The sequence below is a fragment of the Passer montanus genome, unplaced genomic scaffold (assembly GCF_014805655.1).
Source record: "Passer montanus isolate IOZ18808 unplaced genomic scaffold, ASM1480565v1 scaffold10, whole genome shotgun sequence".
NCBI lineage: Eukaryota > Metazoa > Chordata > Aves > Passeriformes > Passeridae > Passer > Passer montanus.
In genome coordinates this window covers 12,402,759-12,474,636 of record NW_024356505.1, presented here as the reverse complement: position 1 = coordinate 12,474,636, position 71,878 = coordinate 12,402,759, and the positions used below count along the sequence as shown (strand labels likewise).

Below are 71,878 nucleotides of genomic sequence, written 5' to 3'. Positions count from 1 at the left end.
TCCCACAAACAGGCTGGATTCAGCCTTACCAGGGTACTAGCACAGTCCCTGCAGACCTGTTCAGAACTTCTTATTTTAATGAAATACAGTCCTATCCTTCCTGGTGTCTTCACATGCTCATTTTCAGGGCAACAGGATCCTTGCTGTTTGTCAGAGGCAGCTAGTTGTGAAGTTTGATGTGTATTTACACAGGAAAAACGTGACAAACCTCTGGTGCTGCTTATTTTCCTACTCAGTCTCTACTCTTCTTTGCCCGACTTGTAGCCATGCCTTTTCTGATTTGTCTGTGTTTCTTTTCTACCCCTTCCTTCCCTTTGCCACTCGACCTTAATATTCCACCCAATTATCTTTCCCCAGCTCTTGTTCTCTGTCTCCCTGGCTCTTCACCTGCCTCCCTCCCCTCTTCTCCTCATTGAACAGTATTTGGTGCCTCTATCCCTCTGGAAGCCCATTTAAGCAATGAACTATGGGATTATGTACTCTTCATGTAGGTTTCCCCATTTGCAGGGTTCCCACTTGCCTCTGAGAACAGATTTGGTGAGTATCAGGCTTTGCTGGAGCTTTACTGCTGATTTAGGGAATCCCTGTGAGTTGCAGCTGGGTTTTGAAGGGGGCAGAGAAGGAGCAGCCCCAAGGGGCAGTGAAAGACTGGTTCAATATAATATGCTTGAGCAGTTCCTTCAGGGGATTGTTCTTGAAAAACAGTGCTCAGATATCTTACAACTCTATTTTGATGAGTGATGTCCCATGAGTAGGACTTTGGTGGTGGAAACGTCTCTCCAGCCGCATGGGTGGAGCAGCTGTGGGCTCGGGAAGCTGCTGCTGGTGGAAATGCTGGGGTCAGCATGCTCTGAAGCTCAGGCAGACACTGGCTATAGCAGAGGCAGTTTCTGCCAAGAAATTGGCACTATGCTGGAGAAGAAGCAGTGCAGACCCTGAGCTGAGAGGAGGAAGTTAAAAGCAGATGAGATCTTTGTGGGTTTGCAGTAACCGATGTCTGACAGGAAGAGCAAATTCATGCCAGCATAAAGGAAAGCAAAAAAAGGAGGAGAGCAGTAGTCAAAAATCCATATTGTTCACTCAGTGACTAAAGAGTTGTCTGACTCCAGAAGAAAAACACTGTATTAGCTGCAAGAAGAGAAATAAAACTCTTCCTCTGAAACTGAAGTTCTGCTTCTTTATTAATGACTTTTAGGACTGTAAACATCACCCTCTCCTCCCTGTAAATCTTTCTGCTGTTTATGTAATTTTACAAGTTCCATGGTTATTGATTCAAATGTTAATAGTTTGTACTCAGCAATATACCATACAAATGGATTCATCACAAATCAAGTTCTGTAATAAGAACCTTCACTGCAGCTGGAAGTGAGGAGGCAACAGTGTTGCAGAGAGATGAGGTAACAGAGAGGGATTGATAGGAGAGAAAGTCTTAAAGTGAGTTCTTGGACAAACATAATTTCTTCTTCATTTTCATCTTCATCTTGCTCAGTCCCACTCTTCTCAACAGGCAGAAATCACAAAATTTCCACAGCCACCTGCTCCACAGTGTGTTTGTCCCATGGTGTGTCCCAGAATGTCCTTTCCACAAATTGTTTCTCTCTAAATTCTTGATTCCAGTAACCCCTTCCCTTCCCTTCCCTTCCCTTCCCTTCCCTTCCCTTCCCTTCCCTTCCCTTCCCTTCCCTTCCCTTCCCTTCCCTTCCCTTCCCTCTGTAACTTCCCGAACAATTTCTGAATTTTCCAGTTTGCACTTCTGCCCTCAGCCTTGTACCTTGTTTTCCCCTCTCCTTGCCCACATTCCAGTGTGGTTTAGCAAAGCAGCAGGAAATTCCTTCCTTATACCTCCTTTCTCTCTTCACTTCTGGTGCATTCATTATTCCTGTTGCTGAAGCTCACAAATGCCATTTAGCTTTTGCCACACACCTAAATGACAGGCAAATCCTTCCTATCTCTCTCTTACACATGACAGTTTTCTTCTTCCATCTTTGCCAAGGAGGAACTGTACTTTGATTATAAAGGTGATGCTGATTTAGGTAACATTTTTTCTTTTTAGAGAAGACCACCTTCCCAGCCCAGGAAGAGAATCAAAGCGGAGCCTTTCCTGATTAAGCCTGATCCAATGCACCTGGTGAATCTTGGAAATTCTTGGGTACCTCCTCAGAGTTCTACTCACATTCCTCCTGATTAGTAGAAGATTATGGGAAGTTTTTGCATGGATATCACCATCAAGAAAGTAGAGCTGGCAGCATGTTTCAATGAGCCGTTGTCATGCTGATATTTAAGAAACTAACTCATAAAATTATCACTATTGCCATGGAGGCTCATCTTTCTTACTCCAAACAAGTTAGAAATTATAGAATCAGAGAATCATAGAACATCCTGAGTTGGAAGGGACCCACAAGGATCAACAAATCCGACTTTTAGAAAGAAGAGTGTGACAAAAAGACCTTGGCAGTGTTTGGAGCTGTCAGAGTTTTTGGGGCTGCTTCCTCCCTGGGGCTGTTATTAATTAGGGACTCAACACTGGTCTGTGCTGATTTTCAGCAGCAAGCAGGTCAAACAGCTGCTCAGATACATTCAGTTGCCTGTGACGTGCCTTCAGTAAAAGGCAGTGAGACAGCAGAGTGCAGTCACAGTGGAACTAATGAGCTAAAAGTAGAAAGCAGGAGGGGACAAGAGCAGGTGGCTTTAGCAGGCGGGAAAAGGAAGGTTTATATTTCCACATGCCGCAGAGGATGATTTTAGCTATCTGGGTAGGTATTCAAGTGGAAATCCTCTCTGCTGCTAGCCAGGCTCAGCAAGAGATGAGCAGAGATGCTGCTCTTAGACCCTGGTTACCTCCCCATATCCATTTCACCAGTCCCAGTGGGGTAAATGGGTGCTGAAGCCCAGAACTGGATACATCGACAGCTGCTCTTGGTTCAACCAGAGACGATAGCTACCCCCATCCTTGGATTTGCTAAGCTCCCCTGTGTGCTGTGCTGCAACAGAGAAAGCAGCTGCAATTTACTTTTTCCTTGAGAAGTTGTAGAAGGAATGAGTTGCATCTTTGGGACACTTTGAGACTTTGCCAGAGACAGCCATAATTTATCACCTGCAGCCTGAGGACGACGTACTGGGCTGGCTCATGGGCTCATGCTGCTGGGGGACACAGCTCCTCCCTTGGCACTGTGAGGCTGGGCAAGCTGGGAGGGCAGGGATGGAAGCCAGATGCTCCTCCTGGGTGAGCCAGGGATCCCTGTGACACACACCACAGGTGTTGGGGGGGTGTGATTCTGGGTCTGTCCGAAGTAAACAGGAACCATGAGCTTTCTGCAGTGCTTCCAGGGATGTTTTTCCTATGATCTGTCCTCTGTGTGCTTTACAGGACAAGAAGGGAAGGGGTAAGAAATCAGGTGTTGCAGAAAAATTCATCCAGCCCAATCCCCAAAATAGAGCAAGCTCTTATAGAAGCTCAAGAGGTTTTTATAGCATCCCTGTGATAAGCATAGTTTTGCTGCCCATCAAACACCTTAATAACTTGGTGCTCGTGAGACATCCCAGTTACACCTCTGGAACCACTGTTCCTGTAAGAGGCACTTTTCTACTTCTTCAGCCTTCTGCCTAAAGATTAACATGGGAATGGTTTTATAATGTAAAAATACATTGCTATCCAAATGAGTTACCTCAAATGCTTGAAGTGTTGGAGCTTTTGCTTAACTTCACATGTCTAGTGGCTGAACTGGGTGCAGAAGCTGAGAGACAAAACTGTCTCAACTCAGGAGACAGTGCAGAGGTGGGAAGCCACCAGACCTGCCCTGCTTATTCTCTGCTAATGCAGCCCAGCTCATCCTCAGGGCAACACAGACGTCTGTGCGGACAGACAGAGTGACACTGTCTCAAAGGGCGTATTTGGTCATTTGGGTTGCTTACTTTAGAGGATAACACCTGTGACACCTTGGAAGCTTGCAGTTTAACAATGGTATTTAGTGCTTTTTCAGGGAAAAGCAGATGAGTGTCTATGAGTGATTAGTCCAGGCAGTGGAATTGGAACCAGGCGTTGTCATTTAGAAGGTTACTACACTTTATATAAATAAAATCTGTCTGTTGAGGATGACTAAATCTCACCAGTTTTGTTTAAAAATAATAACATAAATAAACATTACACACTGTTTGCCATTGTTCCCAGTCTATTTCTCTAGCGAGTCAGAAGAAGCTGCAGTTTTCTCCAGGAAACAAGTTGTGGATACATTCCTGCTCCCATCCTCCTCTTCCCCATCCTGCCCTTCCTCCTGCTTTCTCATTACATCTCCTCTGTTTCAGCAGACTAACAGTTGCCACAGGAATTGAAGAATCTGCACCTACTCCAAGACAAAGAGACTTGCCATTAAAATGCCCTTAAAAAACAGCTATTACCAGAAGTTCTGGTCAAGAAAAAGATATGAAGATGTGTTTTAAAAGATCAGAGAGTTTCGATCCAGGCTGGAGCAGATTTTGGTCCTATTCAGAGAAGCAAAATCTTCTGAGGTCTTGCCCCTGGTGACACAAGATGTTGTTCCCCCAATTCAGTTTTGCTGTCTCCTGCCAGGAAGGAGTCCCAATTGCTATGGATTGTGAGTGGGTTTCTGACCACACAATAGAGGAAAGGAGTCATTGTTTTTCTCCTTGTGCCAAAGTGGAGCAATAAGAAATGTTTTTGACTTACTTATATCCCCAAGGGCAGGACATGAGAGGTCGTGTATCTGTGTCAATAACCTAGCTCTCATCTCCAGCCTTACTGCAGGAGTCTTCTCCATGGCACTGCCTGTAGATCTGCCTCCTTCAGATCTCTGTGGTGCCTATCTCATTAAATACCACCCTCCTCTGACAGTGGCTTTCTTCCCCTGCAAAGCTCCAAAGATGATGTTAAAGCTCTCCATCTCCTCAAAGATGCATTTCTGCATGGGCACCCCGAGGCAGGTTAGTGCAAACCATCAGCTTTTCTACCTTTTTCTCCATTGAGTTTGAGCTCAAGATCCCTCGCAAAAGGATAGGTCCATGCTTAGAAAACAAAGGTTTTGTTTTTAGATAAGTTTTTATTTGCTCATTTTGCAGCATATTTTAGCAAAGTTTTCATTTGACTGGTTCCTCCACACTTCCCCCAGTGTGGAGACTCCAGCCCTATTATCTACTTAATTCTCATTATATTTGCTTACTTGCCCCTCTTATGCATTAGAGATGTCTTGCTTCTCCTTTCTTTCCTTCACTTTCTCCTTCCCTATGCAGCTTGCAATACCCCAGAAAGTCAAACACTAGTGGCCACAACAATTGGGAAAATTGGGAACTGTAAAATGTTCACTTGTGAAAAAATATTTTGAAGATGCTAAAAGAAGAAATAAGCAAGTAATCTTCCCACTGTGGGGAGTTCATTTAAACAACAGGCATATCCTTTATAGGTCTAGCAATTTCCCAGCTACCTGCTTCTATTAGTTAATTAAATTGATTCATGATATTCTTAGTCAAAGAAGAATTGCAACAGTCACAAAGAAAAAGACAAAGAAGCAGGCAGATGCTGCTTTTGTGTCTCTGGTTGTGCAGTTCCAACAGACAATGAAGATTTCCTCTCTGTGAGTAGCTGGAAATCCACTATTCCCCAGAGAAATGGTTTCTTTTTTCAGTTTAGGAACTTGGGTAAAGTGATTTCATTCAAAGTTTTCCCAGTTTCAGGCTTTGTTAGATTCTAGCCAGCTATCAGCCTCTTGATTCCCCTCTTCTTGTCTCTCCCCTCAGGATTTCTTGTGTGCTGTCTGAGCAGGATTTAACCTGGCTGTGGTAGCACACCGGGGTTTGAGTGAGCACCTCTGCTTTTCTGCTTTTGGACACAGCTGAGGTGCACACAGGCACAGAGAGCCAGCAGCACCTTGCTCACCTCGAGGCACACCTGGGTGCCAAAATATCACCCTGTGTTTCACCTGGGCACAGCCCAGAGGGGAAGTGCCCAGGTGGGGGTCCAAGCCCCCATTCTGGCTGCCCACTGTGCAGGCTTGTCTGCCACCTGTGTTTCACCTGGGCACAGCCCAGAGGGGAAGTGCCCAGGTGGGGGGTCCAAGCCCCCGTGCTGGCTGCCCACTGTGCAGGCTTGTCTGGAGCCACTGCTGTGCTGTAGCACGGCTGGGACTTGGGTGAAGGCTCCACTGAGTCTTCCTCACTGGTGCAACACAGAAATATCTTTCTCAAACTGAAAAGACAAGGTTGGAGGCATGGCAAGGCAGGGAAGGGGCAGAAGCAGACAGATTCTCTTTCTCTGTACTCCCCTGACAGAGGTGGACACCAGGGACCCTCATGAGGAAAAATGAGCTTTTTTTATTCATTAATTTCTGGACTCCGCTGGCCATTTAAAAACAAATTAAAATCTGGAGCACAAGTAGCACCTTCTTCCCAAAGGATTCAAACAACAGGAGGGTCACAATTCAAACTTTCTAAATATTTCTGCTTCTCACAGCCCATACACAACACCAGTTACTTCCAATCCTACCTGCTCAGACAGCCACTGGAGCAGCTGGGCTTGCAGCACAGTGTGGTTGGTGGATTTGGAAGCTGCCCCAGAGCAGGTGATGGAGCTGCTGAGTCTCTGACCAAGCACATTTCTCTCCCTCTTCACCTGAGACTGGAGAGCAAAGGATGGGGAATCCCCAAGGTGCTCCTGGCTGGCATCAGTCACTGCTCAGCTGCAGGAGGTCTTCAAGGTTAGAAATCCTCAGCCCCCAGTTTGGCAGCAGAGAACTGAGAGAATGTTTTGTCTTTCCTAGGGCTGGGTAGAGGAGCCCCCAGGTTTTGCCCACAGCAGTCCCCCAGATTTCAAGGTGGGGAACAGCTGCAGCCCAGGGACCCCTGGTTTGACAGTGGGAGTTGGGGGATTGTTGGTAGGGGAGAGTGAGCCAAAATCCCCTTGGGTGCTACTGGTGGGAGGTTTAGGCTGTATGGTCAGCCTCTGGACTGGGCTGTGCAACTGCTTTTTGATTAAACCAGGGATGACCACTGTCCTGAGTGACTCTGATTTCTGATTTCTGTGGTTAATATCTCAAGTTTCTCTGGCTTTGAAGATCTAAATTAGCTCTGTGATACTCTGTGGTAAACTCTGTTAACTCTATTAACTCTGTGGTAAATATGTGCTAAACTGCAGAAATTTAAGGGAATATTAAAACATGGATTCTGTGATATTTTTTAAATGTCTGGGTGTTTGAGCCTGTGTTTCCAGCTGCTCTGCAATGTGCAGCTTGCAGGCACTGTGTGAGTGCTCAGCAAGGAGGAGACTCCCCACCAGCACTGGGCTGGGGACATCACAGGTGGGGTAGGATAAGCATGGACTGAGACATGGGGCTCAATCCTTCCTCAAACTGAAGAAAGCTCTCCATTCCTTCATCATCTGAATCCATGTGAGAAAGAATCCTCTTGTATTTTTTAGTTCCAGAACTGGATCCTCTGAAAACTCATCTCCTGTGACATCTGCCTGGCACCAGACAGTCCAGTCCTTAAGGCTGTCCCAGTGCATGAGGCCACTCTTACATGTTCTGCATCTGTCAGTACTGGCTTAGACTTCATAAACTTATTTTTCAATTATATCACGTTGTTTAATCATCTTTCACAGATCCTCTTGCAAATCGCCCACCACCTTCCAAAGCTGGAACAGACAAAATAAAAAAACATCGGGAGAAGAGCATTTATTAACTTCATATATGGAAAACTGGGAGCAAATCTTCTCTCCAAGGTTCCCATGTACCCATCCAGTTCTCCTACATTCCCACCACATCACGTGACTCAGTCCCAGTATGAATTTTCCTTTCCAGGGAATATTTTCAGCTAAGTCAATATTTAGTCCAGCTGCTAACTTCCATGAGGTTTTGTCTTTTTATATTTTGAAGATCTACTCTTCTTAACTCCTTTCTATGAAATTCACAGATGAGTTGCTGCATGGGTTCTCTTCTAGCCTCCAGTAGATAGAAATTAAACACACTGTATATAAAACAGTCTGGAAATCTAGACTTTGATAGAATGTTTAACTTTAAAAAATAAAAACCCCCACTCTATACGTTCTATTCTGCCTGTGAGTCCACCACCAGGGATTTTTTGGGTTTTTTAGTGAAGTTCTGCTCTTGCCACTTTTCTCTCAAGTGCCAGCAGTGGATGTGATGGTATCACACGCATCCTTGGCAGAGCCAGCTGCATTGGAGGGATATTCAGGGCCACCCTGGCTGCACAGCAACAGCAGTGATTATTTGTGCTACTGTCACTGCTCAAGCAGAAGATTTGGCATCAGCCACTTTAAATATTACTTATATTTTTTGTAAACATATGAAAGACACAAGCAATAATCAGCTTGGCAAGTTGGCAAATAACCCTGCTTTACCTGCTCTGGAGAGGCAGCAGGTCTGCTAGGTGTTCCTTTGGACATGGCCCAGTGGGATGAGGCTGGCATCCTCCCTCTTCTGATGTCCGCTGATACACGAAGGAAAAAGGCTTTGGAATGTGAAATGCAGGTTAGGACCTGTCATCTCTGCTTTTTTCCCCCTCTCTGCCAAGGAGAACAGAGCATTCAGCACACTTTCCTATGCTCCTCACCTTGCAGTGGGGGGAGAAGAGAGCCAGTGAGAGCAAGAGGTGCTGAGCAGGAACCCTGCAGCTGGCCAGGGGCAGCGGCTGGGGAAGTCAGTGTTTAGCTAAGGGGAAACTTGACTACTTGTAATTAACCTTCCTCTAAAGTTAATTAATTGCTCTGAAGGAAGAAAAATATTCATGCCCCCTAGAACTATAAATTGTCAGACTGAAGTTGTATTTGATGAACTGTTAAAATCTTGGGGGCTTGGGGTGTTTTTTTGTTGTGGGGATGGGGACAATTGTTTTGGGGGATTTTTGAGTTTGGGTGGGTTTTTTTTTTTATTTGTGTTTGTGGGGTTTCAGAGGGGTTTTTTTTGTAGGTCTTTTGGTTTTTTGTTTGGGTTTTTGGTGTTGTGGTAAGAAACCAGTTCCTAAGCATTTACCACACAAAACTGTTAAAGATACAACACAGAAATCCAAATTATCAGCTCTGCCTGGAAGTAAGGATCATCAACCAGACAGAATTCAGCTGTAAAATAACTATGGGATTTGACATCTGGGATTTTTCAGTGTGAAAGAGATCACCTTTTTGTTCTCTAGAGGATACTCCTCTCTGCCCAATCCTGCCCTGAATCCAGTGGTCTGGAGAAAGGGGAAAGCTGACATCCAGATCAAGGAGGAGACAAGAAATAGGAGCACTAGGAAAGCATGTCAGACTGTGAAAGGTGAGAAGCAGGAGACAGCTGCTGGCTGGCAAACTCCTCCATTTGGTTGCCATCCTAGCACAGTTCAGATCACACCAAAATATCCCAGCAGTGCACGTGAGAGTCACCAACCGATTGAATGTTCCCTGGTGAAGGCAGTTTGTGTGTTTATTGTGAGATTAGACTCTAGACAATATTTGTAATGATGTGTATTGTTAGTGTAGTGGAATCATGTATCATCAACAGTGATTTAGTAATCAATGCTCCACGGTTCCTCTCTCCTGCATTGCTGTGGGAGTTAGGCATCTGCTTCCACAGAACCTGTAAAAGACAGTAGTCACTGCAAATTATTAAATCCCAATATCATACAGGACATTACGTCCTACCCATCAGCTACCTTTAGCCATCCAACAGGTTATCTTTATCTCCATGACTTTTACAGGATTTCTACCATGAGACAAAGAGACATCTTACAATTATTGAGGTAGTACTGCAAATACACACCTCCCTCATAACCTTGGATCCACAAACCAAACTGGCAAAAGGCTGGCTACTTATCATGCTGAGGACAGGAGCAAAAATGGAACGGTGAGAAAAAGGGAGTTCGGGCAGCACAGTGTTCCACCATCTAGAAAGTTGCAAGACTGCACTCCACACAGAACTGATCCACTGTTCTACCCCAGTTAGTTTATAGATTTTATTTCAAAGCAAATATAAAGGTCTGTACAAGCCCCTATGATACACCTGAAAGCTACTTGAGGAGTTCTCTGTACTTTTCTTTGGAGTAAATGCTGAAAGACAAGGAAGTGTGGTGTAAGATTACCTTGTGCTGCTTACTGCTGCTGCCATTATCCAAGTATTATGGGACTGGTTCAGCATGAGAAAATTGAGCTTGGAAATTTTGGCAGATTCTAAATTACTGAACTGGAGATGCTGTGCAGAGAGTGCATCCTTGTCCTAATGCAGTACTGGAAGAAGAACGAGGGTGCAATCACAGATCAGAGCTCGTGGAACTGCTACATCAACATGGCTCTTGGTAACCACAGCTCTCCATTCTTGATCCTTAACCCAGGTACCTTCCCAGTTGCAAGGCTCCACCAGAAAAAAAAGAAAAAGAGAAAAGGGGAGGTACAGAGAAACAACTAAATTTTAAGCTTAAAAAATAATCTTACACAGGAAGAACCACTAGCCTTTTGCACAGTGGGATAATTATTTGCACCATAGCATCTGCACATAGACTTAAAGAAAGGTTTGCTGACCTTTGTTGTCAAAGATCTTTCATGTTTTGCAGAAACAATTTAGTTGCTATTTGAATGTGAAAGAGATCTACCATTAGATATCAAAAATGTAGCCTCAGTCGCTACTACAAAGGTTAAGAAATCATTCTGTATAAGGTGGTCTCTCACTTCCTCAGGAAATTCAGCAACAGACCCACTGGAGTGGCTTGTAGCCTTTCCAAGGCCATTATTGTATCTGCCAGTTTTAATGAATGTTTCAACTTCTGTATCTAAAGCAAGAGAAGGAAAGGTATTAGGGTTTATTTGTTCCAATTTAATAACAAGATACCTCAAACTGAGGAAGTGTGATGGTGGTATTTTTGGTGCTCTCTGGACATACTGACCTACTTAAGCAAACTGTTTTCTATCTTTACTTGATCAAAGTGTTGTATTTACAAATACAAGTGTATGAAAGACAGAAAAACATTCCTCTGCTGAACCTAACAGTTCCTACCTATGTACAGATGCAGTGCTACCTGAAAGATTTTATGCAGAAGTAAAACGTCATCAAGCAAGAAAATGTCTACAGGCACTGCAGATGAGGTGGCTTAAGTGCATTTTGTGTTCTCCTTTATGCTGCTGTTTAAAAGGCAAGGGCAGTGACTGTGAGAATGAGGGAAATTCATTCACATCATTTGCCCAGCCAAGAAACCAAATTGCTTTTGTAGAAAGCAATAGAAAATGTTTATCCCAGATTGTTTTCCTTCTCTGACTATTCTGACATTAGCTCTAGAGGACTGCAGCAGTTAAGTGGACTGATAGTAAAGGGTGGCAGTGGTCAGGCTAAGTCTGCCTGACCTGTTTTTACTTCGTGAAGCCATGCAGCAGAAGGTGCTTTCCCAAAAAGCATGCTCTAAGCTGCCTGTGGTACTGCGTTTCCACATCATGCAGTACCACAGTCAAATGCTTTGCTGAGTACTGCAATACCAAGTCTTAATGTCATTAGAGATTTGAAGTATAGTTACACAGGACATATGACTAAACAACAGTCTTAATAAACTTCCCCTCATGTACATTGTCTTTATACACACACCCTCCCTTGGAAGGTATTCTGTCTCCACATGTGAACCAGTATGTCTCTTAACTGTTGCCATCGGGTGCAAATTTTCCATTACATACACAGTCTGGGACTAGCCTGGGTAGCAGCTGTTGTGAACTTCTTGTGGCCACTTCTCGGAAGCATTTGGGAACACAGCATATTTAAGAGCAAGTGTTATCTTGCATTCTCTAGGCTACGGCTAGAATTGAGGCTATACATAAACCCAGATAAACGTCAGGTTTGTCTAAAGTCAGTATTTAAATATTCCCTGCAGCTCATTGTGAACTTCAGCTTCTTGTGTACTAGCACAGAGTAATATCAAGGTTTTTTTACTTAGGTTGACTTGTCACTCTGTTGTAAAAGTGTAGTACTTGTTCAGAGTTCTGACTACACTAATAATTCACCTAGAAGTACAAAAATGTCTAGAGAAAAGTATGTATGTTTCAGTAGCTGTGTTTGCAGAAACAGTGTAAAAATTTGGCTAATTAATTTCATATATAGAACCTGGAACTTAAAGAAACAGTGTTCCTAAATCCATTCACATCAAAGCAGAGATGAGACTGCCATTCCTGGGGAGAATGCAAGCCACAAAAGTTAAAAAAAAAAACCCTGCTAACCCAGAGATCTCTGCCCAAGTGATCTCAGTTAAAAACCCCCAACCAACCAACCAACCAAGCAAAAAAACCCCACCCACAGATGAGGAAACAGCTGCAAATGACCCTTTCCTTTTCGGGACTGCCAGTTTCAGAGATGGCCAATTAAGTCCAGCAATTATTCATCCATTTCAGACAAGTATGTCCAGGACAGTAAGAATTACCACTTTCACCTGTTCGTCAAGTGGACTGCCTTACATCACTGAACATGAAGCACAAAATGAACCATGTAATACAATGCTGCTACCACTGATAACTTTATATGGACTTGTGCTAATAAATAGGATGTTTAGGTCGACAGATCTATCTGTTGGAAGCAACAATCTCCAAGTTAAGTATCGCAACACTCCTCTAGCTTCCAGGCAATATATTTGCTGGACTGCTCCCTAGCTGGCAAATACAATTTCTCAAGCCTGGACAATTACAGGACACAAATACCATAAACTGCAGAATGTAGCCACCTCTCTCTCTCACTTCCTGTTATCCTAATTCCCTGAGCCTGAATGCCTCCCTCAACCCGCACTGCAGCTACTCCCCACGCTTTTGCGTCTGGCTGCCTCACTGTTTCTACACGCTGTAGTTTCATAATCCATACAGAGTGATCCAGGCTGGAAAAGACCTCTGAGATCAAGTCCAACCTTTGACCAATCACCACCTTGGCACTAAGTGCCACATTGGAACACAACACCTTCAGGGATGGTGACTCCACCACATCCCTGGGCGGGGAATCCATTCCAACGTTTAACCCTTTCTGTCAAGAGATCAGAATGTCTGACCTGAATCTCCAGAGGCACAGCTTGAGGCCATGGTCCTCTTGTTGTATCACTTATTGTCTGGAAGAGGAGACTAACCCTCAGTTCTCTACAGCCTCATTCAGGAACTTGTAGAATGATGCAGTCGCCCCCGAGGCCCCGGAGGCTTCTTTTCTCCAGGCTAAAACCCCCCAGCTCCCTCTGACATTCCACACAGGACTTGTGCTCCAGACCCTTCCCCAGCTCTGTTGTCCTTCTCTGAACACACTCCAGAGCCTCAATATCTTTCTTGAACTCACAAGCCCAAAACTGGACACAAGATTCAAGGTGTGGCTCTCCAGCACTGAGTAGAGCGGAACAATCACAGATCTTGCTGGCCACACTATCCTTGATGCAAGCCAGGCTGCTGCTGGCCTTCTTGGCTACCTGGGCTCACTCCTGGCCCACACTCAGCCAGTTTGTGGAACAGCATCCCCAGGTCCTTTTCTGCCAGGCAGCTTTCCGGTCGCTCTGCCCTCAGCCTGTAGCACTGTCTGGGGTTGCTGTGACCCAAGTGCAGGACTTGACACTTTACCTTAACTGAACCTCAGCCCATCGATCCGGCCTGTCCAGATCCCCCTGCAGAACCTTCCTACCCTCCTGGAGATCAGTGCTCCCACCCACCTTGCCAGCACCTGCAAGCTTGCTGAGGGTGCACTCAATCCCCTCATCCAGGTCACTGATAAAAAGACACGATAAGAAGACATGATAAAAAGATGGGACCCAGTCCTGAGCCCTGGAAAACCTCTTGAGACTGGCCAACAGCTGGATGTGGCACCATTCCCCTCCACCCTCTGGGGCCAGATATCCAGACTGGCTTTTTATTCAGCAGAGTGCACCAGTCCAAAACATGGGACTGCCAGCTTTTCCAGGAGAAGGCCATGGGAGACACCATCTTTGAAAGGCCTTGCTGCAGTCCAGGTAGACAAGATCCACAGCATTTCCCTCTCCCACTACGTGGGTCACTGGGTCATGGGATGAGATCAGGTTAGGCAGGCAGGACTTGCCTTTCCTAAACACATGCTGGTAGGGCCTGATCCCTTGGCTGTCCTGTGTGTGTGATGGCACTGAAGATGGCTGCTCCAGAACCATCCTGGGCCAACAGGCCTGTAGCTCCCTGGATCCTCCTTGTAGTCCTTCTTGTTAGCCCAGGTGTCACAGTGGCTAACCATGTTTTGAAAGAACAAAACCAAAATTAAATATACCAATTGTTCTTTATCTTGAGATATTGGGACTTTGGTTTAGAGAGAACAATTTTCCCAACATTTTCTAATTTGTCTGGATCACCTATAAATACTGGTAAATTCATCAGAGTTGAAAGATTTGGTTTCAGTGTTTCAGCTACTCTGCTTTCAATTTACTAAGAATTTTCAACTGCAATTTATGGTAAGACATCATGGATTCAAAGGTATTGAACAATAACCAGTTAGAATTTGTTTTGTCACCAATTTCTCCTGGCATACTCTATCAGACTTTTAAGATGTGTGCTGGTGTTTCTTTCAACTACTTGTTAATAGTTCTTGGCACCAGCACTCATAAACAGCTAATGCAATTACATTTTATACACTTAACTCTCTTAAAATAATGACAAACTCTTTTGCTGGCCTTCTCTGACAATCAGGATGAAAATCTCGTGCAAGGGCTTTGTGGTTGTATTCCTTTTCCTGTGGCAACATCAACATTCAACCAGCCACTTGCCACAAAACTAAAGCAAGTCAACAGCGTTTCTCTTATTCAACCATCTCACCACAACTCCAGCAAGTGACAAAGATGGCACAAGAGAAAGCTGGACTACCCACCCTGCTTAGCCATCCCATATGATCCCACATACTGATTCTCAGGGAAGACAAGGCTCCTGAAAAGACAGGTAGAAGCTGACTTTATCATCCACACCCCAGTACCAAGTATTGTTTAACCAAAGTGACACAGGACGCAGAATGAAAGACAAGAAACCACATTATCAGTGGACTTAACTTTTATTGAGGGGAAAAAAGGTTTACATGTAGCTATAAGTTTTTCTATCAATACCTCCAAAAGTTCAAAAAGGACTGGAAACAAAACTTGCTCCATCATTATTTTAATACCAAAAAGTTGGCCATTTTTTATTTCATGAACAGCAAATTATATAACTAATTGCTATGTTCAATAAATATTTTTTCTCCTGCACCAATTAAGGGGAAATATTTAATGAAGTACCACAAAGACTCCAGAAATTTTACAATTTTAATTTCAACTGTTATCCACTGTGTAGCAATCCAGAAGCTTTTTTCTATAAAACACATAGCCTTAATTTTGAGTGTACAAGGATCTATTCTCCCAGTCAGTCAAATACCAAACTCTGATCTAGCTCAAATAGTCTACTTTCAAAGCAACTACTTGACAAAAAAAAAAAAATTTAAAAAATCCTCTGGTTCATGACTATCTAAGCAAATTCATCATTACAGAAAAGACTCAAAGTCATTACTTGTTTATCAAAGTAATAGGTAAACATTTTAACAGAAAGATTAACAAGTTACTTGGAAATGCAGGTTTATGTTAAAGTATCCGAGTGTGTATACTACATATGACATGCAAGCTTTAAAAATATCAATGTTCTCTTCTGATTAGTCAGGAGTCCAACTGTTTTAGAAATAAAATAGGAATGACTTCCAAAATGTATCAGCACTTTGGGGTTCTCTATTTTTTTGCTCAAGATGTTTTACTACACAAAAACTACAACAATTACAATATTTAAGAGTATTACAATAAGAAGGGATGGAAAATGGGAATACTTCAACTGAAAATATGTATATCCTAAATGAACCAAAGACTCGTGAAAGAGCTGGAAGAAGGACAAGAAAGGGAAGATGGAAGGGAAAGCAGTAGGGATGCTAAAGATCTGAACTTTGTATTTAAAAATCAAGTCCTCAACTGTAACTCTTCTGATCTTCAGTAGCGCCCTGGAAAACACAAAAGATGACACAATTACTAATTACACAATCATAAACTAACTGTAGACATTATCTCAACTTAACTGTGCCCAGCTTTTTTTGCTTTCACATTCAGAATTCCCATTGATCAATTCATATAACAATGTTTGTGCCAGCCAGATTTTGTTTATTCACTTGTATTTACTTACTTGGACTATAGGAACGGGATCTTGATCGTGATCGGTATCGACTATAATAAGGTGATGGTGATCGTCTCCTTTAAAGGAAATTAAAAAAGAAACCAAACAACATCCATTATGAAAGAAGCCTTATTCACATCACTTCTACAGAACAGAACCACTTCCTTAGCACTGAAAGACTTGGCCTGCATGAATGATTTCTGCTTTATTTGGCTGTGGCTTATGGCTATTTAACAAATGCTTTTATATTTCTCTATTTGATGTATTTAAACTCCAAGATATTCGCAGACAAAGAATTTAATAAACTCTCACTAGCCTTACAAACACATGAAGTGCTTTTCCAGATGCCTACAATTCTTGTTGAACAACATTCTCTGAAACCAGATAACTTTCAAAACAGCAAGATGGTTATGAAATGTCAAGCATTAAAAATCCCATCTACAAATAATCCCTTTTTAAACAGCAGTGTGTATCAGCTGTCCCTGGTTCTATATACAGCATAGAAAAATGAGTTCCCTTTTTATCTGTCCACTTGATTCCTGGGATACATGCTCTACACCTCCCTCACATAGCAAAATTAACCCCTTGCCCCACAGAAAAACCAAGCTACATAAACACTGAAGATTCTGACTACTTCAATCCCATAAAACCTCAGGGAATGAGGCTCTAACACATAACAGGCATGTACGCAGAATATTGCTACAAACTGAATACTATGTTTTATCATCTAACTTTCCAACAAATCACTGTTACAGAAATGAAATAAAGATAAGGTACCTGTATCTGTAGTCATATTCTTCATATCTGTCATATCCTCTGTCATACCCCCTATCATAATATGAGTCTCGGCGACGACCCGCTCCGCCACCACCACCTCCTCCACTGCTATTGGGGAAAAGAAAAAAACAAAACCAAAACCCCCTTTATATATCTAGTCTTCATCTTGAGTTAAATTATTAGATAAGTAAATATAAATTATTTTAAATATTTTTAAAGTAGTCTTGTAGTAAGTCAGACACCTAAGACTATATCACAAAAATATACAAACAACACATTTAAATAAAAACACCTTCAAAATTCCCAGAAAAATGAAGGATTTGACCCTAATTCCCATCAAAATCAAAGGCAAAGGCACCTTAGTATTTCAGCAGGCTAAGGATACATTAGTTGATCATGGTGGACATTATTTTTTATTAACAGGTCCTTCAATATTTTTATTTTTATTTAAATAAGATTTAATGTATTTTTTAAAATTTAAATAAAGATACAATAAACAACAGTAGGATTTAAGAGTGTATGTGAACCACAGTACTGCATTCTTTATATTAGTAATTTCTTCAACCAGAATCCAGCATTCAGTTTAAATCCACTGAACTTACTGTGTTGGCCTGCCCATGTAGATGCCCGGGGTGGGTGTATGTGCTCTTTTGGTGATTGAATAATCCACTCGAATCCTCCTGCCATCCAGCTCCATTCCATTTGCATGCTCCATTGCCTGCAGGAGAGACAAGGAACAGGGATGTGAAATCTGCAACCACTGGTAACTATGGAAGGCTATGTACAAACACATTATTTTCCACCAGAAAAACAAGCCCGGGACATGTCTTGTTTAGACTGGTTACTAGTGCCCCACTGTGGCGACTGGCTCATCTCTTGTCCCCAAGCCTGTCTGCCGGTGGCGTTACAGGACTGCACTGGGGCGCCGAACTAAAGCGACTCTCAATCCCTTCTTAAGGGAGCACAGGCTAACCACTAACACAGCCACTCTCCCTAGACTTTATCTTCTACCCATCTGAAAGGTAAACTGAAAGTCAAACCAGCTTTTTTCTGAAAACTGCATCTTTCCTACTGCCGTCTCTGACCCCGAGGGGACGGGCGGATTCAAAAGCTGTGCAAAACAGTGGCTTCCTGTAGGGTGCATATGGCCGGATTACTGCTCGTCGGCTGCCATTTCATGCTCTCCCAGCCTCCTGCCATCTCCCTTACAAGGACCTACTTCAGCAGAGCTTAGTAAAATGGCGGGTTCAGCCTACATGGATACCTAATTACAACCTTCCTCCCCACTCCCTCTCACAATAGCAGCTCGCTTAAGTGATACACACAAGGGTCTGCGCTCAGCCGCCCGTGCCTTCAGAACTGCCCGCAGCCCCTGCACGCACTCGCTGGGTGTTCCAGCCCCAGCTCCTCCACTCTGAGAATCAATACAATGGCCTCTCACAAACTCAAACCATCAAAGTAAGTTATTCAAAGGAGCACAGCGCACTTTTGAGATTCACAGTCATTCAAAAGCAACCTAAAAACTCAAACCCCAAACAAATCCACAACAGTTAATTTTAACAGCTAATGATGGACTTTCAAGGATCTTTTTTAAAATATGCTTTTTGAATTTTAATAGCTTTTGTCTTCTGCTACAGAATCCCTAAAATACCAATACACACCAATTACTTCTCAACACTAAGCACAACACTTAGTCCAATACACATTATTTTAATTTTTCATGTCTGGAGAAGAGACACTCTTACAATCCCGAGTTAAAGAACATAACCACCTTGCTATTTTTTATCTGCAAAATGCAACACACAACCTCAAAACATGAAGGTGGCTCTAAGCAGAGAAATTTTTTTCTTCTTTTTAATAATGAAACAATTATTCAAAAATCTCAGCTCTAACAAGAGCCTTACTGAACCTACATAGAAATTGTAAAGGAGATACAGAAACCTGATATCCATATGATTTAACTGTTGTGTCCACACTGGAGGTGACTGATGATCACTGATGTGTTTATTGAGAGTGAGTTTGTATTTCAGTAATGCTGCTTGTGTCCATACTATATCGCCACCTAGTGATTTGCGTTCCTGTACAAAACTAACTACGTTTAGCCAACTGCAAGGCACAGCAAAGAGCATTCCAAGTCTTTTGACATACACTCAGGTGTATTTTGTGACTAAAACACATTCCTCAGCTTTAGTCTTCTAGCCTTAACATTTTTTTTCCTCCACAAGGACGATGTAAATGAAAATAAATCTGTGCATGCATCCTAGGAAAGGATGTGTGCACAAGCCTAACAACAAAGGCTGCAAATATCTGGCTGAAAAATTACCTTCATGATGAAACACCTCTTTCTGGAAACACAGCAAGTCAAATTGTAAGAAATTTTCTGCTGCATGGCATTTTCAATTCCAGTCAACAACTTGCAGAATAATAAGCTTAGCTGACAAGAAGCCACCTCAAATCCAGAACATCTGGCATGTTGGTCTTATTTACTTAAGCCAACAAACACCTCTTCCAGAGGAAGAATTCTTGGACAGAGGGAGCAGTATAGAGAAGACCAACATACCAGCAAGAGAAATGAAGAATTAATTTTGAGAGTTGCCTGTTTTAGAAATACCAGGAAATGTGTTACATTTCAGTGGATAAAGATCATGGTTAGCAGACTGCATAGAACTCCTGACACCCTGGTCCTAATTTCTAATGTCCTACCAAATATTAAAACATTTATTTTTATTTTTTAAAACATTTATGTTTATTTTAACAGCTGTCAGCAATAATTGCTAACTAAAAATTTTTAAACTAGAGAAAATCTTTAATAGATAGACAAAAACAATAAAACCTCTTATAGTTCTGACTTCATCCCCAAACACAGGAAAGTCAAAATCTACAACAATTAATAGTCTGTATCATTCACATTCAGTAATTAGCAATTGGAAATTGCTTCTAAAGAGAAGATTCTCTGCACCACTCTTAACTGCACACTGCAGGTCTTTGAAGTAAAGTACTTAAGCTGACATTTTTAGGTAAGGACTGCTGCAAGATGACAAAAAGCCTTCTCTGAAAACCTGTGTTCATGTAACTGATAAACAGTATTTATTTTGTATGAAGGCTGTAAAAATATTTAAGTGATCCTAATAACTGGAATTTCTGTGCTTTATTGAAAGTTAACGTAGTTTGCAAGAAAATTTTGGATTTTATAGTCTTACTGCATGTCATATTGAAAACAAATTTCCGTTTCCTTTTCTTGATGGTTTTGGGTGTGCATGACTGCTGTGTTAACAATATTTGAGTGTCAAAGAGAAAAAAATTGCATATTCTCTCTAAAATTCTGAAGACATTCTCAAATACTTTTTAAGATGATGAAATGAAACTTTTAAAAGAAAAAAATTGAATAATATTTGGTTTAAAACACACAATACCCTCTTAGATTGTTGACTGTTAAAGACTCCTATTTTTATTACAACCTGGATTATTTTCCAAATATCTGAATGCCATTAAAAGACTTGCTTGGCTTTTGCAAGAGGACAGTAAGCAAGAACACAGCATTCCTATAAACATACAATAATAATTCTAGTAGCAAATTCTATGGAAAACTTGATTTCTGTAGGCTAGAATATACACCTATATGTTTGCAGTCAGAAAACAGAACTAGGACTGGGAATGGCATAAGTTCAATCTTGGATCACGTTTTTAATGTTTTGGTTTTAAACCTTCAGCAGACTACCCATAATAAGAAAACTAATTATCTCTAAGGTGTTAGTTTGACAAAATGAGAAGTTCCTGAACTACAGTATCATCTCCAGTGACTCAAAAAAGTCAGAAAGCAATAAATTTAAGAAAGATTTCAATGTCATTTGATATTTAATGCAGTATGAAATGTTTCCTACATGTATGACCAATTAGGTAGATGGCGTAAAAGAAGTTTGGAAACACAACTTTTAATTAAATGCATAAACTTACACGGGTGGCTGGTATTAGTTAATCAAGAATTCACTACAAAAATTAAAGACTTTCAGTCTGGATAACTATTTCAGTAACTTTCAATCACTACAAAGTTAGCAACATACAGACTGAATACGCTTAGTCAAACACAAGCAGTTTATATTGTGACTTATTTTGAAAATGCATTCTCACGATTTAAAAATAACACAAGGTACTGCCTTTTCTTTTCCTCACTGCAGTTTTGGGGGTCTCTTTGTCACTTTTTTACCAGAAGTTCTTCTCTACTGCATTTAATGACACTGATAAAAACAACATCTCCACTCCATCACAGGTACAGCAAGGGATGAAAGACACAATGCACTAGATTCCCCTCTCCAGTAATTGATTACTCATTCACTTCTGGGTTTACTGAGAACAACTGAAAAAAATTCTGAAAAAAAACCCCCAAACTGATGGAATTAATAAAGAAACTCATCTTTTTACACTTGCTGCAGTCTGCCAAGTTGAATTCAAGTGTCCATTTCACTTTCAAACAACATTCATTTTATATTCTCTAATCTGAGATTTCAATGATAACATTTAAACATATACAATTATGACCTTCAGCATTGATTGATTCAATGTATTATCTTTAAAGGATACTTTAGAGCTTCAGAGTCAAAAAATACAGGATTTTTGAGAACCAGAATGAAGAACTGGATGTTCCTGTAAGCATTAGCAATTCCATGGTATTTCAGAGTTTCCAGAAGTCTGTAACTTGTAACTTCAAACATCTGAGACCTTCTAGTGCTCTTTTCTGGTATTACATCAGGGGTTGTTTTTGATACCATGAACAATACTTAAAACATTTCTTCAACAAGCCATGGGAGTTTGTTCAATAACATTGGTTCTAAGCAAGTCTGCTTGCACCACAGATTATATGTTTTTCAAGTTGAACTAATAAACTCCATTATTATTCTGGTCTTTGGCAATTGAATGATGTTACTGGTTTGTGTTGATTGTTAATGAACCGCACTTAAGAAAATGGTTCTGGAAAGATGCTCAAAACTTTTTGAAGAACACCATCTAATAGCATTAGAAAATTCCATATTGCCAACAGCTGCTGTAGCTGATGCTTCTGAGATGAGTTCCTCCTACAGACAGTACATTCACAGTAGCCTCAGTTTAAACAACTAACACTTCACAGTCTGAGCTACTGAAAAGCTGGTTTAGCAGCATATGACATCCCTGGTAACTGTAGTAAGAACCACGTTGCTAGAACAGCCAGCACTTTTCACTCAGGATTTTCTCAACTTACTGTTAAGTAAGACCCTGACACAATCAATTCCTCCCCCATCGTCCTCATTTTTTTCTCATCCTAGTACATAGAAGTTTGTAATCCTCTTAAATACAGGAGGAAAATCCTTATGTGATGGGCTGATAAATATCCTCTAGAATTTAGTGAAAACATTGCAAAACAACATTACAACACTGGCTGCATGCCAGCATTACCAGTACTGAGAACTACGTAACAGAGTGTGAGAAACAAGTCTTGAAGAGATGTTTACAGATATTGCCCTTTGCATGTTGAACATGCAAAGGACTTGCACATTCTGAGGACTTGGAAAAGAGTGGCCAAGATAAGACACTGCACCACCCAAGGCAAAAAGGCAGCACAAAGTATTCTTAAAAAACCAATAACTTCTTGAAATAAAAAAACTTTACAAGAAAAGGAACCCACGATACCTGTTCTAAAAACAGGTACATAATGACAGAAGCTTTTCAAACAGGCTTTGAACAAGCTGAAAGACAAGAACATCAGCACAGCAAATCCTCAAGTTTCCATACAATCATTAGACATTCAACAGTTGTTTCCTAGTAATGTCCTTGACATTTACTGTCCATCACACTTTGAACTAAAGACAGTGTCCATGAGCACCTTCAATAAGGATCAAAACCAAAGAATCCAGACAAGTGTTATTTTGCAAACACTGTACCACTGCAATAAAAGACATCTGATGGAAAAGGAACCTTCTGTCTGATCATGAAGTTTTATCTTAACCTTGGCAGAGTTTCAAACAGAATAGAACATATCCTACAAGAAATCTCCTGGACTGGACACATGCTTTGAAAATTCTTTCTCAGTCCTGTTATAGTGGAATGTCTGAAGCTACTGTGATGCTTTGGCAGCTTCTCTGTGTAGTAGTTATCAAAAGCTAAGCTTCTGTTCCTCTTTATAATCAAGATGCTCATGAACAGCTACCAACAAGGCTGCTATGGTGTCACAAGCTGAAATTCTGAAAATTTAAAACAGTTTAAGTAAACTTTAAAATGCCCGTTCTGTATTTTTAGGACACAGAGAAGTATCACCTTTAAGAAATGCTAATTTACATTGTCTTTGGTGCTCCAATATATTGATTTAGTTGACAACCTAAAATGTCTTTACCACCATATGGACACTGCACAACTTGGTTTCAAAATCATGACTCGCAGCAACATTTTAACTAGTTCAATAACTGATCCAGTTGGTAAAAGTGGTAACAGCGATGACAAATATCCTGAGGGATTTTAGCTGCACAAGAATCCATGCACAATAGACACATCTTTAAGTTATGAAAGTTTAAATATAACTACTCACAATTAATTTGATGCAAAATTTTAGTATTATCTGTATTTCAGAGCATGTCTGCTGAGAAGCTTCCCTATGCTAGCCTTCCTGAAGGGCAAATAGTAGAGATTATGAAAAATCCACCTAGAGTTCTACTCTCATTTAATCCATCTATCTTTAAAAAGGCTGGAATTTAGTTCAACATATCAGCTCATTATTTAGGTGTTTAGGATGTTGGAGGTTCAGGATTCTGGTAACTCTTTTTGGTTGGTTGGAGTTCTTGAAATTATTATTTTTTAAGAGGAGTTAGTCATTCAGAACAGAAGTAATTAAGGAATCATTGCTTTTATACATATGCAACTTTTCAGAATATCTTCCAAACACAGAATTTCTACATTTCCTTCAGTGTTCTCCTACAGGACCTGTCACAAAATTTCACACCCACAGCTATCTGTCTGTATGTACCTATATTTATATATCTCCCCTTTTACTACACCAGCTGCCACTTATTGCCATCTTCAAATCTGTCCTCAAGGCTCATGAAATAAGTAAAATAAACAAGTTTTGCTTCTGTCCTTCTTGCCAAAGTATTTCAGTTATTTAAATTCCAGGTTTTGGGAGAGTCTGCATCCTTTGCCCCTTTCCCCCTCTTCAGGCACCAATCCATTGGAGAAAAGAAAAATGGGTTTAATTACATTTCAAATTATTTCAGTTCCTGCTTAAGGCCCTAATCTTTACTTCTGTATTTCTGAATGGATGTATTTTGTTTTTCTTTGCATTCCAGTTTCATAGCATCTGCCAAAACAGCTTTACACTAAACAAATTACTTCATGCTATTTACATGGAACATTTTAAGATGCTGCATGGTATCACACATGATCATTGCCCGTGGCAACCAGGGAAAAAACCTCTAAAGACATATGAAGCTGTAAAACAGACAAGACTGGTATATGAATTACCAAGGAATACTGTGTAAATATTTCAGATGTGAAATGTTTTGCAAAACAGACACTTTTTCAAAATCCCAACATATTCAGTGTGCAAAGAAATACAAAGCCAGAAGTTAGAACAGAGCAGGCCATTAAAGACAGATGGATATACAGCTATCCACCCCATTAACCTCTCTACCAGCCTCTCCAACTGAGACTGCAGGAGAATATAGAAGGGACACTAAAGGAAGTTTTGTGTCCTTTTACTTACCTCTATAACTTGCGACAACCACACACATATACATTTACAAGACTACTCTTCCCATAAACTGATTCTCAGTTGGATCATACCAGAAGTCCAACAGAAGAACTTAGTTCAGTCAAGTAATCCAAATAAAAGATTTTTTTCATTTAAATATCATCAAGTAGCACCAGTGTTCTTATTTTTCAGCTCCTGTTAGGTTCAAGAGCTGTCATCCTCCCTGCCTTCAATACTAAACGATCTATAAAGAGAGGAGTTGTATTTAGTATCTCCTTATGAATAAAACTTAGCAAATCCACACGGAATCAAACAGCACATCTGCCCAAACCTATTAATCCATAAAAAAGATGAAGTCTGTGACTCAGTTTGTCTTCAAGAAAGAGATGCACACAATGCAGGCTTAAAGATGTTTTTAGAGGGTGTCTTTACTTTTAATAGTAACTTTATCTATGAATTTCAGTACATGTGGTAAAGTTCACAATATCATTACAGGGGTAAAAAACCGACTGCTTATTGTAAATTGTGGTGAATCATAACACAGGCTGCTGTTCATATTCTTTGATTCATTCCTTACAGATGAATTATACTAACAACTCAGTCTAGCTATTAACAGCTATCTGTTGAACAACCAGCAATTGACCAAAGCTCAAATCAAGACAAACCCCACTGTTTTTCAAATGTACAATGACATGCCTAAAAGGAGAAAATACATAGGGAACCTCCAGAATTTTCATCCAGAAAACAACTTAAAGTCTTAACTTCCAAAATGTTTTAAAAATACTTTCGACATAGAAGCCTTAAAGATTTATTTGCATTTTGAAGTAACAGACTAAAATCAAAGTCCAGAGCTTACTGGCGATTTAATACAGACAGCTTATGTTCAAAATCTGCCCATGCACCTGAGCACTGAACTCAAATGCTTCATTTGTTTAGAAGTGCCACACTGCTTGAACAAAGCATTTAAAATTCATCTCAGTGTGAGAATCTGCTAGTGAATACACACTCAAAAACTTGTCTTTTTTTACAGGCAGTTAATGAAGATAATGCATAAAGAGCACACCTGAAAAAAGTAGCAAAGCATGCATTTACCTCTTTAGAGTCATCAATTCTCTCGAAATAAACGAAAGCAAATCCTCTTGACCGTCCAGTCCGTTGATCGTAAACCACATTGACACCAGTGAGAGGTCCGTAACGGGAGAAGACTTCACGCAAATCCCTCTCAGTAGTGTACAAACTGAGACCAAACACTCCAAGACAGGTATTAGGATCTGGATTAGCCTGGTAACACAAATGTTCAACTCCAATTAATTTTCCGTTTAAAAAAAAATATTAAAAATGGAATATTCTTATAGCAAAAAATTACCAATTATAAAAAAAATTTAATCTGAAGAAAACTAAACAGGTGATACACAGTTTAACACTTTAACAGTTATCATTTGAATTGTAATATTGTTTCAAAAAGCAACTACCTTCAATGGTTTTAATTTTAGAAAAAAGACCAAGACAAATTTCTCATGTTGGTAAAAAATTCAGTTGATAAAATTTAGCATTCTGATTTACAGAAAAGCTACAGAACAAGAGTAACCCATGCTTTAGTATGTCATAGTGAAATTACCAACAAGGGGCAGACACCACACACAAGCCTGTGCTGAGAACAGGTCAGCCAGCCTGAACTCCCACCTTCAGCCCTTCTGCACGGTCACCACAGGCACCAGAGAGTGCACACTGCCTCTAGCTGCCCACACTACACGTGAGCACTCGAGCTCCTAGGCACAGACAACTGAACTATAATCTAGCTTCTACTGAAACTTCCTCCACCTCAGCATTTCCTACCCAATATACTGAAAGTCAATATTTACACTTGTGAGTTAATCTTTCCACTTGTAAACTGGATGAAAGGCACCTGATTCTTTCATCTAGAAAGAAGCAAGTGTTGAAGGCCAGATCTGTGAAACTGTAATCCAAAAGCATGCATATTTCTTTAGCACAAAACTCTCCAATCTCTATCATGATGTGGGATACTTAATAAATTTCACTTCAACTAGACAAAGTCAAATATGTAACAGTACAAGGTACAAGTTCTCTTTTAGGTTCAAAATTTCTTTACATGCCAGAGAATTTGTATCTAATGCCAAATCCTCTGTAAGAATTATTTGATCAAACTCAACATATTTTTCAGTTAGGTGTCTGGCATCTCTAATACTAGATGCAGCAATTTAAAACACCAGCAACAAGCAAAGAGATTTAATGTTTCTGCCAAAATAACAAGTGAAAGCTGACATAGCTGAAATTTTTATTTCACTTTCAGATAAGTCATCTATGCATAATAGTTTATGTCTCAGAGCCTGCTTTTCAGCCTGATTCAAAGACTGAAAAGGTTTAGATCTTCTGTCATACTTTTTTCAGTACATTTGTTCAGGAACCTATTGTGAAAATAAGATGCCTGCACTATTCTTATATTTGAAGTTCCTTTCTTTCCATTTGTCAAAGTTCAAACTTCTGTTTTAAGACACAAATATTCTGCAATTCCCCACTATAGCTGAAGAGCACAAGACGTGGCAGTTTGTAATTGAAAAGTTTTAATTATATACATCAAGATATGTATTTTTTACTCCATATTTCAATGGCACTGGCAACTGTACTAATTTTATTACCGAAATCCTGTAAGTATAATGAAATCTGTCTTTTATATCATTGTTCAGGTAAATTCCTCTACACATCCATACCTGTTGCATGTTTTTAACACCCCTATTACACTTAAACCCTGTTAGTTTTTTCGAGGCAAGAGAATACTGAGATCAGTCTGCAGACCCTAAGTGCCAAGTGACAACTACACCACCACTGGAAGGCCTAAACTGATTGTGGAGGACTAGAGGGCAGCTTCTCTATTAGGTTTTTGTACTGCCTCCCATCAACACAGTATGCAAGCTCTCTCTACAAGAAGTGGCAAAATTGCTTTTCAATTTTCAACCACAACCATTCTGCTGTTACAAAGAAGGACACTGGGAGAAATCTCAGAATGACAAGATTAGTATTTTGGATTTTGGCTGGTGTAGCTATACTTCCTCCTGCTCATACAGAGACACTTCTCATCTATATTTTGAAAGACTTACTGTGCCACCTGTTCACAACTGTAAATTTTTCTAGTCTACTATTAAGATTTACTTATTATCTAATAACACAAGGCTTTACTTCAAGGTAAACCAAATTAAATAATCAGAAGCATAAAATCACAAGCAACCTTCAACATATGCTCTACAAGCAAATGAACGCTTGGGAATTTCTTTCTGAGGATCCCTAATTCAATCTTATCAATACTTGCAGGTTGCCAGCACATACAGATGTACATTTTTGTAAAGGTTACATATACTTTTTTAACAAAAAAAGAATCGGAACAGCTGAACTTCCAGAGCTGACTGAAGCTCATGTCACCATACCTGCACATGCTGACTTGCAATATAATGTTTTTCAATTAAATTCTACAACTTCCCTGCCAGTTAGATGCAGGCCCAAGAAGTAAGTGCTCAGCTGTAAGGACAGAGATTGCTCCACACATAACCCCCACTCCCACACAATTCCTGTACCCTCCAGTGACAAAACAGCAGGTCAAACTCAGCCTGCAGGTAAGCTGGACTACACTGATACAAGCAGCAATTGTTTTGTTGATACTCAGCCTTTTTGAACATGACATACTCTGCTGCCAGTGTGCCTTCTCCTGTTGGACATTGGAGAATGACTCCGGCTCCTGCGACGACGGTATTCTGGTGTGTATGACCTGCTTCGAGAACGCCTCCTATGGGAATGAGAATGGGACCTGGAACGAGTGTAACGTCTGTGCGAATGTCTTCTGGACCTGGATCTTCGACAAAGACAAAGCCTTCAGTCAGGTCAAATGCATATGGTCATCATTTATTGAACTGTAAACAGGACATTTTCTAGAGAAAAATCTTTTTTTAGATGGTGTCTACAATATTAAACCCATTAAGCTTTTTCTACCTTGCACATCTAAAGATGGCACGGATCTCTAATAACCTGCTCGGCAGCATCACCTTTAACGCTTTGAGAGTATGTCTGGCATACACTGAGGATTGTATTCACAACAGTTTTCAGGAATTTTAGAGTTTAAACTTACACCAGCTTGGCTGCTTATTTAACTAACAACTACACAGTGGCACAGAAACTAGATATGCCACACTGCAAAATACTGTTTTGACTGAAAAATTGAAATGTCAGGCAGGACTACAGTGCTGCAGTACCTACAAGCAAAGTTTATCTAGGCACGAAAATTACTCCACACAAAAATAAAGCAAACCCCAAACATCTGCTCTACTACACAAACACTTCTTTGTAAATATCTTGCTGATAATAAGCCATTTAAAACAGGTAGGTAATTATCTGGCTAAACACTGCAAGAAGAGAAACTGTAACATTAGTTGAACTTTGGCAATTCAGAGCAGAGCAACTCTTTCAGCTGCTCTGGTACAAAGTGTATAAATAGAGAAGATGTATTACTGATCTCTCCCAAGAACTAGGAAGGAGAAACAATATAAGACTATTTCTATTTCCCCTCTAGTGCTACAAGTGCTGTTTCCTGGTTTCTCCTGTGGTTGTTAAAGAAACATTCAGTAGCTCTCCCCATTTTTGTCAATATGTTGCTAAAAGGGAATAGAGAAGACAGGCAGAATAAACCAGGTAATATTTATGGCATATTTAGAGAAAAAATCCTAAGACATTTCTCTTCTGATCCATGCAAGCTCCAGACCTGAAAGCTAAAAAGCTTTACCTCCACACATCCATACTTGGGTGTAGAGAAGGAAAGAGAAGACATATGCAGCACTGAAAAACTAATTTAAATCTTAAAACTCTCATAAATAAAGAACCTATCCACACCCAATTTAAGACATAGTTTTTGATTATATTTTTAAAGCTTCCACTGTCAGGAACATTCACAAACACCGTTTTCCAGTATTTCTAACACTTAGACAACTTACTCTTTTTATCTAACCCTGATGCTTTGCACCAAGTCTCACTTGACTTTTTTTTTTCCACCCCTAAAGGAAAGGTCCACACAAGAATTCCTCCATAAACAATTTTGGGAGAAGGAAGCAGGAGCTTCACAAAATTGAAATGCAATCCATTCTCCTTCTTCTGGAAGAGAGAAACCTATATACTTCACCAGTGATTTCTACATTACTGCTTTCAATTACAGTATTTCCTCTATTCACACCCATGAAATCATTTCCCAACTTTGTCCACCTATATGAGCACAAACAGGCAAATGAACATATCCCTGTAAATACATCCCAAAAAAGTTTGTAATTTTTACAACAGGGAAAAATAAACTTCATCAACCTACCAAAATAACAGCAGTAACACTCAGGTGACATGAACAACGTTCCGAACATACCTTGATTTTGATCTTGACCTAGAGTGCGACTCAGAATGTTTGGAAGCCCTCGACGGACTGCGAGATCCTGACCTGCTCTCTGATTTTACACGAGCAGGACTCCCAGCTGGAGATTTTGACTGGGAGCGAGACTCCTAACAAAAAAGATAGTATTAAAAATGGTATTGGTTGTGTAAATGCCTAACTCCTAACATTTAAAGTACAGTAATTCTATTATATTGATTGCTCCTGAAAAACAAATGGTTAGGCAATACCCTCCAAAAAATTTCATTTTGCTAACCCACTGTTAATATTGTATGCTTGCCTCAAATAGGTCCCTGCTTGTACCAGATCACCAATTCTCTATTAACTAAGTAATCATGCAAATTCATCTACAACTTGATCATACAGACACTGGAACATAAACCATACATTTACTTAACCTAGGACCCATTCATTCTTCCAGATTCTTTTAATTCTACTTCACTCTTGCTTTCTACTTTTCTTCATTCTTCATTGAGTTTTTCATTTTTCATACTTCGTGTATTCTTCCCCAATTCAAACAATTCATTATAGCCTTAAAAAAATATTCAAGTGCTTCTATCTGACCAATCTTCTGTTCAATTTTTTCCCCCATTCAATTTTAATTTTCTGATCTTTAATACTTTTCATTAGCCTTCTTTTATCTTGATTTATCTTCCACATTCTTGGAAAAAACTCTTCAATTTCTTCACGAACATTAACCTTAATGGAAAAAGAACATTTAGTATATTTAAGCACGTGGGGATTATAAAACTCTGCTGGAGTTCAGATGTTATCTACCAAATTGAAAAGCCAGCAGGTAAAGTGCAAGAAACTATTTTATAAAACAACTTTTTAAAAAAAATATCTTTAAAACTGTATAAGTGTCTATGTTCTAACAATAAGCTTACTGAGTTCTCAGTGTTTTACTGTATTTGCAAAGCTACCCTCCTCCCCTCTGAGATTTTGTTTTGTAAGATACAAAGATACACTAAAAACTAATTAGCACAAATATACTGAAGCGTTGATATCAGTGATTTCCCCCCCCCTTAATAACTATGTGCTTCTCAGTATTAAATATCCCAAATTTTACTCCTACAGATTACTAACACATTCAATTCAACAGAATGGCCAAAGATTTCCAGTCAAAACCTATCTATGCACATACTTACTTGCATAATACATGCACATAGGTATAAGCAACATAAATTATTATTCTTCCTACTTTTTCTTCCTCATTGTTATCCTGTTTTCCTTATATAATCCATATAAACTAAGATGTAGAACCATATAGTTAAAGCAATCCAATAGGAGTAAAAACAGGAGGGGTTTTTTTCTTGCATGGTAAGGCACACAAGAGAAAAACTAGGAAAACAAGCAAACAAAGAGCAGGTTAGGATTTCCTCACATTTTATAGTGTACAGCATTTCTAGGGAGCTTAGCTATAAAACCCCTACAGAAAAGAATGCTATATACATTTGTAACTTCACAAAATACTTAATGAAAAAATGCATATCAAGTCCCCCTCCCAAAGGTGTTACATTTCACGTTTATTTGCATGATTTCTTCTCCTGACCGTCCTCACAATTTTTTCTCTTTCTTACTCTATGTCCAGATTTGCAGTTTCTTTTGCAGCTAAAATTCTTCACTACCTTGGGCTGGAGTTATTTTTCAAAGGATGCTGTCTTCGTATTTCGAGACAGTAAATTCACCAGAAATGGAATGTGAGAAGTCCCTTACTAACAACCACTGCAGGCACACTACCGCTCCCCTTTACCACAATAAAAAGGACAAAGGACTCATGGGGAATGTCACCTACCAGGATGACAGGCTGCCAAACTTTAACAATGAAGGCCAAATTCAAAGCTTGGCTGTAAATGGTGGACCACGTACTCCTTATGAAGATGGCTATGCACTGAGCTAACCACAGGACTTCAAAATTATTTACATGCCTTTAAATATTACCAAATTTGGTGGTTTAGCATTTGAAATCCACTGTTTGCAATAAAGAAAAATTTCTCTTATAACCACTCTACATGATTTTTTATCACCTCGCCTCTTTGTACTCTTCAATGTCTGACAGCCTCTTAAATTCTTCTCTTTATAACTCATCACTTGCAACAATTGCCAATTTCTCTGGGAATTATTTGTATTTCTCTCCCCAGTAAAAGTGATCAGTAATAAAGAAAAACATTCAAAGTTACATCAGATTTAGAAAACACCCTTCAATAAAAAGGCAAAGAATTCACCCTCCTCAGACACTCCTTCATAAGGATACTGCATTGTCCATATTTTTTTACATCTGAAAGATCAATTCTTGAATGAGAACTCTGGAAACTTTAACAAAGGCAACCCTCATCCCACCCACCCCCCACCCCGATCCTGCACAATCTAGAAGTGCTGGGAGGTACCAAAAATACCACGGACACAATTGCTCCCATACAAAGTAGAAGTCAGCTTAGTGTTTTTAGCTATTCAACTGAAGCATCTTACAATACCACCCATAGAGTCTTTCATAAAATCAGCTATGACACCAAATCTATATAAAGTTAACAAAAGCAAATATTACATAATTGGATATAGTTGAATATAGTTTGATATAATTTGGAAGTCTGAGACCCTTATGGGCTGTATTCTCAAATACACAACTTGAAAACTACAGTGACATAGGGGACCATGTAAATTCTTAGAGATTTCAAACTTCCTCAACCAAGTAACTGTGGATGCAAACTGTGGCTGAAGAGAGATTACCTGATAGCAGTTGCACATTATCACTGGTAACCAATTACATCTCATCCTCTAATGTAACACAGCTCACCTAGTTACAACTCCTACAGTGCTTCTAAAGGAGACTAAGAGAACCACAATAACCTCCAAAAGTTTGAGGACTTAAGGATGATGCTGAAAAAGTGCCTCATAATATTTATATCAGCAAAATTACAGGCAGGGATTAAGGGATTCAGAGCTTCAAGAAATCACAAAGAGAGATTTTAAAGAATTTTTTCTTCCCTACTTACCACTATAATTAAACAATTAGCAAGCTGTATATTAGTCTACACCACAGACCAACCCAATTGTTCTTCATTAAATACTTATATCCATTCTGCAATACGCATGACAAAAGTACTCAACACTCTTAGCATGTAATCTTTAACATAAGAAAACCAGACAACTCTACTACCCCAAAGCACCAAAATGCCTTAATTTTGTATCAGTCTCAAAGCAACCTATGCATTCTCATCTTAGCTCTGTTATTACCACAGAAACTACTGTGTAAGAGAGAAAAGACTAAAATTGCACCTTGGACCCTCAGCACTTTCTCTTCTTTCTGTTCTAAAGATCCGTAGTCATTTAAGGGCCAGAGATGAGACTCAGCTTAAACTCAGCTCCTCATTCCACCAGATTCCTACAGTACAGTACCTATCTTAATGCCTTGGGCTTCATTATGCAGCTGTCCAGTCACTACTTTCACCCTCACAAACTTGTAGGCACATAATTCACTATCCCCATGTCAAACTACCTAGATTTGCTACCACTAGAGTCTGCAGGAAGAAACAGCCTTGTAACTTTCTTCAGATAAGACTTCCCTTTCAAAATACATCCTGCATGTGCCAATAACACTTTTCCCAGGAAACACCTCTCTCCAAAATACCAAAAAACCCACCCCCACAAAAAAACCCATACACCCTCCCCCCTGCCAATAACAATTACAAAAACCCAACTCGGTTGTAACAGTGTGCTCCTTTAGAGTAAGATGTAGTGGTTTCCTCAAATACACACCAGGAAATGGGACTAATGATTCACCAAGAATTTGAACTTGGAGCCAAAATCGTAGACAAACAATAAATCTAAGGTTTGCAGCTTCAGTTGCTGATTCTCTGGATAAAATACACAACTAGAAGCATTTTAAAGAGAGTACTGAGGAGTATTTTAAAGAGTATTTTTAATCCTTGTTACTGTCCTTTATCCCAGGAAGTAACAAACCAAAGTGACAGAGAAAGGATCTCTCCTCCACCTCCATTACTCCACAATCATATAAACCCAGACACTGAACAACTGTCAGCAACTTTGGATGATCCATCTGAGCCAGGCATCAGTCAGTCCACGTATTTCATCTACCCTGCTAAAACTGTTTAACTGATCAAAAAGTTCTATCTACCACTTAAATTCCTTGCATTTTTTGAAAGAAATACTACTTTCCAATGTAATTACTATTTTAAAAGCATTTAAAACACTTTTATGCAGAGGAGAATTGCAGAAGTCTTGAAGAAGTATTCTCTCCATTTTCCAGTGATCAAGAGAAGGTATGATAAAGAACATGGGGGGGACCCACAACAAACAAAACAAACAACTGACCAACCAACCAACCCCTTTATCAAAACAATCCCATGTTCTTTCACACTACTCTTCTGTCCCAAACTTGTCATGCCTCACCCTAACTCCCACCTTACAATTTCAGAGTATGACTGAAAGGCTACCAAAATTTAGAGTGAGATGCTAACTAAAAATAAGGATGTAAGTTTAAACTAAGCTTTCTACAGCAAAGCATGGGAAATTAAAAAAAAAAAATCCCTTAATATTAAATCACAAATTTCAGGTGAAATTCATTTGACCTGAAGTGAAAGAAAAGGACAGGACAAGTGGTCTAGCAATACAATTTCGAAAAATCTTGTTAAAAATTCCTACCCAAACTAGAAAAATAAATTAAGTCAAACTCTATTAAAAGGGGACAAAAAATATAAGCAGTCAAAAAAGAAACATGAATTTAGCAGCAGCCCACATTCGCTGGATAGAACTGTTAAGCTAGTGACATCTCACTTATGAGGACAAGATTACTTTTTGGCAGGAATCTACAACTTTATTTGAAACTCAAAAGAGAAGTTAAATCCTTTTTGCTTCATACTGTGATCTGTCACCATACTAAAAAAAAAATATGGATCCCTTACTTCTTAATTAGCAAATCTTCTATAAATATGACAACAGTACACATAATAAGCTTCTGTATAAAAAGCATCTTATAAGTTGTTACCTACAAGGCCTGGATATTTTAAGAGTTACTAACACAACCAAACTTTATGTATTTCTCAATGATCCCACTTATGAAAAGAAAGAAAAGGCTTCAGCAGTAAACTTTTCGAAATTAGAAGCTAATCTTCTCACTGAGGCTTGAAAATACACCTCTTCAGGGAGGCTTCTGTAGTCATTCCTCTACCCCACACGGAAGACAGTAAAAAGAATTTGTGTTCAAACGGAGCAGTTTTCCCAGCTGACAAGGTCCAGAACAATGCAGAATTTATTAAGTTTGATTAAAACAATAAAAATTAAAAATCAGACTTCCAGAAAAACTCTCTCACGTTGTCATTAGACACCGCAGGGTGATCACAGCACTCTCCAAGTGAAGGCAGAACCCCTGAGCATTAGTCCATTGTGCTTGTGTTTGAAAAGGTGTGGGAAGCAACATTCCTTCCTTTCCACAGAGGTGGCACACTGCCACTGCAGGAGAGGTGGAATACAATAGCCAAGCAAGCCCTTGGGGGTTTTTTTTGCGAAAGAAATCATCTCAAAGTTGATCAGTTAGGTAATTCCAAACGTATCTAAGTATTTTGCATCCAAACTTCAAGAAGCAAATATAAGGCACTTTCACAGCTAAACTAACCCAAAAGCCACTTGTGTACCTATAAAATATGCATACTTCCTTCAACAGGATGGGCCACATGCAAAATCCTGCATTCCTTGAAGTGTTTTATTAGATTATACGATTTATTCCACTGTAAGATCCTGCAAACAGCAGGCTCATCAGAATGAAGACAATCAATACAGAGCTGTAAAATGGAATTTTACCTTTGTTCTGATAAAAGGTTTTGCCTATTTAGACTAACAACACATTAATATTGGTAGAAAACGACTAAACTGTTAAGACTGCAGAAATGAAATGTTACCAGAAGCTCAACAGAAAAAACTGATCAAAGTTTCAAGTGGAGCTACTGAAGTGCAGGTTTGTTCAGACTCCCTTCTGTTCACTGCTCTGGGAAACAGCTAAAGTTGCACCACAGATTGAACACCAAATAAACAACAGCCTATAAAAAATAACAAAAAATATGAAAGTAAGTAAGAGTTGCCTGCCATCTGACAGAAATAAAAGATTAAAAAAGCCTCATTTGTCTAACTGCTCACAAAAAACATTCAGTAATGATAAAATACTTTGATGTTTCCAAAACCAAGTCACTGGAGAAGAAGCAGAATTTAAAATCTTTTTTTTATTCTTAAAGTCCATAAACTTAGCTCTAGCACATCCAGTGTATTATTAATTCCTCTGTCAATGTCTTTCTGTTAAATACCCATGCTTGAGGAGGGGGCTTTCTTCTGTTCAACCAGCCACATTCTTAACAGAGAACTTGCTTAAGTTGAAACAAAATGACATAAAACCAGAGCAGATGTTGATTAGTCTGAGCATATTTGATTAACATGTGTTTTAAAAAATAAAAAGTCAATAAAGGAGTGAGTTTAAGAAGGAAAAGCTCTACAATGATTTCACACTGGATAATTTAGGAATGGAAGTTTGCAAGAGTGCAAACTAAGAAATTTCATTGAAAGTTATTTCCATTATTGTTAATGGCCAGTTCAGATTAGTCAATATGATTTTAAAATAATAAATTAGAAACAAAGCACATACAGTATCTTATTGTCGATAAAATTAGCATTTAAAACAATTCTGCTGATACTCAACTTTCACTGAAGTGCTTTTAGGACAATATGCATTTACACAGATGAAATATAAAAGGCCTTAAAGTAAACTTAGAACACCCTTACTCTTTTGGCATTCAGTTTATAAAAGCACATCACACTAATTAGCACTTAAACTGACAGTGGAAGAACTGAAAGGGTACTCAGAATTCTTATTTGTGCCAAATTCCATGAAAATAGGTTCTTTACAAACTTTCTTCCAGTTTCTGCAGTTCTTTCTCCCAGTGACAACTTCTGCTTCACTCCAGTGCTCAGTGCCTGGATGTAGCAAACTGAAGCATCAGGACATTCAGTGCCTGACAGAGTCCTGTCCAGCTGGGAACAGCAGACTGAACACTACAGCCTCAAAATTATATGTGCTTAATTTTATGCCTGTGAGCACTTTCAATGGAAATGAAAAATAAAACATTACTCTGAAATATAATTTTTTTTTTCAAGAATGTTGGTACCATCACAACAAAGCAGTACTACTGAAGAAAAAAAAATAGAAAGGCTTCCAAATGTTCTTCAGTAGAACCACAAAACCCTCGACTAGAAATCAATCGAGTACCTGCCTTATGCTCAGCTATGCCATATTGATTGAGAATTTTCAGTGTAGGAAGCATTACAAATGAAGTTTTCCAAATGAAGACTCAACATAGCCATCAGTTCTTTCCAACAGGTAAATTTTCCATCACACACACACAGAAAAAAGAACAACTGATAAGCAGAAGTCACAGAAACTGCTACTGTAGGACTTTTCAGACTTCTTGTTCTCTCAAAACATTTTACCTCTACATTTGGGAGGAGGTGGTGTGCAGAAATGCTGAAATTACAGAGCTGTAACAGCTTTGTAACATAAACAACAGACCCATCAAAGAGCCCAATACCAATGTTCTGACAACTAACCTAACATAATCTCTTTCCTAACAATAACCCATACTGGCAATACAGACAAGAAAATATCCTTAAAGATATAATTCTTGACTGTAAAACGGGAGAGTACCATCATCTTAAAAAAGAGAAAAAACCAACCAGCATACTCATTGCTCAAGTTTCTGAAACTTAGTTGTTTCCCCTTCAAAGATCTGTTTATTTACCCCAATACTGCTTAGCTACACAGCCACCTTTTGTCCAAGCAATCAACACAAGGGCAGGTTTTGTTTACCTCGGGCGAGGAAGCAGCAGCACTTATTGCATACAACACAAGGGCAGGTTTTGTTTACCTCGGGCGAGGAAGCAGCAGCACTTACTGGTAAGTGCTAGGTAAAGAACTTACAGCCTATGGATTTTTTTTTTAATCACCACAAAAATGGCAACAATAGTAATGCAAAAGTAATTTGTGGAAGGTAATGCCGTTCTTCCAAGATTTTATTGCTCGTTTCCCCAGACAGTAGCTACATATGTAACTGCAAGGCTGCTGTCACTGGATCATCACAGAGAGTCACCAAGAGGATGCTCAGGTGTTCTTCTAAAGAATCTCTTAAAAGAACAAACAAAAAGAAAACCTCTGCAAAATTAAAAAAAAAAGTAAATTGTGAGGGAGGAGCACACATTTCGTTCCTGTTTCAAGCAGCTTCTAACTCCTGCTTGCCTTGATCATCACTAACAAAAAAAACCAAACAAAAACAAAACAAAAAACCCAAAAACCCCCCCGCAACAAAACCAAAGCCACAAAACCACTGAAAATGGAAGGGACCTGTCACACGTGTGCATGAAAACCCGCAGCCATCAGAGGGAAGACACAGGCCTAACAAGGTTACAAAGCCACAGCAGCTCGTTCGAAGCCTTCAGCTTCACGATCGATGACTTTCAACGGTTTAATAACGACGGCCGGACCTCCCCGGTGGCGGGAGGGGGCTCCCGAGCCAGGACAGACCGCTCACCTCGCACAAAAGGACGCGGGGTCCCTCCTCTCTCGGGCGGGAGGAGGCCGCGGCGGCCCGGCCGGGGGAGCGGGAACGGGCAGGACAGCGAGCCCCGGGCCCGGCGGCAACCAGGCGGCCGGGGACCGCGGGAAGGGAACGGAGCGGCGGGGGGAGCCCCGGGGCTACAGCAGCGCTGTTTGCACAGCATCAGCCGGCGCTGGCTGGGCAGGGGCCGGGCCGCAGCACCGGGACCCGGCGCCCGCGCCCCGCCGGGACCACGGGAGCAGGGAGCGTGTGAGCAGAGACGCGGCAGCGGAGAGGAACGCGGGTCGTCACCCAGGGCCCAGGCAAGCCTCGGGCGCCTGAAGGAGCCATTTTAGAGCCAAGCTGCGCTGCCCCCACCCCCGCCAGGCCCGAGGACGCCGAGTGTCGCCACCCACCGCCCCCGGGTCCGATCCCCCCTCGACACGGCCCGCGCAGGGGAGGCCACTCACCCTCCCCTCGAAGTTGTTCTCCTCCACGTCGCTCATGTCGGCAGAGTCCTGGCCAAGGGGCTGGGGCGAAAGGGGGACGCTAGTCCCGATTAGCAGCAATAACACCCACGGCCGCTGTTATCGCCACCGTTACCGCTATTACCGCTATTGCCGGCGCTATCGCCACAGCCACCTCCCGCCCGCGCCTCCCGCACCGCCGCAAAATGGCGCCGCCGCGGCCGCTCCGTCTGCGCCCGGCACCGCGCTCGGGGCGGGGCCGCGCCCGCCCCTCACAAAGGAGGCGACGAGCGCTGCGGGGAGACCCGCCGCGCATGCGCGCTCCCGCCGCCCCGGGAGCGCGCCCCGGCCGGCGCGGGAGCGAGCGCGCTGCCCCCCGGCCCGCCCCGGCCCGCCAGGTGTGCGGGTGTTGCTGCCGAAATTCGGAATATGTAAACAAGTGTTCTTAAGAAAGGATGTTCTTTGATGTCTGATATTTGTGAGCTTTCAAGCCTAATGAGTGAGAAGGGGGATTTAATCCCTGAAACAGGCAGCTGTCAAGCAAGCGCTGAGTGATGTCCCGGCGTTAAAAAGACAAATTAGCTTGCGGTGGAATTGCCTTGTCAAGGTTCGGGGCTGGACATGTTCCAGTGGTATCCGACCTAGGGGAAGGTTAACAAAGCCTGGGAAGGAGGCGTTACCGCTGATAGTAGACACAAAGAAGGCAGAATTCACGGGAGAACTCCCAAGATAAGGAAGAAACTGCTAAAGACAACTCGGCGACTGCGCGGAAGCAGCTGGCTGGGAAAACGTAATTCCGGCAGGGGGAGATGCGTGACCGACTCAACAAACCCACCGACCCACAAGAAGAGAAAGACTGAGCATGCGGGCCAATTAGCGTGAGAAGCTAGAGAATAATTAACCACTAGAAGACAGAATACTAGCTAGCAAGAGAACGAGGTAACTTGTAGCCAATGAACATTAGCTCCTTTTTTGCTAAAATGTATAAGAGCGAGAAGTTTTGGGAGCAGTCGTGAAGGCTTTGTGGATTTCGTAGCTTTATCCTTTCTGCTCAGTCACCTCAGTAAGGTTTCCCTGATCCTGTATCCTATGCAGTTTTGGTGCTTCCTCCTCCATCATGCGCCAATAGCTACAGCAGCTGATCCCTTGCAGGCATTTGAGACCAGGTATGCAGTTCCTTATGTCAGAAAATTTCCCAAGGTGATGAAACATCTGAACTTGCTCTGCCAGTGCAGGAAAGCACTGGGTTCCCAACAGGTGCTTTGTCCCAGTGGAAATGTCACACAAACACTGGTAGCCAGTGGTCACCACAGCCTGAGGTTCTAACAGAGCCTTGACATACACTCTTCTTTACAGGAATGGCTCTGTTTCTTCCTACCTGGAGCACAAATGTTGTTGGTTGTTTTGTGCTCCTGTTGGAAATGGAAGGCTGGAACTGTACATGCCAGCCCTTGCTCTTTTTCCTTGGTGATTCGGAAACAAATAATTGATTGAAAAGTAAATTATCTCACATTGGTAAAGAAGGTAGTATTGAGGGAAAGTCTTCCTTGTCATCTAGATCTGCAAAATATTTAATTTTGGGTAAAAGTTTCTTGCATGTCATTTACTTAAAAAGTATCAGTAATTTCCATAGTCAGTTCCTGTGTAATTACAATTAAATTTTCATTCCTAGGAGGCTGGCCTGAGTTTAGGCCTCTGCTGATGTAAAAACAATTCTGAATCTGTCCTTTATAGCAGCTCTAGTCAGTTCAGCTCTTGTACATAGATTTGCTTATCTCCCTTTTCAAATGTAACATTATTAGTAAAGTACTCATTCTACTGCAAGATCACACACTGTTCTGGCATATTCTGATCCTGTCTGATGTTGCCTATATTCTACCTAGAGGAACAAAAATAAATGAGCATGAAGGACATGCTTAAATTCTGAGGTGAAAATACCATTTGGTCTTCTACCATAGAATGGATCACTGAAAAAAAATGGAATATGAAGGACCCAATGAAAATACATAATGGTTACACTAAAAAATAAACCAAAACACAACCAAGCAGGGGAGGGAGGGAAAGTTCAGGAGAATAGAGGACAGGAATACAATTTTTGTTAACATATACATGTATGAGATCTAGGTACAGTCCACTTTGTGATTTCAGTTCCTGAGGGTTAGACTAGACCTGATGCACACATTCAAAACATTTGCATTATTCTAGCAGAATTTTTTCATTCCTGTTATCCTAAAATATTCTGGCAATTAAACCTAAAATAAAAATGGCAGTTGCTGATGCAAATACCTATTTTTCAAAAGTCTAATCAATTTTACATTTTGAATTGAAAACTACAAGCTGCCTTCACCATTTTTCCCTGTAACTTATCTGCCTTCGTTGTTCTTTACAATGACTACACTGTACAATGACTTCACCTGTAGTTTCCTGGACCATAAAGACAGTTATTATTTTATATTATATTTCAGCTTTCACTACTTATTAGTAAGACTCCAAAGTTGATCCAGGTCATTGGGAGTGTCTCTCCTAAATGGAAGATAGTTTGAACACAGAAAACATCTAGAGATGGCCTAAAGGATATGCTAACAAGACATAATTACATGTTTTTCAAGCATGCCTTATAGACTTTTTTCAAGAAATATTAATACACTGGTTTAATACAGCGTTAGCTTTAATGCAGTAGTAAGTATAGAATATTCATGATTTTGGAAAAAAATACACTGTGAGGGGAAAGATAGGTGCAGATCAGGCTCATTCCCTAAAGGGAAAGGATATAAACAACTGGTAAGGGATCAGGAAGAGGGAAAAATAGGAGTGGCAGTGAAGCAAGTATAAAGTTGCACATATTCTTATCTGCATACACAGATTATAGGATTAACTACTTAAGCAAGGAAGCAGAAGCTATGCTAATCTCAGAGCATATTGATTAGTGTGCTGTTCTCTAGCCATTACCATTTAGCAGTTTAAACATATTAGGAGAGGAAATTCTTAATACATGTTTGAAAAGGACAGAGCAATAGCTATGCAAATTAAATTTGAAAGGACCGTCTACATATAATGATTGGCAGGAGAGGAATGAAATAATGTTGCAGCAGCAATCTAATTCTGGTGGGTTTTTAAAATTTATTATTATTTTGACAAATAATACAGAACACTGCAATACACCTGCAATCCTGGGCTTTTATCTACCTACCCCTTGAAATGATACCAAGAGTATTATTACCCAAAATATAAAGACCATATAAACACTTCTAAGGTGTGATTTTCATATGACACTGAAAAGAGACATTGTGCTTGATATTGTTTTGTCATATAGTTTTTATCACATATCTCAGATTCATCAGCTGACGTAGCACCTGCCAAGAGTTTTGTCTGTATATTTAGGTCTAGGCCTCTGATTTATCACCGTCCCTTTTCCTAGAACAGCATGGCATTTAAATGCTGATTTTTCCTGCAGCTAACCTGTGCAGAATATGCAGGTTGGAAGCAGGGAGAAGCCATGAGGGAGGGAGGGAGGGAGATGCATGCTGAAGGGATCCAGATAAGGTGACCAACAGGTACTTCTGAATGCTGTCAGCTCCGCAGCTGTTGAACGTGTTCTTTACTGTGCCCTCATGTTCACTTTTCCTTAACTGACACCGGCTTCCTTTAACTAGCACCTTGCAGGAAGAGCCGGGGGTGACTCTCACAGGTACTTCTGAATGCTGTCAGCTCCGCAGCTGTTGAACGTGTTCTTTACTGTGCCCTCATGTTCACTTTTCCTTAACTGACACCAGTTTCCTTTAAACAGAACCTTGCAGGAAGAGCCGGGGTGACTCTTTAGCACAGTCCTGCACTCACAAGGAATTTTATTTAGGCGATTATCACGGTGGGCAGGGGAGGGTTATATACCACCCCAGCTGGACAATCACAGAATCCTTAGGGTTGGAAGGGACCTCCCGGCCCGGCCCCGGAGCCTCACGGGGCAAGGGCTGGGAGCGGACGGCGCGGGGGGGCCGCGGCTCTCCCGCACTCGCGGGTGCGCACCGCGCCTGAGCGCCCGCGTTGGCCCGCCCCTCCTTCGGGGGCTGCGGGACGGGCTCGCCTGCCGGGGGTTCCTCCCCGGCGGGTGGCGGTGCGTGCGGCGGGGTCAGCGCGGCCCGCCGAGGGGAGCTGTGCTGGGGCCGTGTCCCAGGGCTGCGGTGCAGTGTCCTTGGGCGGGCAGGGAGCGCCGGAGCAAACGAGGGCTTTCTGGTTTCCCTCGCCGTCAGCAGTGGGCTCCCAGGCTTTAGCTGTGACTGCAGTGACTCTGCAAGATCGATGCCTTCTGCTGTAAGGACAGAACTTCCAGAGAGGTAAAGCGCGATTAGAGTGATGCGATGGAACTCACGCCAAGGGGAAAAAAAACCAACCAAAACATATTCAGGCAAAGGCAGGATCCTTAACAGTGTCAGGTTAGGTGATCTTCTGGCACTAGCAAGTCTGCGTAAAAAAACCCAAAACAAACGGGGAAATATCTCACTGAAATTGGTCTCGTTGGTACCATTGAAGAAATAGGAAAAAGTAATTCTGAATGAAGCCTACAAGATTTGAAACATTGAGTTTTAGGTGATTATAATGTATGGAATTTTTTGACGGCAAGAGTTGCAGAACAGCGCTACAATGTAATAAAATTTGTTTTATTTGTAACATCCGATGATGTTTTGATTGCACTTACCTTCGATTTTGGTAAACATGTATAACATTTTTATCCCTACCTTATTTCGGTAACTCTGTTCATCATTCATTATTAACAAACTCTCTTTTCGGTTTCCTTACCTAACATGGTAGCATCCTGTAAATTTTCTTTTATGTCTCTTGTCATCTAAAAGATACTGACAGCTAGAGTGCAGTGTAATTTCTGTGTTTGTGTGCCACAGAGCAAGCATAGGTGATTTTTGTTCTATACTATGACATGAAGTGGAGTTTCCTTAGAACAGCTCAGATTGGGTTAGCTAGATCTTTTTGGTTGCTGTTTTGAGGTTTCTTTTGTTGTTGTTTTTCCCCCCCAGTAGGTGAACTGGGGGCAGATGGATGTGTTTTTTCACTGTGAAAAGCGATCTTTGCAGGAATTGCAACTTTTTATTTTAAGAGAACCCCGAGAATGTGAACATGATGTACATTCTAGTGTGCGTGTGATTTGTCCTAAGTGTAACACGGTGTTAATTTTGGAACAGATGTAATGAATTGCTGTTTTACTCTCATGAGACTATCAGAGAAAGGAGACAATATGAAGATGGTATTAGATTTTGAACAGCATCTTCTGGTCGTGTCACAAGCAGTGGGATTGCACTTTTAGCTCAAATGTAGAAATTTATTGTTTTCTTTGTTCCTGTTTTGACTGCAGATACCCATGTGTATAAAACCTAAGTTGTTCTAACCTCTTTTTGGTATTTTAGGTGTTAAAAGCTGCCACTGTTTAAGAGGTACTCGAGAGCTCCAGAGAATTAAGCAATTATGCTGGAATTCCTTTGGTCCTTTCCTCCCTCTCCTCCCTTCCCCCGCCTCCCTCCCCCCTTTTCCTTTTTACAGCTTTTGTAGTATCTGCTTTTAGAGACTCCTTTTGGCTGTTATCTCCTTGAAGGAGGCATTGGTATCAGCTAATCACAAACTGTGATGAATCTTGGGGATTGGATGTCATTTAGCTGTTAAAAGTGAGATATTTCCTCTGCAGCTCATGATCACTTGTACCTTTTCTGAGACTAGTAAAGGGAACTAGTTCTTGCGTCTTGCCTAAACTGTAAGTGGGGTAAATGCATGCTGTCAGCTGTGTAGTCAACATATCTGAAAACTAGTAAGTGTCAAAAATAGCCATTTTCCAGTAGCTATCAAAAATCTGTGAGACTCACTCACTCAAATGAATCTGTTTTTCCTGGTGCAAGTTTGCTGATAAAATGTACTTTATATGCTATTTGTTTATTAACAACCTCTTTCACCTGTGATTTATAATTTGTGCCATTTTATGAGCTGGGTTTTCTCAACTGAGCATTATTAATTGTAGCCTTTTATATTTTCTTCTATGCTTTACTAAAAAAACTTTATAAACTTTACAAAAATAGGTGTATTAGCATTTTCATATGTAATTTAGAAATAATTTTGGATTGCTTAGAACTGAATGAGTACTTTGCCCATGTAAAAGAGGGCCTGAACCAGGGGCATTGACAAGGAAATGTAAAACTTATTCCAATGAAGTTGGTTTCTTCAGTAATACTAAAGAAATAGGAGGCTACCATGTTATAAATAATCTGGTTAAATTTCTGGGTACATTTTCCTTAATGTTAAGAATAAAGTATTTTGCAGTGCACAGCACTGAGGTGTTACAGTTAACTAATGTCTGTCATAATCCATTACTCTGCTATGTTAAGCTGACAAGTCAATCTAGAAGTAAGATTGTAGAAGAAAAGATGTAGAAGAAATCACTTGTCTTTAACATTTCCTCCAGTGTTGTTTTTCTGAAATCTTCGCCTGGGTCAGCCTGCTGGGAAGGAGCATGAATCCAAAGCCTCATCTGTATTGTGGTTTTGCCAGAGAAACATAATTTTGGTGGACAAATTCATATGCAGTTTGAATTGTACAGGTTTCTTGAAAGAAAATCAGGCGAGTTAAATTCTTCCTTTCTCCCCAGTGGAACAAGTGCTTTTTTTGTTGCTGTTCTACTGGAATAGTGTTTGTGTGGTGCACTGTGTACATGTGTGAGCAGTGGCAATCTCTCCCCCTTTGCAGCTGTCACTTTGTTAGTTGTCTCCCCTCTTTATTCTCTTTAATGACACCTGCCTTCCTTTTAGGTCTCTTTAAAACGTTCAGTGAAAGTCCCTCTCTTACCAGTAACATACATGCATCATCTTGTAGGCTTGGCTCTCTGTAAAACTAGTCAAAATTAGCTAAACATCTCAGGAGGAAGTTTTGGAGTCTCGGGGGCTTTGGAAAGAGTGATACAAGGACAGCTGTGAAATTTCACAAGGGAGTACTATGGGCCCCTTGTCGTAGCCTGCCATTAATAAATTGTGACAGTGTTACTGGGAAGTGAGAAGCCAACAAAGTGCCTTGTGCTCTGTTGTGACTTATCAAGGAGCAAGGGTCCTACAGGGACCTGAATGGTGGCAATGAAGCATGAAGAGAAAATAGAGAAAAGTGTGCCAGGGAAAATTAAACAGAGATTTTAAAAAAGCCCAACTTTTTTCACTATTATTATTTTAAGAATCTGATACAGAGATATAGAAATGTTTATGGGCCCAGTGGGAGGAGGGCGAGTTCAGCAAGTGTGGCATACTGTCCCTATTGATATATTGTCCCTATTGATATCTGCTTGCTTTAATTTTCTTCACAAGCCTTGCCAAGCCATTTCCCCTCAAAATCTTGAATCTTGGCTGACTGCCCACAGGCAAGGAACAAAGAATTTCTGTTTTTAAATGGTTGGTTTATTTTAAAAGCATTCATTGGCAGTAGTAGGTAAAATAAAGGGGGAAGGTCTTGAAAAAAAGAAGATACTCTAAGGTACTTGAGCAGACTTCTTAGACACAATGCAAAATGAAAATAATTATTGGTAGAAAGTGTAAAACAAAAGCAACGAAAATAGGAATGCATGCATTTAAATAGAAACAGCTTTCCAGCATTTCTAAAATACTGACAAAAGGTAGTCTAGTGTTTGGGCTCTCAGATAATTTTATACCAGAGCCACTGTAAGCTTGCTGTGTGGGTTTTCAAGTCGAAAGCAATATGTTTGTGCTCTCAACTCCAAGTTCATCTACAAGACAAATTGGTGCTGTTCTTAGAAGCCTGTAGGAGGTAGATCCGTTCCTGGTGTAAGATGTGTTTGAGGTAGTCCCAGCAGCTCGTCAGCAGCAGCACTGTGTCTGCTAGATGAGCTGTGACTTTTGTTGGCCCATATATCCTTTGGCTGCGTTGAGAAACAGGAACTGTTGGGAGCACATAAGATTTTCTTCTTTCTTTATAGAAGAGTAGGTATTTTTGGTAGTTACCCAGTTTTGCTATTCCCTTTAACTTCATGTTTCTTTCACTTGGAATATCCATTAAAGTGTTCCCCAAAAGGCAGCTAGCAATAAGGCAAAAGGATTTTTTTTTTTTCAGTGTGCCAAGGTAATTGCAAATCTTGGGCATGTAGAAGCAGGGAATGAAGGAACACATGCTGTAGGAGAAGATATAAAGATAGATGTCCTGGAAAAGGCACAAAGGCAGACTCCTTTGGCAGCATGCTCTGAAAATGGTACAGAAACTGCTAAAACCTACAGCCCAGCAGTGGTAGGGAAGCTTTATTTGCCCAGAAGTGTGCCTTCTTACCTGTTCTAAAGATAGCAGCATGTTTTATAGAATTGATATTTTCATGTGAGTCTAGCAGCTATTAATATAAATGGTCTCTTCTATCTAAGAGACTTCATCTATGATGCTCTCTGGAAAGACCCTTGAGTTTCATCAGTTTCATCAGTTTTGGTGGGCTGTGTTATGTCAGGCATTGCTGATGTTTTGTCAGTGCAGATCCTCTTTTCCCTCTCTGCTGTGATATTTTTCTGTTGACCAAATTTTACAGCAGCAATAATAGGAATACTTGAAGTACTGAGAGTAAATTTTATCGAAAGACAGCTTAATGCGGTTTTGCTTGTCTGGGAACTGGCATTGCTGTTAATGGCTGGTTCCAAGTGGAATATCCTGCTCTTTTATGGCACTGTGCAGCTGTCTGAATGAACCTGATTAATAAACCTGGGAACCAAAGGACAGTCACCAGTATGGATGTGCCAGTACAGGTTAGCAGTCTCATTGGTCTCTTCTCGAGAACTTGTGTACTCCTAAAAATATGAGGAATGGGGTTCTTCCTTACACACCAGTTTTAACCAGGGCTCTGTGTAAACACTTCACTTCTCTGGGCACCTGTTTGCCAGCTGCACCTCATGGAGCTTTTTCACCTACTGACAAACCAACAACCATCTAAGACTGCAAATTACCAGAATACAAGTATCATTTTTGGCATTCCAAAAAGCCTCAGCATGTGAGCTCCTGGGCTTCTAGGTGCTTATTTCATTGTCTCAGTCTTTTACAATTAATTGAGTAGTGAATATGTTCTGTACTGTTTTGCTGTGTGTCAGTCATTCTTTAGACTTCCCATTTGCATTGCTTCACAGAAATGACTGAGGGTTTTCCAAATAACATAGAACTTGTCTGCTCTCTGAATGGTCAGCACAATTGATTCCTGTCAGCTGAGTGCTGCTCAAAATTTTCTGTTGGAAAATTAGAAAACAAAATATTTTGGAGGTCACAGAGGTAAATGGGCCAGAGGGTGTACTCTGTCAATAGATGCAAAAAAGGGGAAAATAATAGAATGGAGCTTGATGCTACCGTGAAATTTTTTTTCCTGGTATTCTGTAATGCTCAGTGATTCTTGTCTTGCTGAAATGTAATGTTTGTTGGCTGTTGCAATGAGGTATCACTCTGCATATTTAGAGACAGTTTTTTGTTTACTGATACAGAGTACCCTCTCTGTACTGAGGGATGTTTGTTGCCATAAATTTAATAATAATTTCTTGTACAGATGTAATTTTACTATGGTAATTTAAAATTGTTAATAATTTCATAAACTGAGATGGTAATAAATTCTGATTTTGTACTGTACAATTATTTTATTAATTATTCATATTAATGTGATTATTAATGACAGCTTTTATTTGTACTGTCCTGATTTCTGTCTGCTGTCTAGTCTATTGCAAGATTTTTTCCACTTGCTCTCTAATTGGATGTATGCCTCAAGGACTGTATATAGCTTTTTTTTTAAGCTCTGTCTTGATAAATCACTTCTTTTTATGCAGTTTATCTGGTTGCAAAGCCAGACCTGCTCTTGAATCCATAGTGTCATGTTGCTGTTTACTATCATTTGAAAGTGAGGAACTGATAAATATTGCGGTAGTAAGTAATAGACGGAGTAAAATTCCTACTTATCAGGCCTGCTTTCCTAATATATGAGTGCATTAGAGCTTAGGTCTCTAGAGAATCACTGAGGAACTACTGCCTTCGTATTTGAGATTCTGTCTTTCAAAATATATGACCAAAGAGGTGACTTTATTGGACTATATCTTAACAATATTCTTTTCGTTGCATTTTTCTTGGCTTTATTCTTGAAAGTATTTTTGATCTTTGAATCAAATGGGTTTCTCTCAAGCTTTGATTTTCTGTATTCTTTGCATCTGCAAACTTCTTATTAATAGCTACCAAAAATACCTGATGGACCTGCTGCTTTCTTTTTCTCTTACAAATAATTACTGTCATCTGTCCTGTACATTTTTCAAAACTAGAAAGTACACAAGTCATCCCTGCAGGACAGGTTTAAATTTGCCCTGCAACCATTTCTAGTGGTTTGGAAGGTTGGAGTCTCTTGGGCAGGCTAGAAAAATGATGATGAATATGTGCCAGTCTTTCAGAGGCTGATTGACTGGCAGAAGTGACAGTGCTGTAAGGTGAAATAAACTTTTAAGGGTTTAGGTATGCCTTGTTTTCAGAGCATGTACGAGGCGTTCCTTTGCATTATAGACCATTTAATTTTTGTGCTGTATGTTAATATAATCTCTTGGTTTTTCTGGGAAAGAGTAAAGAGGAAGACTGCAACAAAATTCAAGAAGGATGTTTTGTAAGTATGGGCTAGTTTCAATGAAGAAGGGTCAGTATTCAAACTGGAGTCTGATGCTAGTTAAGTAGTAGTTAAGTATAACTTTGCTATATTATAGAACATATAATACATTTTCTGTAGTTCTTTCCTTTATCTTTGCTCCTTTTGTTTCATGTAGTCAATAATATAGTTTATATATGACTGATTTTGAAATACAGGTGTACAGGCTAGAGACATGACTTTATTTTGGAGTGGATGAGTGTCTTAGTTCATTGTTTTGTGCCAGATGGATTTCAGTGTTGTGGTACCACTGGACAAAGTTTATCCACATTGATTGGTTTTGGCAGTACTTTTCTTAGACAATCAACAGTGAAGAAAACCAAGCTGTTTATATGTCAGATCCTCATTCAGGAATTGGTTGTAGCTCCAAGTTCTAATGTTGCTCCTGGCTGGGGCTTGTAACTTTCAGAATAATTTAAATATGCATGTTGATTTAAAGTACTTTGGGAAACTGGCTCTTGAATCGGTTACTTTAGGCTGCTAATTGAAAGGATTATGTGGAAGACATTCTTTTCTTCATGGATTCTTGAATTGCCATTTTGCCTGCAGTCAGCTCAGGGGGTTTGTTTGATTTGGGTCTGTTTTGTTTTGGGGTTTTGTTTCTTTTTTTTTTCCCTCCTTAGATTTTCAAATTTTGTTCTGGTTGTACTGCTTCATTTTCATGGTTGTCTGCCTTTTGTCTCAGTCTCTGTGATTAGGATGGTGGTAGGAATTGCAGCAAGGTGTATCTCTGATGCATCCTTTTTCCTGTTGCTCTCTGCAGTGCTTTGCCTTTGCCACAAAAGTCCCTCAGCTGCGGTTGGAAGTGGTGTGCCAGCATTTCTAACCAGGATAAATCAGTGTGAAGAAGGAAGTCTCAGCTTCCTTTTTTTTCCTGCTCAGGGAGGATTTCCAACTCAGCATATTGTGCACTTTGAGAGAATGAGGGAGAATAAAGATCACAAAGTACACTTTCTTTCATGTGTGCATGTATCTTATGGGATACTGCCTCTAAATTACTGAAAACAAAGGTCCATTCTGAGCCCAAGTTTTGAGCTTAGAAGTATTGAAACTATTATGTTCTTGTAGAGAAGTGCTGACCCTTCAGGTAACAAGAGGTACAAGAATATTCAAGTCCATCCATCTTACTGTGCTATTTCCTTCCTAATATGTGTGCCTGCTGCTCCAATACTCTTTTTTTTTTCACTTCCAAAACGTTTGGGCATAAGCTTACTTTTTTTAAAATTTTTTTTTATTTATTTTTTTTCCCCAAGGGTGTTGCAGGGAGTATCTTATGAGTCACTAGAAGTGCATGCACTTCAGGGGGAAAGAGGAGACCAAATCTCCAGAACTTTGAGATTACACTGGAATTCATGAAGAGGGAATGGCCTTTAAAAATTTGTAGCAAAAGTGGCAAGTACAAATAGTTCCCTTCATTTTGGTAAACCTTGCTCCGAGTTCCTTTGCCTTGTGTCAGTATATGGATGTTATGCAATTTCCCAGCAGGTTAAGTGCTTGATTTCCATTAGTTTCAGTAGTCAGTGTGTGCACTGTGAATCAGATATGCATGGCGATGGCCCAGTCTGCAATTCCTGCTGCTGCTTGGCAGGAGTTTATTCAATCTGTTCCTCTTGGCTAGACCTCTTATCCTGGCTTGTGGTCTTATTTACAGTGTGATGGCAGAGTTATTTCTACTCCAAAGGACTGTAGTGATATTGTCTAAAGACTTCAGGATGAGATATGGCTGGAGATCTGTGGAGAGGTGAACTCAATTTAAGTTTTGCAAGAGCTATTTGTTCTTTTTTTTTTTTTAAATAGAAAAAGTAGAGACTGTTGGGAATGGGGTTTGAAGCTTACAGTGTCTTCTTGAGAGATACTGTTTAGTCTTCTGAGCCATCACATGAATACTCTTCTCCTGGACCTCATAATGTTTTCCATCATTTTTTATACTGTTCAGAGATTATATAGATGCATAATGATGTTGTTTATTGGGTGCAGTTTATTCATTGAAGTCTGAGTGCAGAGCCATGGATTTGGCAAAGAGCTAGGGAAAAGAAGTTTTGGTTAGTGCATGTTTAGGGAAGATCTGTTTCAGGAAATCCTAAGCAACACAATTCCAGATATTAAGCAACACAATTCCAGATATTCATGCTATGGAATGTAAATTTTTATTGTTTTCCCACTTATTTTACGTTCTTAAGACAAATTAGTATCTTAAAACCAGTTTTAAGGGGATTAAGCGCATTCCTTGAACAGAGTGTACATTCCCCTGCATTTACAGTGGGAGTTCAGATTACTGTGTGTTGGCTGTCTGTCCTTGTGCAGTCATACCCCACGGTGGAGAGCTATGAGCTGTTCTTCATCCAGTGACTTGGGATTGCCACTGGCACTAGGGCACCCAGCAGTCAGTTTATGTACTGGCAGTGGCTGCCATATGGCATTTTACACACAGCTGGTTGTTACTTTATGGCAGCTTTGGTGTCCAGGTCCTGATGTCGCCCCTGCCTTGGGTTAATCATTTTCAGAATAAGTTAGATACACATGTTGATTTTAGAGCACTTCAGAAATTTGCCACTTGAATCAGGTGCGCTGGCTCGCCTGGTGAGAGGATTATCTGGAGAGTGAAGGGTAAGCGACAAGCAGCCCTGCTGGCAGTCACACTTGTGTTGGCACTAGACAGTGGGGTGTCGGCATAAGGCCGATGGAACTGGCCAGTGGGGGGATGGAAATTGCCATGGAGGCAGAGTTAGGGTTAGATGAGAGCTCAGCAGCTTGAGAAACTCAGTCTCAATGTTCTGATACAAACTGTGGTGTAAGTGCCGCTACAGAAAGTCTGGTGAGGAACTCTATTACATGTGTAATTTCAGTTTAAGAAGTGCTTGTGTCAGGTAGTATGTGGGGAAGAACTGGGAATAGTGAGGGAAAATGTAACTATTGTGTAAAATGAGTAGCTTTATCTGGATGATGTTAAATGATAGAAATTCTCTTTTAAGAAAGTATTGAACAATTGGAATAGTGTCAGAGATGGATGAAAAATGAGAAATACGAGGTATGCACATGGAAAGAGTCTAAAAATGTGGGATCTGTTTGTGGGGTAAAAATTAGTAAGAGAATGATGCCTGTGTAAATATGTGTACATGTACATATACGATGAATCTGGAACATCTCTTTTCACTGTCTTATAACACAAGAAGAAGGAGATGCTCATGAGATTCTTATCAAGCTTTCTTTTAGAAGTATGTTGAAGTCAGTTACTGGGCATTCCAGTGCATGGATTTGTAATAAAATGGAGAGTAATTCTATGTTCTTCCCTAACAATTGCTTGAAGTTTTGCAGTTAGGTTTGAAAATGTTGTTCTGTTTTAAAAGCATGTAGCTTGAAGTCTTTGACTGCAACTACTTCACAAGTAAATGAAGATATCTTCACTATTTGTTTAAATCTTTTTTTTTTTTTTTCCAGTACAAACATTCCTGAAGATGTGTGGCTCAAACTGCTTCCAACTGTCTGAACATTTGTTATTTAACTGATGAAGCTTTCCTACCATTTGCTTTCCTCCTGAAGCCTTCATTTATTGAGGGATCAGAATTAGGTACTATGGTAAGACATTTTTTAAAGTTGAAGTAAAATGCTGAAGTGCAATGTGGTATTTTTTTTTGTGTTTTTACTCTTTATTTAGTAATAAGACACCACAACAAATAAAAAACCTTAATAGTGTACAAAGCCAGGAGAGGAAGCTTTGAGCTAGCTAACCAACCAAGTGTTGTCTGTTCACTTGCGCTGTACTTCAAAGTGAAGAATAAGAATCAAGTGAATAATTTCACAAGATGTTGTGTTTAGATGTATGTGTATAACTCATCACCATGTGGTACAGAAATGTTATACAGGTCTCTTCTAGATACTGCATCTTCTTTCAAAAGCATTTGAGTTTAATGACAGTTTAAATTCCAATATTTAAAATACTTGTTGTGCTTTGTGGAAGCACAGAAATCTTGATTTTTGGAGAATAAAAATTGGTAAAAATAGGAAGAGGAAACCCGGTAAATAATAGGTGAGAAGGAAATATAACTGAACCTCTAAGCAGACAAAAAAAACTTGTTTGCTAGATGATGCAATAATACTGTATTTGGAAAGATATTTGTTTTTGATCTCAGCAACTGTAGCAGTTTTGAATAACCAATGGTACTTTACAAATTTCAGGAATCAAGACCAGCTAAAACATGAGAAGATATATTCAAGATGATTCAGCCAGAAGACTTTTCACTTCATAGAAATATTATTTTTGTTTAATATGTAATATAATTAGACAAAGTCAAATTCATTTACTTTTCCTGAAATTAGGACGTGCCTGTGACCTTCATCAGAAATGTTTCTAACATTTTCAAGAAAAAATATGTCCCAGAAACTGAGTATGTTTTTACTGATCTTTGGAATCATTTGGGGTTTGATGTTGCTACGCTACACTTTCCAGTATCCAAGACGCCAAAGCAGTGCTGAGTTGCGTGGACAGATATTAGATCTCAGTAAAAGATATGTCAAAGCACTGGCAGAAGAAAATAAAAACCTGATGAATGGTGGTGGTGGAGCCTCTATGTCAGGATATGGTAAGAGGAAAAAAGCCATACTAGTTACTTGAATATATTATTTTTCTGTAAAAAACTATAAAGTTATAAATTTTCTTTGTTTTTAAAGTAGTGTATGCTCTTCACCAGAAAAAAACTTCTCTGTATTAACTGATTTGATTTTAGTTTATTCAGTGAAGTTGAAGATTAAGATGAGTTGCAAAATCAAGCATCATACATGAAATGTTTGCTTTCCAGGATTTTTTTTAGATATTTTCAGGTACATGAATACAGTCACTTACAGAAGTAACAGCACACTTGTTTTTTTCTGAATCTTCAGCTATTGACGAATAAGCACGTGCTTGATACAGGGATAAAGTTTTATGTAAAGTCATTTCAACATTCCAGATTCTTCTAGTACCTCATTGCTAACTTCCTGCTTTTATTTCTTGAATTTTCTTGACCTTAAAAAAGCAATGAAAAAGCAAGATACTAGTTGAGTTTGCAGTCTGGAGACTGCAAGGCAGTTATGAATTTGGCAGAATCTCTCATTTTTTTACAAGTAGCCATAAGAGACCACGTCTCTTGTCTTGTGAACTGTAATACTTGGTGCATCATATCTCTGATTTGCCTGTCTTGTGAATAAGCACCAAGCTTGATAAATAGGCTGCCAGTATTTACTATCTTCTGCAATATTGAAAAGATAACTAAAATTGTTTATTTTAAAAAATAGTATCTCAATAATATCTCAAAAGACATATAGTAATGAACTTCGATCCCCTTAAGATATGCTTAAATGGCTGGTAGGATGCCCTTTGCAGGCATTTGGTAAGAGTGCAAGCAGCAAAAATGTGTCTGAAGTCTTTTTGCTGCTGCTAAGGAAGAAGTAAGCAAGTCTGTGATGACAAGATGTGCAGGAACAGCCCAAGAGGAATAGGAGAGTAAAAAGTGTTTAAACCTCTAATCCTTTCATTCTTAAAATTAATTTTTATCACAGTAAGAGACTGCCTTCTCTTTTCTTCCCTGTTTTCTCCTCCCACTTTTTTTTTTTTAATAAAGGACTTCCTTCCTTTACTGTGTAATTAATTTTTTCTGTAATTTTAAAAAAAAATCCTTTTTTTTTTTTTTTAATAAAGGACTTCCTTTACTGTGTAACTATTTTTTTCTGTCATTTTAAAAAAAATCCTTGTGTACTGCAGCTTTCTCCTCCTCTATAAGTCTTACAGCATATTTCCAAATGAGACTTGTCTTCTGGGGTTTTGTCTGAAGTTTATATTAAACTTAAGTCATCTCTTGATCTACCCGCTGATCATCAGAATTAAAACTTAACAATTCCCTCCATCAGATTGTTGAGCACAAAATGATACTACAGAGTACATGGCCCACCCTCTGTTATTGACAGCAGATCCTGCTCTGGCTTGAGTTGTTTAGCAATTTTTTTTTTCAAAGTTAACATTACTAAACAAGAGCTAGTTAATTTTAGAGGGAGGTACTTATTTTTTAAAATTTAATTAACTACTAATTTTTAATTAGTAGTAATTTTTATCTGTTTTACTCCTATTTTTTCACTTTGATGCCTGTGATCTTTCTCCCCAATCTTTCTGCTCAGTTAACTGATTAGAGGGCAGCGGGTAGAGACAGAGTTTGTAGATTACTTCATGTGTAAGGGGAATCCTAACACCTTGTAAAACCTGGTGAGTTTGTTAGTGTTTTTAAAATCTGAAAAAGGTGGTGATTGGCAACAGCATAAATAGTTTTTTATTGTAAGATGTTACTGTTTTTTTGTTCCAGATCATGAGAATTTTTTACCATCTTTTCTCTTATTTTTCAGTCAATAAAGATGTAAATAGTTTTTTTTACCCTTCTTTTATAGCTTATGTAAGAAGCAATAAGATACCTTCTAATAACAGCTTTTCTATGGGTGAAATCTGTCATTTAGGGGAAAGCTATTAACTACCTTTTTTATGCTGGAAAGTATTTAGATATATTCTCTGGCATCCAAGGCTGAAAGATGACATAGCTGAGTATTCCAATGCTGTTGTCTGGATGAAAATTTAAATAACACTTTTGAATAGCCACTTCTAATGTTCCAACTAGTGTTTTTGCTCTTATACTCTAATATTTAATTGGCTGCCTTCACAGTTCCCTGTTATGCTGGTATCTCTCTTCCCTAAGATAACAAAGGAATGTTATTAAAGAAAATTCAAGCAGCTGTTTAATTGTGTACTTCTTGATCAATCTGCATTCCTTTCCAAAAAGTATGGTAGGGAGGATAGCAAGTCTTAAGAGGCGAATATGTTGAAATAGCAGTTCTTTTCCACACAGAGTAAATAACAGGCTGTTATTTGTTTTTTCCATTATCTTCAGCTGATCTTAAGAGAACAATTGCTGTTCTTCTGGATGACATCTTACAACGCCTGGTGAAACTGGAAAACAAGGTTGATTACATCGTTGTGAATGGCTCAGCAACAAATACCACTAATGGAACTAACCATCAGGTGCCAGTGACTTCAAACAAACGTGCAAAGCCAGCAAGCAACATCAGATAGCAAACAGGCCTGCTGTGTGTTGCTACGCAGTTGATGGATAATATTTAAGATAAGCTTTTTGTCTCTGGCTAGGGCAAAGCAGTAGTTGACTCTAAAGCAGGCATAAACTATTGTATTCTACAACGTGCTTGGATCTGTGTAGGCCTAACACGTGCTTAGGTTCTCAAAGCATTATTTCATTGCCTCTGAGCAGTGCTTCTGAAGTGATCTTTGTTGTCTCTAAAGATATTTTGATATGATTTGATGTAGTAGGCCATTGGATAATAACAATATGTGGAAAGCAATGGGAAACTTATAGGTAGGTTTCTAAATATATTTATTTAAGTATAAATATAACATATCTTTTGGATAGGTGAGCAGTATTGTAGTTTATTCATTTTTTGTGATCTGCATTAAGCCAAGGTAACTGAGGAAAATGTGTTGCTAAACAGATGTTAGAAGATGTGTACACTTAAAATATTTTCTTACTTATTTACTAAAACAATATTAAATTGAGGATAGCGTTGGTGGTAATATTTTAAAGTTGTGACCCAAAGAATGTCTTTATTTGCACTATCTGTCAGAATAGTTAAAGAGAATTTACTGTATATTTAAGAAAATTTATTATAATAGGAAAACATTCTAGGTAGTAACACTGTCCAGGTTTATCTTTATGCCAGAGATAGGGCAGTTAGATTATCAAAGGCAAATCATCATCTGTGATATCTTAGATGATTATTTCTTAAAAAGATATTTAAGTGTATGTATTTTGTAATTGCAGATAAAATTATTTAAGTGATGGAAATAAGTTTTGAATATGTGAATATAGTTTATTTTTATTCATTGCTGTTTGTTTTAACATTTTAATGCCTTGCAGTTTGTGTTTAGTATAGCACACAGTCTCCCTGAATTGCTTTCTTGATCAGAAGGAAAAGCAATGAAGGGAATCAAGGCATCTCTGCATTTAACAGGGGCATGTGTACTAAGGGTGTCTAATCATGGAATATTTGAGAGCTAAGGTCATGTTTGCCTTATGTCTAAGTCAGCCTTACAGCAAAGTGGATTGCATGCAGTGTTGGGTGCACTGTATCTCAAATGTTACTGAAATCATATTGAAGTGCCACTGAGCCTGTTTTTTAAACTGTACTGAATGTTTGGGGGGGGGACAGAATGTTCAGGGACTTTTGCCAAAAGTGTCCTGTAAGTGAGGTTTTGGGGATGAGTAAAACCAGAGGCACTGGGTGATATGCCAGGCAAAGTTATGTGTTTTTCTCCTTCCTCTGTTTCCCTGCATATATTCTCAATGGTTACAAAGGAAAATACAATTGCAATCTCAATTAGTACTTAGTTAGTATCCAGATGATTTTTTTTGTCACATTGTGTGTAAACATGTACTCACTTCAATGCGGAAAGAGAAAAATAAATTTTTAATTGTACTTGTAAATGTTCCTGGGTTTGTTTGTTTGTTTGTAATTGTCTTGTCATTCTTGCTACATGTGCTCTATCAGTGTCTGGATTGGAAAATTGCACATCTGAGTTTTAGTGGTACTCTTTCTGGTATTCTTCCTTCTTAGTCACTGAGTTCTTCTGCTCTTGAAATTCTAATGCCCTGAAACTTTGCTCAGGTTAGAGGTGACGGGAGAAAGAATTGAAAATAAAAGAATCTGTTTAGACCTTTAATTGCGAAGACTTCACTTTTTAACCTAAGAGTAAAGAAGATCTGTGCAGAACTTCTTTTGAACCTGCAGATTGACAACGTGAAGATGATAAATAGATTGATTTTTTTATGTCCAGCTGTAAGAGTAAAGAAGATCTGTGCAGAACTTCTTTTGAACCTGCAGATTGACAATGTGAAGATGATAAATAGATAGTTTACATATCTGGATATTAAAAAAATCTATATCTGGTTTATTTCCTAGATACTTGGTTGTTACAAACTGAAACTCTTGTGCTATAAACACATAGTTCTTTTCAAGTGGCAAAACTAAACTTCATGTGTGCAGACCAGTGTAAAAAAGGGTAAGGAGGGGGTAGAGTGGGGGTCTCAGCTGACTTTCCTATTAACAGTAGTGAGAAAACATCTGCATGTTCTAGCCTGCAGCCTCCTGTACAGGACATGTGAGAGGTGTGGCAGCCCTGCAAAGGTAGGAGATTGTGTAAAGAGCTTTGTTGGTTCTCAGGCTGGATGGGGTTTGGGATATTATTTACTTTTCTTTCTTCTCCTTCTATTCTTTAGAAGGCAGGAGGACGTATAACCTCTCTTATATAAACAACTGCTGATTTGGGGGATAGGGGAGTATTTTGGTTTTGTTCTTGAAATCCTTTGGTAAATTAGGGGACTTGAATTTTCCCAGCTGTAATTTGCCTCAGGAGTGTTTATCAGCTGATTTCTCTAGGTAATTGGCAGTACTTCTGTGCCTCTAAGTGATTGCTTAATGTAGCAAAAAAATGACAAGGTTCGTTTCCAAACAAAAGTTCTAATGAAGAAAAATGGAAAGAGAAGAGTATACATTGATTGCTGTCTAAATAGATAGAAACAGCACAGGTCTCAATACAGCCCTTCAGTTCTGCAACTAAATACGTGGCAGGCAAAAATCTTGGGGAAATTGTATTTATTCATTCATCCTTTCTGCTGCTTTTCTCATCTAAATAAATAGTTTTGAATCTCTGCGTATTAATCTTAATGTGATGAAGATATCAAAATATTTTCTCACAATTGTATGTGAAGAAGAAGAGCTGAGGGGTTCCACATTAAAGAACTTTTGAGATGAATGGATGGTCAGATGGACAGACACTCCTCTGAAACACACTGATACAGCTCTTAAGTTGCCTATCCACTATTAAGATCACAGAAGTTTGCTGATCTGTTTTAAATGAAATAAATTTAAAAATACAGAAACATGGCCCAGGATATACAGGTTCTTGTGTTTTGTGTGGAGAAACATCAGTATCCTTGACACCCAGTATTGTGCATCACATATTGCACAGTTGTCTGTTTTTCCAAGTGACTGCTAAATCCTTGTTTTTCAATAACACAATCATTTGAAGAAGCTGAATAGATAGATCTGAATTATAATTAAAAATATTCGCTAATTCAGAGGTTTCCAAACCGCATCATGTTTGTGATGTGTGCAAGTTGCTTTAGCAACCAAGCTCCTCCTGTGCAGGTACATGTTCTGGGAGTGTTTGCTGCTGTCACAGCCTTTGTTCATGGGAATGCAGAGGCAGAGTAAATTTGGGTACATCTCTCAAGGAGTTATTTAGAAAAATGGTTGCATAAAATTTAACATCCTAGTTTATTACGTTTTCTTAAAAACTTTTTAATTCCTAAAAATACACTGACTAATTGAATTAGCTGAATGTCTAAACCATTCTTATGTAAAATTGGTGTGGTATTTGTAAAGGTGATATAAAATGTAAATTAACAATTAATTCAAATATGACCCTCTTTACCTAACAATTGTTCTATTTTATAATTTTGTACTTTACAAAACAAAGAGTCTGCTATTTTGGGGTTCAATTTAGTGTATCTGATAGCATGCCACCTTCAAAGGCAGGGGCAAAATGGGAGACTTCCCTTTACAGCAGCCAAAAAAGTGAATTAGACTTTTCCTATGTTTTTCATGTGGAAAAGACTGGTACTGAATGGATATTTCACTAATCTCAATTTGTTAGCCATCATGCACATAGGCATTTGAAAATATCCTTTAGGTTATTAATATGAAGTCAAATTAAATAAAAAATTCACATTATATACATTCATGGAATCACTTCTCTTAAGCACCAGTGACATCACATGCTGCTGAATTATCTTGAAGTGATCTTAATTACTACAAGTTTCCTAACTGTGTCACTACCTCCAGCAAAAAGTTTCATTATTAATTGATCCTTGCTTGCACATGAGCTCCCACATTCCCTGTGACATTCATCAACTTTGTCAGTTGATGTCTAATCAATTGGGTTCTGTTTTTCTAAAAGCAAAACTGAAGGAAAACATGTTAACATTTTTAAATACTGTAAATTAGGTTTAATAACACAAATTTTTATTGTAGCATATATATGGTCATAGTTAGAAGTTTATAAAAGTGAATACTGCTTGCATTTACTTTTAAGTACATTGGGATATTGATAACACTTGTGGAGGGAAGAAACAATTTGACAGAAACTGTTTCTGTTATGCTTTATGCCTCTTAAATTCTTCTTGTTTTCAGAAGACCTAATCAGATAGTCATTGACCAGATCCATAGAAATAGAATGACTGACTACTACTTCAAAATGATGACTTGAAGTTTAAAATATTAAAACAGGTTTTTCCCAAATTAATTATTTTTGCATTAGTGCTGTGGCTATGTTCAATTTATAGATGTTTAACTGAGAATAATTTTAAGCACTTGTCAAATTTGTGAGGGTTTAAAAAAATTTAAGGGGTCACACGTTTTATTGTTAACAGAGGGTGTTGAGAGAGACTGTCAACACCCTGTGAAGCATTAAGCTGTTGCCTTTGATGTGTAGGCAGCACCTTAGGTCTCACAGGGCTGTACTGTAAGTATGTGTCCATATGTTCAACCCACTTTGATGTGTTCGGAGATCTTGGGCCAGCAGTATCCGTATGCTACATCACAGCTACAGGAGGTAAAGCATGCCATCTGGATTCCTGTTCCTTTTACTTACCTTGTGTCATGGCTTCTTCACGGTAGCAGAAAGCCTTCTATTTTTATTTTTTTTTACCCTGCTATTCAAAATTATTTGGTAGTTACAAAAAAAAAATCTGTTTTGAGCAGGCTTTAATGAATTTTAGTTTGGATGTCTATTAACAATCTCCTAGAAGGGATGAGAGACAGGAATGGGTTTTCTAAATTCAAAATGTATTCCAATACTCATGCTATGACAGTAAAAAGAGAGTGTTTGAGATACCTTTATTAGCTAAGAACACCGTTTCTGTGTTGCGCAGTACCCTTTATATCCCAAGTAAGTCTACTGATCTAGATTTGGATCCAAGCAGATCTTGTGGGGGTCTTACTAGCACTGGGTGCCAATAAACTGAATGCTGTCTATATTGCAAAACACTTGCTGTGATCAAATCCAGGGAAAAAATCCTCTGGTTTTTTGATGGGAAGTAGCTCATAAGACAGATGCGTCACCAAAAAAAGACTTGATTTCCTATTCTCAATAATTTCTCACTGGCTGTTCATGCATAAACATTGACATGAGTGACATACAGACTAACATTTGTACCCCTCACTGAAAGCTGCCTTATTAAGAAACCTGGTTCTTCTCTCTGAGCCCAAGCTGTATTTCAGGGGACTGTTTTTAACAAAGATCTTGCACAGATGAGGCACATCAACCCATGACACAGGAGCTCTGCTCATTCTGTGTGAACCAGGCTTGCCAGAGCTCATCCCCCACACCTCCCCCTTTATTGGCAGTGCTGGGATCTCTGGCACCAGCAAAATGTGCATACAGATAAGGTATCCCAGAGATCTTCTGCTTTGTGCAGCTTCTGTGGAGCAGTGTGTTCCTCAGTATGTTCAAACTCTTGCTGCAGTCCTGCTTTCAAGGTCCCCTTTCCCCCCATCTGTTTCTTTTTTTAAGTTTTGGTCAGGAAGAATTTTCTCTTCCCTGAATTTTCCCTGACAATCCTGAGGGTTTTTTGTGTGATTTTGTTTTCTTCCACTAGCTTACTTGAAGATGTATTGAGTGCAGTGGGGACTTGCTCCCTTGTGTTCCTGCCTTTGAGGGTGACCTATTTGTGTTCAGATCTCAGTGGGACAGGACGTGTGTGTTGTGTTGCAGTGCTGCCTGCTCTGCTGAAATTTCATATACATGTGGCATAGCCACAGGACAAATGCCCAGACCATATGCCCTATCACCTTATTTGGGTACTGAGAGTTTCCCTGTGGTTTCATCTCCTTCTGGGGGATGTTTTGGCAAAACATTGCCATGGTCCTTGTGACATTCCCCTTCACCACCTTCTGCTGCATTGCTGGTGGCTTGCCCAGTTCAAAACTATGTGGAGATTTCCCTGAATTGCTGTATCTATTTTTTTTCTTTTGTTTTTTTTTCCTCCAGGGAAGCATCATTGTGTGGTATGGAAAAAACCTTTCCTCTTGGATCTCAATTTGACAGTCTGAAGGCTCATAGCTTATGCTAGCAGGCAGAGCACAATTTAAATACCAATTTCCTAAAGCTTGGATAAGGAAAACGTACTATATTTTTTCTTGACATATTCGATCACCTTGTGACCAGTCTGTTTGTACCAAGGGAAAGCAGTCAATTTACACAGAGTGAGTGTCAGAAATAGCAGTCTGTGGGGGATACACTAAAAACACATTGGAAGAGTTCCAATATGGTTACATTGATTGTGGCATATGGAGAGGAATTGGGACGTGCTGGTTGCCAGTCTAAGAACCATCTTTGGTTAGGAATGTTTCCCAATGTTGTCCTCCTGTAGTTTTGAACTACGAGCAAAACATATTTTCCAATGGAACATATATTTTATTTTGTAAAGGAAAAGGAATAAATGACCAACGAAAAGTACCCCTCACCTACCCCCCAGAAAAGTGGAGGTCTAAACAGTGGCAGCAGCAGAGGGGGAATGTGGGTAGGCACTGGGAGGGCTTGGATGCTGTGCTGTGTGGCTGGTGGCACCCAAGGCTGTGGGTGCCCTTCTGAGGCACAGCACTTGTGGGTGTGTGTGGCTGTGCCCTGGCACTGCTGCTCAGGGAGTGTGTCTGTGCCAAGGGGCACAGGGGGTGACTGCCTTCCCAGAGTGTGTGCACACCACGCGTGTCCTGTCCTTGATATTGAGCCCCTCAAGGTGTGAATCAAACTTTGCGATTTTTTTTGTTGTTGTTAATCAGTAGCCATAGCTGGACAGTTATGGTTGAGCAATTGCATTGTGAATGTTGTATGGTTGGCTAATTTTTTGTTTTAAGGAGAAGGGAAGACAATTCCAAGATGAATGGACTGTCTGGATGGGAGCCACCAGGAGTGAAGCCAGCAGAACTGAGCAGTAACTGTGGGAAAGGGAATTCCAGCTGTGGGCGACCACGACCACCTACTCAAAACAGACCCCAGACTCAAATGGGCAGAACTGTGCCTGTGTGCTAATTACCATGGCAAGTGAGACGCGTGACTAGCAAACAGGGGGCTGAATACTAATTAGTAGAAAAATTGCGCAATTTACGGCCAACGAACGCCGGTGCCTTTGTTAAAAATGTAATCAATAGTGTAAAGTTTTGTAATGTAATGTAATCAATAGTGTAAAGACCTAGCCTTTTGTGTGTTACCACCTAGCTCTGCGCATGAAACAAGGCAGCACCCGGCAACGACAACACGGCGACAGGGACACACCGCACACACCGCACACACCGCACGCACACACCGCAGACACCGCAGACACCGCACACACCGTACGCACACACCGCACACACCGCACACCCCGCACGCACCGCACACACCGCACACCCCGCCCGCACCCGCACGCTCCCCAGCCGCCCGTGCGGAGCGTGCTGCGGTCGCCCGCCCGCGCCCGCCTCCCCTCCGCCTGCCTCCGGCTGCCTCCCGCCTGTTCCCCTCCGTCCCCCACCTCTCTGCAGCCTGTCCCCCGCCTTTCCTCCGCCCTTGCCCCGCCTGTCCCGGTTCCCCCCCACCCCCCGCTCTCCGCCCGGCGCGGCCGGGCCCGGCCCGTTCGCAGCCCCGCGGCCCGGCGGGCATGGAGCGGCTGCAGGTGGACGCGCAGGCCCTGGAGGAGTACGCGGAGTACCGGCGGTGAGAGCACAGGCCGGGGTCGCTGGGGCGGGGGCCGGGCGTCTCCAGCCGTGCCGCATCCCCCGCAGCCGGCCCGGCCCGGGATTCCTCCCGGAGGGATGCCCGCCTCCGGCCCTCCTGAACCGGCCGCCTCGGGGTGTGCGGCGGCTTCGCTGAGCCGCATCGCTGCCGCGGGCGGAGTGCCGCGGTGTGTGCCCCGGGGAGGACGCGCTGCCAGCCGCGGCTGTCAGCGGCGGAGTCACGCACGGTCCCTCGCATGCAGGGCAGCGCGAGGTGCGCTGTGAGAGGCCATCTGGCCTGCCAGCGGCATCCCTGCCCACGGCAGGGGCGCTGGAATCAGGTGGTCTTTAATGTCCCGTCCAGATTGTTTGATAATCTGCCAGCCGTGCTGCTCTTTCAGAGTACAAGGAATTCTGTGCATCACGAGTTCCAAGTTTTGCATTGTACAGATCCCTTACACTGCTGCGTGTCTTTGCTAGTCTTGTCAGCGGTCCTCTGGAAAGGCTGAACAAAAATAAACACAGTCATTGTGATGAGATCTTAATTTAGTTCGGGAAAACCTTGAGTAAAACACCAGAGGAGGGCACGGTGGTATTTCTTACATAAGATGTGCAGTGATTCAGTGGGTGTTGGCTGGGCTGACATGCAAATGATAGCGTTGTGCTGGCACATTATTCTGGTGCTCTACAGTGCTGGCAGTGCACAAATCCACAGCATACTCGATAAAGAATCACTCGTTCAGCATATTTTAGCATATCCAGTAAATAATATCTGAAATATTTACAGATATTAATAAAATCACTTTTAGCATAGGTAAGTACTGCAGTTAATTCTCAGTTGTATTTTATGTATTTTATTTATTGTCCTTAATTATTTCCATAAATGCAGAATTCAGATGCTGCTCCAGAGTTCCAGCTATGCAGTGACCTTGAGTTTTAACCTACTGATAGCTTAATTGAGGGATACAGCCCCCACTAACTTCAGCTACAGAAACTAGCATAGTCTTCTTGCAAATCAGAAGACAACTTGTATGCTTTGTTTGTTGCTTTGATGGCAGTGGGGTTGCAGCTGAATGCTCACACTAGACTAAGATTAATCTCCTGACACAAATTTGCAGTACCGTTGGGTGTAGATGGGTGAAGTGACTTGCCAGAGGTCAGTCAAGAAGTCTGAGGAAGAGCTGGCTGCTTACATGATCCTTGATGCTCATTGCTTTTATTTTTTTCTTTTTTTTTCTTTTCCCAAAAGGACCCCTGGTAGTCTGCTGTGTTAATTTTTTTCTTCCCTCTTAGAACTGGTTTTCAGTCCATCAGAACAAATTTTTTAAAAGTCAAAAAATATATTCTCTAAAAATCAGCTATAGTTCTGTTCAATTATTAGAAGAGTAATATGAAATACAAGATTTGTTTTGTTTTTACAGATAAAGTTCTGTTATAATACATATATTTTAAATATGAGAAATCTACTTTTATTGTCTTCATTTTCTTATGGCTTTTTTATGCCATGTATACAGAATTGTAGGTGATGATGATGGAGGAAAGCTCTTTACTCCTGAGGAATATGAGGAGTACAAAAGAAAAGTATTACCAGCTCGGCTACAGAACAGGCTGTATGTGAGCTGGAGATCACCAACTGGCATGGACTGTAAGCTTGTGGGACCAGAGACACTGTGCTTTTGCACCCACCGGTGGGTAGCTTCCCTCCTTTTACACTTTAGTATTTTTAAAAGTCAGGAAAATGTGAAGTATTCCTAGACACATTACAGCAGCACACTGGCAAATTTATTTAAGGTTTAAGGGTTGAGAAAATTAGGTTTTAAATAGTAAGAACTGTTTGTACATGCAAATGTCAATATATTTTTGAAACCAAAATGATTTTGTAGTCTCAATAAATGTGGGTGCAAGGCATGAGTTAATGTAGATGGTAGTGCTCTCAAAATGAGGATATCTGATATTTATGTAATGAATAGATGTAAAACCACCTGCTAATATGCATTTAATTGAAATTTCACTATTAAGAGTAAATAGTACAATTAAAGCTACTTTAAAACAAAACTTGTGAATAGCAAGCCTTTCAGGTAGTCTTCCGATAAATACCAACAAAGTCATAAAAGTCATTACCTTTCCTGTTTTAGGTATAAACAGCACCAAACGGACTACGAGGCGCTTCCCCAGGAGCGCCCCATCAGCGTGCCCTGCAGGGTGAGGCGCTGCCCGTGCCAGTCCTTCCGCGTCGTGCCCCTGAACGGCACGCAGCCCGTCCGCTGCCGCTGCAAGCACTTCCCCGAGCAGCACAGCGCTGCGCCCGGCCTTCCCTGCAACTCCTGTAAGCCGCCCTCGGCCAGCAAACTCAGCAGGGAGGGATCTGTGCTCTGCCCAGATGTGCGCTGCTCTTGTCTCCAATGCGTGTTTTCATCCTCGGGAAAGGATGAGAAGTGGGAAGGAAGGCATCACGTTTTGCACAGGAGGGTTTAGAACAACATCCTTAGTTTCCCCAGGTCCTGTGAAGGAGTTTAAATCTCTGAGTGATTCAGATAGGTGCTTATGGAGAGATGCCTGAAGTTAGTATGAAAGCACTGTTTGCAGTCTGTCACCTCCAGCTGCATGCCTTTTCTCCCTGAACTTGGTACTTTGAGAGAGAGAAGCGTTGATCTCCATTCCTCTATTGCCTAGCTGACCAGAACATTAATATATTTCTATGTTTTTTCTCAAGTCAACAGGAAGTAGTGCTCTGTTCCCCAGTAATTCTGTTGCCAGCACTCCTTCATGGCCATGGAGATTGTGGGTCTAGAAATGCAAATGGGAATGGAATTTCAGCAAGATCTTAGAGAAGGGATGAAGAGGAAGTTTTTGCTACTGTTGTTTGAGGTTAATGTTATGAAACAACAGTAATTATTAACCACAGGAAATAAATAATGCATAAAGATGTTTTAGTTTGAAACCTCAAATTACATAAGATGAAGGTTTTTTTTTCTTTCTGGACTCCCTTATTGTTATTAAATTTACTTCATGGAATGCCTCTATTTTGTACAGAAAAAAAAAGTGTAAGAAACTTTTGCTGGTTGAGAATCATATCCCACAGAATAAACCATAAAATATCTACATGACAATCTTTCAAAAATTTGCACTAAGTAATGTGAAAATCTTAGATGTGCAGCTGGATAATTCAGACTGAATCCATAGAACACAGTGTTTTCAATATTTGTATATATAATGCCTTTTGCTTAGTGTTTCTCAAAAATACCAGACACTTTGGAGGGCTTCACAGATTTTGCAGTGAAGTGCCAAGAATTTCTTCTATTTTGGACTTTTTTTGTTTTAATGTAACAGAATTAGTCTTGTCCAATGTTGATAAATCTAAGATGACAGATAAGTTATAACTGAAAAACTTAACAGGCTGTTGCTCTGTTTATGTTGCATATACTGCATTCTGTGTCCAAACATAGAGTTCTGTTACTGAGGAGTACCCAAAATAATATGAAAAATCTTCAACATTTTCAAGAATGTAATCAACATATTATGAAAGACTTAAAGAAATTTTTCATGGTGCTCCACAAAATGAACTGTGAGCTGGGAGCAGGGTGATTTGTATAATGAAACATTTGCAACATCACTTCCTCAATTTCTTGGTCACATCATTGCTCCAGAGGGGCTTTGATGACAGTTTTACGTGTAGCTAGGGCAGACAGGTCACTTCACTCCGTTTCTGAATGTCACATAACATTTGTATAACTATTTCAATTCCATCCTCTGGCTGTGTAAGCTTAAAAAACCCCTGAAAGTCAGTCTAATGATACTCCTGTGTACAGCCCATTTTTTTGCTTCCACAGTCTCTATTTGCTACTGAGAAAATGTTGCTAATTTAAAAAGATAGTTAAATTGTGATTTGTGTAATAAATTGTGGTATGAAGTTTCTTAGCCCTGCAGCATTGATACATGCATACACCTTTGGAGGGAATGCTGCCAAAATGCTGGCAGGTTGTCAGCTTTACCCAGTATCAGAATTTTTCTTTTTATTAGTTGTAAATGGGTGAAGAGGTGTGTTGCTAATGACAATGAACACAAGTTGCAACATAGGAAATACAGTTAGAATACACAAAGAAATTTCTGATCCAGCATTGGTCCAGGCTGCTCAGAGAGGTGGAATCTCCATCCTCAGAGGTACTTGAAACTTGGCTCAGTTAGATCCTCTGACTAATGATCTAATCCCAGGAGTCATCATTTCTCTTTTATACAGGGTTTTCAGACAGCTGGATGCTTAAATCCCTCTTATATAATCACCATCTCTCTTATTTATTTGTTAGGTTCCAAGTGCTCAGGCTTTCATAGCAGCTTTACCTGTGCATGTGGTCAGCCAGCTTACGCTCACGAAACCGTTGTGGAAACCAAAGAGGAGCGCTTGGCCCAAGGAAAGCCCGTGGGGCAGGATGTTCCTTACGCTGCCATGGGAGGACTGACTGGTTTCAGCTCACTAGCAGAGGGTTACATGAGGCTTGATGACAGTGGAATAGGTATGTGCAGCTGAAATTTTAATTCTCCACCTAAGTTTTGAAAAGTACTAAATCAAAATAGAGTTTCAAAGCTTGACGGCAATTTGGAGGAATAGGGGTAGAACTGCAGAAAGACTGTTCCTTTCCAGCTGTCCTCAAGGTTTAAGGCATCACATTGTCCTACTCACTGTAGTGACTTGACAAAAAAACCTCTTTTTCAAAAATTCTGGTGTTCAGCCCAGTTGCTTCTGCTTGAAAATCAGCATATCCTTTAGAGAGAACATGTAACTTATAATACTCCCTGTAACCTAGTATTTCCATGTTCTATTTATGTTCGTCCTTTATCCTAATACTTTCCAGCTATTTCTTTGTTATATATTTACAGCACTTTTTTTTTTCCAAACTCAAAGGCTAATAGCTGTTCAGCATAAAAAATAAGGGGTAATTGGTAGAACTTTTTAACAGACATGTTACTTGGTCTTGATACTTTTTCTGCTCTGTAATTTTGTGTCATTTAGTAACACACATGTTTTGTCCCAAAACACTGTTTTATCTATTATTGCCACATACCCATAATTTATTTTTAAAATTCTGATCTGGATTCCTGGATTCGTCTGAAGTTTAGAAACTAAACCATTACTGTAGTAATTGAAGAAACAAAGCTTTTCAATGCTTTTGAAGTCATCCTTGTAAAGGTTTTGTTAACTCCAGTTTATGGGGTCTGTGCTGAGAGTTGTAGATATGAATCTGTAACCTTGTTTTGACCCCAGCATGTGTATTAGGACTGTATCTCCTGGAGTTAATTATTGTTTCCATTCACTTTATTTTCTGACAGGTGCTCCCTCTGCTGAACTTTTAGAAGCCCCCATTACTAGCATGGATCATCCATTTCTGAAAGCATTTCAGGGACCTTCGAGTTCCGTTCAAACCACGCCACAAATAGCAGGTGATGTATAAGTAGGATAATGCAAATACAAAAAGAACTTAATATATATTGAATTTATTTTATTAATGAATTGAAGGATGCTCAGGGCATTAAAATGAATACTGAAGCTTTGCTCTGTCAGTACAACATTCATGTTCTTCAAATGCTTAGAATAACTTAATGCTTGTTATTTTTGCTTGTGATGAGTTTTTTACCTAAAATTATTTTTTTCTTAGTGCTTGTTATCTTTCCCATCAATGGTGTCATGTATTCATTGCATCAGTTTTTAAAATTCTTAATTCCTCTTAGAAACTCATCATATCTGAATGGGTTGTACATATTCAGCGCAATCTCGTGAAATTGCCTTCTGCCAGAAAGCTTTTTCTACATGAGATTATGGATCACTTGCACTTATTTTATGTTCCTTATTTAGTACAAAAATGTACCAATTAATATAACAGTTGAACTCCTTTAAAACAATTTATAGTAGGTGGAAGCCTAGACTAAACAGGTTTCTCTTTGGTCCCAAATGCTGTGTTTTGCCTTTTGTTACTTGCCTATAAAGGTGAGTTCCAAATTTAAATGGGTTTTGCCAAATGTAAAACATATCTGATGGAATAGCAAGTATCATTAATAAAAAAGGGGTTTAATAAAAATAATTTAATTTAAAATTTAATGAAATTTAATAAAATTAATTTAATAAAAAAGGGGTTTTGTTTTCTGTTTATGTTTTTCAGGTAGTTCAAGTGCCACAGGACAAGTTTCTCATGGAAAACAATCAGAAGCTGATGACATGGCTTACTTTGAAAAACGCTATCAAGAACGGGCAAGTTACTTAACTTGCTTAATTTATTGCTTAATTTAAATACACTTTCACAAGAGTATATCTAAACCCCATAAATGTATGATTTAAGTGGCATATAAATGCATTATATAATTCCTCCTCAATTGCTGACAAAGCTAGCTTCTTAACATAAATTTTGAAATACAGTTATGAGCTACTACAGGATTTCAGAGGTCGGTCGTGTGTGGGATGGCATTTACCTTAACCAGGCAGATTTCAATTGAGGTAACTCTCTGTTACAGAAAACCAAAACATTTTACTATGTGACAGAAAGAAACAACAACACAGAGTCACAGAAACTCCCCTGTGACATTTAGGACTATGTGTTTGCTATCTCACTTATAAAATGTTATAATTTTCTTTTTAACGACTGTCTGTCTAAATTTGGTCAAATTTGGTCTACCTTTCTTAGATGATCTGTATCACTCACTTAGAGGTTCCTCCTCCACCACACTATCTTTAGTTTAAATGCCCTATGGTGTAGGTTATTCACATGTTTAAATACCTATTTTCTCACATTAGCCCTTTGGCTCCACCATCTCGACTGTTTATGAATTCTTTTGTAAAGCAATGTTGCATAACTAACTTTTAAAATCTAAACTGTTTTGCTATTTTACATGCTGGCTTGCAACAAGGTTTTTTTGTCAAGGAGAAAGCTGTTCTAACTTTGTGAAATTTAAAATAGTTTTCTTCATTTTGTTAATCATCAGAAATTATGGACAGATGTTACAAATATTACGTTGGTTCATAGAAAACATCAAATTCAAATTTCTCAGTTTCTTTTTCCCCCAGCGATTTTATTTTCTTTGGAAAAGGTAGTAGAAATTTTAGATAAAAACCTCAAGCCTCCAAAGGGGGAATGGTGATTTAAAATGCATTTTTGTGTAGACCAACAACATTTGCTTAGCAGTAAGTTAATTTGTAGACATCCCAATGAGGTCTTGTTTCCTTTTGGTATTATTTTATGATGCGAAAAAGCATGTGAATTCTTTTT

General features: G+C 39.9%; 3 protein-coding genes across 7 annotated transcripts in view; 2 read left to right on the top strand and 1 right to left on the bottom strand.

Moving 5' to 3' along the window:
* Positions 1-14,974: 14,974 nt before the first annotated feature.
* On the bottom strand, positions 14,975-39,353 carry TRA2A (transformer 2 alpha homolog). Of its 4 annotated transcripts, XM_039703693.1 has the most exons (9): positions 39,110-39,351; positions 30,436-30,747; positions 30,025-30,158; positions 28,311-28,476; positions 25,707-25,895; positions 17,506-17,621; positions 16,904-17,011; positions 16,136-16,203; positions 14,975-15,956 (listed from the first exon to the last, which is right to left on the bottom strand). In XM_039703693.1, exons 4-9 carry the CDS (start codon positions 28,341-28,343, stop codon positions 15,946-15,948), a joined length of 525 nt encoding a protein of 174 aa, XP_039559627.1. In that variant the 5' UTR covers positions 28,344-28,476; positions 30,025-30,158; positions 30,436-30,747; positions 39,110-39,351; the 3' UTR covers positions 14,975-15,945. The 4 variants fall into 4 exon arrangements, with proteins under 4 accessions (XP_039559627.1, XP_039559618.1, XP_039559604.1 ...); XM_039703684.1 differs by lacking the exon at positions 30,436-30,747 and having other exon boundaries at positions 28,311-28,470; positions 39,110-39,353; XM_039703670.1 differs by lacking the exon at positions 30,436-30,747 and having other exon boundaries at positions 39,110-39,349.
* Positions 39,354-43,039: 3,686 nt separating this feature from the next.
* On the top strand, positions 43,040-58,300 carry CCDC126 (coiled-coil domain containing 126). The gene is made up of 4 exons (XM_039709930.1): positions 43,040-43,437; positions 53,229-53,366; positions 53,967-54,370; positions 56,696-58,300. Exons 3-4 carry the CDS (start codon positions 54,133-54,135, stop codon positions 56,875-56,877), a joined length of 420 nt encoding a protein of 139 aa, XP_039565864.1. The 5' UTR covers positions 43,040-43,437; positions 53,229-53,366; positions 53,967-54,132; the 3' UTR covers positions 56,878-58,300.
* Positions 58,301-64,508: 6,208 nt separating this feature from the next.
* Positions 64,509-71,878, top strand: part of FAM221A (family with sequence similarity 221 member A) — a 10,066-nt gene continuing 2,696 nt past the window's right edge. The window contains exons 1-6 of one of the 2 annotated variants that reach the window (XM_039709069.1): positions 64,509-64,626; positions 66,140-66,313; positions 66,761-66,951; positions 68,930-69,136; positions 69,951-70,061; positions 70,778-70,866. In XM_039709069.1, coding sequence (XP_039565003.1) covers positions 64,571-64,626; positions 66,140-66,313; positions 66,761-66,951; positions 68,930-69,136; positions 69,951-70,061; positions 70,778-70,866 — 828 coding nt within the window. In that variant the 5' untranslated portion in view covers positions 64,509-64,570. The remainder of the gene's footprint in view (positions 64,627-66,139; positions 66,314-66,760; positions 66,952-68,929; positions 69,137-69,950; positions 70,062-70,777; positions 70,867-71,878) is intronic. The other variant, XM_039709078.1, reaches the window with a different exon arrangement.

Excerpts from the sequence above, each read along its gene's own strand:
- TRA2A (XM_039703670.1), bottom strand. The coding sequence starts at position 39,145 with ATGAGCGACGTGGAGGAGAACAACTTCGAGGGGAGG. Across the intron at positions 17,622-25,706 it reads GAATTGATGACTCTAAAGAG|GCAATGGAGCATGCAAATGG; the intron begins GTAAATGCATGC and ends TCTCTCCTGCAG. Across the intron at positions 17,012-17,505 it reads TACATGGGCAGGCCAACACA|CAGTGGAGGAGGTGGTGGTG; the intron begins GTAAGTTCAGTG and ends TTTCCCCAATAG.
- CCDC126 (XM_039709930.1), top strand. The coding sequence starts at position 54,133 with ATGTTTCTAACATTTTCAAGAAAAAATATGTCCCAGAAACTGAGTATG. Across the intron at positions 54,371-56,695 it reads AGCCTCTATGTCAGGATATG|CTGATCTTAAGAGAACAATT; the intron begins GTAAGAGGAAAA and ends CATTATCTTCAG.